Source organism: Lynx canadensis, chromosome A2 (genome assembly GCF_007474595.2).
Source record: "Lynx canadensis isolate LIC74 chromosome A2, mLynCan4.pri.v2, whole genome shotgun sequence".
NCBI classification, from domain to species: domain Eukaryota; kingdom Metazoa; phylum Chordata; class Mammalia; order Carnivora; family Felidae; genus Lynx; species Lynx canadensis.
The window spans coordinates 144,702,031-144,756,822 of record NC_044304.2 but is presented as its reverse complement, the minus strand read 5'-3'; the positions used below and the strand labels follow the sequence as shown (position 1 = coordinate 144,756,822).

Genomic DNA, 54,792 nt, shown 5'->3' with positions numbered 1-54,792 from the left:
ATCTAAGAGTTTCACGAGGCTACATTTGGCTGAAGAGGGTGAGATTAGAAACAAGCCACCGTGATCTGGACTAGAGATACAAACTTGGGAGTCATTGGTTTATGTGTGATATGCAACCACAAATTTTGCTTTGGAGATGGTATAAGGGTGTTGATGAGAACGGATCAGCAAAGGAAACTGAGAAGTAAAGTCAGTGAAGGAAGAAAGCCAAGAGAATACAGTGTTCTAGAAGCCAAGTGAAGAAAGCATTTCAAAGAGAAAGGAGTAGTTACATATGTCACATGCTGGTAACAGTAACATGAGGACAGATTAGCCACTGACTTGAGCAATAGGGGGGCAGGTTTGGTGGGGAAGTGGGTTCAAAAACCTACTAGAGGGATTCAGGACAGAATAGGAAGCAAGAAATTGGAAACCCTTTCAAGGAGTTTGCTTTAGAGGGGTAGAGAAAATTGGAGCAGAGGGGGAGAGGGACCGAGAGAGGTTTTGTTTTATTTTCTTCTACAAGCAACACCAGTTTTATTGCTGTTGGGAGGGATCTAGGAGCAAGGATAAAACTGATGTAAGAAAAAGGGAGAATTGCTGGAGGAGTGTCCTTGGGTAGAAGAGATGGGATAGGATCTAGTACTGAAGGGGAAGAGTTGAACTTTGCTTAGAACTCAGACAGTTCTTCCATAGTAACAAGGAGAGAAACAAGATCTACGGGTCTGGTGCCTGGTAAGTGGTGGACATGGTCATGAGAGCTTGGAGTTCTCTTTCAGTTGCTAGCTACTATGTTCTCGGTGAAAAAGGAAGCTGAGGGGTGCCTGGGTACCTGAGTCGGTTAAGCGCCCGACTTGGGCTCAGATCATGATCTCACGGTTCGTGAGTTTGAGCCCCACATCGGGCTCTCTGCTGTGAGCACATGGGTCCTCTGTCTGCCTTTCTCTCTGCCCCCCACCCCCTCTGGTTTTCACTCTCTCTCAAAATAAATAAACTTAAAAAAAAAAAAAAAAAGGAGGGGCACCTGGGTGGCTCAGGCGTTAATCGTCTGACTTCAGCTCAGGTCATAATCTCATAGTCTGTGGGTTCAAGTCCCCACTTGGGGCTCTGCACTGACAGCTCAGAGCCTGGAGCTGAGATTCTGTATCTCCCTCTCTCTCTGCCCCTCCCCCGCTTGTGCTCTGTCTCTCTCCCTCTCAAAAATAAATAAACATAAAACATTTTTTTTAATAAAACAATAAATAAAAAGGAAGCTGGGTCATCAGAAGGCACTGGGGGTGTGTGTGTGAGGCAAGAGGTATGAAGTAGCCATTCAGCTGTCACAGCAGATGAGGGACGCATCTCTGGGCAACATTAAGGACCCTCCTGAGACTTGAGATGACGACTTGGAGGTAAGACTGGTGGGTATGTCCCATGGTTTTCTCCAAGCAAGTTTTGCAGCATGATGCGAGCATGGAGTGGGCAGAACTGGACTTAGCCAAGTGAATGAAATAAAGTGGAAGAGACACAAGGTGTTGAGGGTGCATGCTGAATATGGAATATGGAATCGAGGCTGGAGGGGAGGGAAATGAGGACACGAGGAGGGTGAGGAACCGTGGAAACCCAGCAGGAGCAGAAGATTGTGGTGGGTGGAAGGATTATTGGACTCAGGGAAAGAGGGGAGGCAGTGGAGGTGGAGAGTGGGAGTAATGGGGGAGGGGTGCAGTTATTAATGACAGACTCCAGGATAAAATCATGGGAGTCAGTGGCCGATGAGAGTAATGGGCAGGATTACTGGGCAGCAGCTCAAGGAACAGTGACCAGGGCATGGGGGGAATCATCTAGGTGGATACTGAAATCACCAAGAATTAGGACAAAACAATTGGAAAGAGCGGTGGTGATCCAGGAACTGACTTTTTAGTCCTCCAACCATTTCAATCTGAAAATTACTCCAGTGAAGGAAAAGACCTTCCTAGAATATCTTAAAACAAAGCAAGACACCTGAAAAAGTTTTCCACTTGGAAGTCTGGGCAGCTTTTTGGAAACGCTCATAGCCTGTTTTTTACTGAATATGAAGTATTGTACATTTTAAACAAAGAGGCCAGTCCATCGGCCAGCTGACAGACACTCCTTTGTGTCTCCCTTGACCTATAACTTGTGAACCTCTGACTTTACCTTCGCTTTGACCCTGGAACCTCTGACTTCCCCATGCTTTGAGGCCGTACCTCCTCTCCGCGGAATCGCTAGTTTAATAAGCACGAACGAGGTATGTCGACGTTTCATGGGGGTGTCACATGCAAAAGAAATTGAGCCAGTGCTAGTAGGACTGAGGCACAACAGCAAACTTAGAAAGTTTGACCACAAAAAGAGAAATTCCCCCCACCTCACACACTTACACTGCCTCCTGCAGGAAACTGCAGTCTCAACCCCAAACCTTCACTTGAATCGCCAAGGCTAGGCTAGCAAGTCCTAAGGAAGGAGGTGCAAAGCTTGAATCAGAAAAGAGGGACAACGACGACGATGATGACCACCACCACCACCACCAACAAAAACTGGCAGAAAAGGAAACTTAAGGAGAGGCTCTTGGCTGGAATGAGTTTCTGGCCCCTCCTATTTACCCCGAGTAATCTGGACAGAGAAGAAAAGACATTTCTCTTTTGGTTTATGGCCTTACTTTCAAGTTTTAAATTAGATAAATAGAAGCTTGGTGAGGCATCTCTCAGTGGTGTGTTTCTTCTCTTATCCTCTCCAGCTTCTTTTTCAGGTCCCTCTGTTTCCTTCTGTTACCGCCTCGCCGCGAGATCTCCCCTCTTCTCGGACTTCCTCCCTCCACCTCCTCTCTTCGCCTCCACTTTGGTCTCTTCCACGTCTCCTCCGGTCCTGCTTCCCTTTCCTTCCTTCTCTCCACCTCTGGGCCCTGGCCCTTCTGAGAGCATGTCTTCTTGTGCTCGCTCTGGTGGTGGGATGGAGGCTAGGTGTGGTGACAGGTGGCGGTGCGGACCCCGAGTACGTGGAATGACATACTAGAACGATGCAGGAATAATACTTCTCACCCGGAGCCGTGCTCGCAAGTGGTTCTCCAAGGAAAGGCTATGCTATCAGCGTGAGATGATTCTAGTGTTTCCTTAGTTGCAGCTTTCTCCTCCTCCACATCCAGATAGAGTCCCTCAGAAAGCTGAAGGCTGCAGAGTGGCATTGGTGAGGGCTGCATAGATTCTCCCCAGAATGAAAGCGTGGTTCAAATACAATTTCCTGTTAGTGTAGGAGAGAAAGATGTCCCATGAGCAATAGCTTGCCTAAAAAGCTCTTCTATGGGCATGTAGATATGCTATTTTTTAAATTGTCAACTATTAATAACAAGTACTTGTAAGAGTTAGTGCTTTATTAATAATATTTGACTTGAGAAAACACAAACCACTCCTCCCTTCTTTGGGGATCATCTCTGGTCAAGCAGAGACCCATGGGAAGTACTTAACAAATATTTGCCAAATGAATATATGGATGGATGGACGAGCCTTGGAACATAGAAAGATAAGAGCTGGGCTTCAGAGAAGTATCACCTCCACCCCACCCGTTTTGGCCTTGCTCCTTCTCACTCTCTGCAGAAGGTTGGGGCTCCCCGAGAGCTCTGGAAAGGCAAAGGGAGAGCCAGCTTCCCACTCCCTCAGGGGAAGAGCCCCAGAGGCACTCCCCCGCACAGCAGGGGAGAAAGCAGGGCTAGCCACAACTGTGATGTCCTGGTCTCCGTCCCTTCAGGGCCACTTGCAGGAATTCCCAGGGGCCTCTGCGGGCTTTGCAACTGCAACATTTAAGGTTTCCGCTCAGCCCAGTTGGAGGTAGAGAACAGGGCACAAACAAAGATGGTGAACTTGCCTTTGGCTGGCACCCCCACTCCCACTCACGGCCTCCTGGAATCACCCCCAGGATCTTAGGACCTGACCCCGGGCCTGAGGTGGAACCCCAGGCCTGTCCCACGAAGGCGGTCAGATTAATCCCATCACCTTACCTATGAGTGGGGACAGCTGTGGCCCCGTGGAGGCTGCCAGGGTGCTGAGGAGTGAAAGGGGCTGTGGACCCGAGGGGTTCTCTCTTTCCCACTCTCCATAAGTGAACGAGTCCCTCCAGCTGAGGTCTCGGGTACAAGGGATGCTGTCTTCACTGGGAGTATCTTTCTCTAGGTTAAAAAGGGAATGCATTTGTTTGTACTTTAATTCACAGAGCAGTCTCACGGGTTATGGCCAACACGTGTAGGGTGCTTATTATGGGCCAGATATGGTTCCAAACAATCCCATGTATTAATGCTCTTTTAATCTTCACAACAACCCCGAGAGGTCAGTGCTGCTCTAGTCTCCATTTTCCTAGGAATCTGAGGCCCAGCGAGGTTAACTTGCTTACCTAGGGTCATGAAATGAGGAGTCAGATCCAGAATTCAAAGCCAGAATTCAAAGCTAGGCAACAGAGCCCATGTTTTAACCATCCTACCATTTGAACAAGGCAGTGCCAGTAAAAGGAGAGAACCCATGTGGCTTGGAGAGGATCACTGAGTGAATTTCCCCCAGGAGATTCAGCTAGCTGAACTGGCAATGGCCTGGAACCCAGATGGCCTTAGGCCAGAACCTGTTGTTGGTCCACTTGGCTTCAGCCACTCAAAGGGTGGCTTGCAGCCCAGCAGCTTTGCCATCACCCGGGAGCATGCACAGTCTCGGGCCCACCCGGATCTACTGACTCGGAATCTGCATTTTTAACAAGATTCCCCGGGGACTATTTGCACGTTATAGCTTGGGAAGCCCCACAATACGCCCCACCACCCACACCGATGGGGAGTTGAAAGGTTCAGCCACACAGGTAAGCTTTGGGACGCTGGTTTTTCCCAATGTAGCTCTCTCCTTCTTTTCATCCAGAAGTTCCAGGAGGCTGAAGTGTGACTATCCTTCCAAACTCAAAGGGTATGCTACCTGGCCCGCGGAGGAAAGACGGTTCTTCAGTTTCAAGGAAAGAGAAGGGTCCTGAGGACATCCTAGGATAATTCATCGAAAACAGCCTTGGGACGGCTCGGGAGTGGTAGTTCCCATGGCACACATATCCTCTGACTCTGAAACTGAAATATTCTGTCTTCCTCAACCATAATCCCATGGGGTATGTTTTGAGCGTGGGTGTGTGATTGAATGTAAGTGTGAAAACATTCAATACAATGCATCACCATTGTATTATCTGTCACGTGACAGGAGACAGCATTCTTAGCCTTGGGGAAAACGTGGGCCAGCTCTACTCACCGTTTAGAATAGGGGCTGTGAACTGGCGGCCTCCAGGCTGAATCTGGTCTGCAGATACCTTTAGTTTACCCACTGTCAGCCTATGCTGTGCTTTAGCATTTTTATGGGGCAGGGTCACATAAAAATCCAGATTTGGGGCTTTTCTTGAAAACTCAGGGTATCAGTCGGTTAAGCGTCCGACTTCAGCCAGGTCACGATCTCGCGGTCTGTGAGTTCGAGCCCCGCGTCAGGCTCTGGGCTGATGGCTCAGAGCCTGGAGCCTGCTTCCGATTCTGTGTCTCCCTCTCTCTCTGCCCCTCCCCCGTTCATGCTCTGTCTCTCTCTGTCCCAAAAATAAATAAACATTGGAAAAAAAAAAAAAAAGAAAACTCAGGGTATCTGGCAACACCAGATCTGTGTTCCAGCATGGTGACAATTAAAGGCTCCACTGAAACCTTCACTTTGTCATTGTCACTGTCCCTGCCGTGTCCTATTGCCTCCTCAGTGCTGACCTCCAGGTGTCAGCCCAGCTGTTGTTTAACTTACAGTGGAGTTGAGAGATAAGTCAACCATTTCTCAAATTTTTTTTTTTTTTTACTGTTTATTTTTGAGAGAGAGAGAGAGAGAGGATGTGAGCAGGGGAGGGGCAGAGAGAGAGACCCACAGAATCAGAAGCAGGCTCCAGGCTCTGAGTTGTCAGTGCAGAGCCCAACGCGGGGCTCGAACTCACAAGCTGTGAGGATCAGGACCTGAGCCGAAGTCGGACGCTTAACCGACTGAGCCACCCAGGTGCCCCGTAAGTCAACCATTTCTTATATGACACCTAGACTCTCCAGACGTTTGAGTTGTAATCCCTGGTTTGGACGAAAGTTGGTAGAGCTTCTCTGGGATCTACACGCTCCTCTAAATTCCTAACTGTGACATTCCGGTTGCCTTCTGAGCCAATGTGGAGGGATAATTTATTAGTGGTGTGGTACACAGATACTTATGGAAGTCCTATTGTGTTCTTAGCCCTGTGCTTGCCACGGCAGCTAAATAATTCAGAGGCATGAAAAGAATGAATGTTGGTTGAAGAGATAAGACTTAAGCCTATGTTGGGGCGCCTGGGTGGCTCCAGTCGGTTAAGCGTCTGACTTCGGCTCGGGTCATGATCTCAGTTTGTGAATTCAATCCCTGCGTCGGGCTCTGTGCTGACAGCTCAGAGCCTGGAACCTGCTTCAGATTCTGTGTCTGCTCCTCTCTGTGCCCCTCCCATGCTCACACTCTGTCTCTCAATAATAATTAAATGTTAAAAAAAAAAAAAAAAAGACTTAAGCCTATGTAGCAATTAGGGAATAATGTAAGAGAGGTTATGACTAAGGAAAGATTTATCCAGAAGGACAGGTAGGATTTAGGGTGGAGCAGATGGGATGAATAAGGCATAGAGAAGCATAGTCAAGGCTTAATGGAGCAAATTTGGGCTGGAGAAGACGAGGCACGGACGGGGCTTCTATTTGAGGGGGAGAAAGTGATCGGGTGAGATGGGTAAGAGGGGAAGTTTAGGCAGGGTCATGCACGCCAAAATGAGTGGATATGGGGTAAACAGAACCTGGAAATTCATGGGGAACCGGCTGCTGTTTCCAGAATGTGTCATGCTCTCTCACACAGACCCTGTCTCCTCCTAGCATGCCCTGCCTCTTCCGCTTCGGCCAGCCCTGCTTGTACTCATTCTCCCTGACTCAGCTCAGACCCCGGCCTTCCTGAGCAGCTTCCTGGGAGGAGTGAGGGACCCCAGGGGTGAGTTTTGAATGTTGCCTAGAAATAGAGTTTTTGTGACTTTAGGATTTACCCATCTGACTCCACCAAATTGTAAACGCTTTCCAGGGGGGTACTGTGTCTCTTTCTTCATTGTGATCGGAAGCCTTCGACAGTGTTTGGCGCTTACCAAGTGCCCACTGCGTGTTTCTGAATGAGGAAATGGACGCACTCGTGGAAAATGACCGCAGGCCAGGCATGAGCTGACCAGGTGGACTAGGGGAGAACCCGCGGGAGTAGAACAGAAGTAAAGAATATGGAGAAACTTCAAAGGAAGAAATTGGTAAGATTTGTTGCCAACTTGACTCTGGTGGCCAAAGAGCCTAGAGGAACTCACACTAAGGTACGGAAGGAAGACAGAGATCCAGGAAAGCTGGGGTGGGGAGCTGGAGGGGGAACTTATTCCTACACCTGTGGAGCAGAAAGTTCTCCAAGAAATGGGCGCCCCGTGCCCTCCGTTACCTGGGCTGTCCCTTTTGGTCTGTGTCTTTTTGCTGCTCCTGGAACTCCAGCCATTTCAGGATCAAGGAGATGAAGGTCAAAAGGAAAAGAACAGAGCATGAAACTCTCATTTCAAATCTTGTCTCTAGTTCTATTTTGCCTGATGCAAAAGCTTGAGAGGCAGATATAAATATGAAAAAGACCAGCTGTGGCTACACTGGGTGGGTGCGACGCATGTTAAAGCACCAGAAGAAAAAATAGGGAAGGGAGCGGAGGGAGGGGGCTGGGACGGGGAGCAGAATCCATGCCGCTGATTTTGCTGAGGAGGAATGGGTGTGACTCCATCTGTTTGGTCCTTTGTCTCAGCCATTTATTTTCATTTGCTGTGAGTTGCTTGTTGTTGCCAATGTGCAAAAACTGATATAATTGCAACCAGACTAGAACCTGCCTGAATGAGGAGAAAAATCATCACTCGGGGCCTCGTCCCGGGAGATTAAAGAGAAGAAACCAAATGCCTGCACAAAGAAATTGTTGAGATAACAGTGCGGCCGGAAGTCATTTCCCCTGTTTCTCACATCTCTCTGATCCATTTGGGACATGACAAGCCAGACTAGGTTGCCCCGGCTTCCTGGCTGGTCTCTCCACACTTACTCTCCCTCTCTTCAAACCAACTGTCACTGAACAGCCAGCATGACCTTTCCAAAATGTAAATTGGATCACATCACTTCCCAGTTTAAGATGAGGCTAAGGCTCCCATTACACTGAACTCTAAATTCATTCACATGGCTTCCCAGCCGCTGCTCGGCCCCTGCCCACTTGTTTTTTTGTTTTGTTTTGTTTTGTTTTGTTTTACATTTATTTTTTTTTTTTCAACGTTTATTTATTTTTGGGACAGAGAGAGACAGAGCATGAACAGGGGACGGGCAGAGAGAGAGGGAGACACAGAATCGGAAGCAGGCTCCAGGCTCTGAGCCATCAGCCCAGAGCCCGACGCGGGGCTCGAACTCCCGGACCGCGAGATCGTGACCTGGCTGAAGTCGGACGCTTAACCGACTGCGCCACCCAGGCGCCCCTACATTTATTTATTTTTGAGAGACAGAGAGAGACAGAGCGTGAGCAGGGGAGGGGTGGAGAGAGAGGGAGACACAGAATCAGAAGCAGGCTCCAGGCTCTGAGCTGTCAGCCCAGAGCCCGACACGGGACTCAAACCCACGAACTGTGAGATCATGACCTGAGCCAAAGTCGGACGCTTAACCGACTGAGCCACCCAGGTGCCCCAGACCCTGCCCACTTGTACTTAGGTCCTTCCGCCACCGCTGCTTCCCCACTGGCCCTTCCTTCTCCTTCTCCGAACTCACCAAGTCTCTTCCTCAGGACGAAACCTCGTTTGTCCCCTTAACCTGCACAGCATTCTCCACCCTTTATCTGGTTAGTGCCTAATGCTCCTACACTGCTCTGACCTTCTGGAAATATTAAAAGCTGCCTGTGCCAGAATTGGCCAATAGACCCCTAGTATCCCTTCTTCCCTTCTCCCTCGGGGACAGAGCATCTAATTTTGTTTTAGGCACATGATTATGTACTCTATGCACAATGATGAGTGCGTTTCCCAGCTCCCTTGTAGTTGGGTATGGCCATGCGACTGAATTGCGGCCATGAATATAAACAAAAGCTATCCTTCCGCGAAAAAAAAAAAAAAAAATCCATGATTTAACATTTTGAGACAGTCATAAAGTTGTTTCAATCTATCTTTCTCTATTAGAGTCCAGGGGTCACCAGCTCAGCAATGCTACATTTTACCTAGAAATTTCTTAACTGCAGATCTCTGTGTGATACACAGCGTGACAACCTCCAGTATAAATTCTTTAGCAGTGGGCAACTAACAAGTTTTTTTCTTGTGTTAATACTTTACAGCTTCCAGCCCAAGTTAATGATACAAGTTAATATTGAGAATCTCCTTATGTCTGCCTCTAAATCTGCTGAGGACCCTGCCAAGTACTGATGCGTATGAGCTCATTTAATCTTACAATATCTGGATGAGGTTGGCACTATCATAGTTTCCATTTTGCAGATCTGAAAACTTAGGACCAGAAAAATGAAACAATGTGCCCAAGGGCTCACAGTCAGAGCAGTGACTTGTGCCCAGGACTGCATGAGCTCTTAATCACAGTAAGAGATTATTCTTACTAAGAGATTATCCAACCCTACTGGTTTACCCCCAGCACTCGGGAAAAAAGCCTCTTTTTTTTTCTGTTGTGTCTCTGAGTTGCTGGTCCCTGTTGTGACAAAAATCTTCTAAAACGTCATTTTTCTCTTCTGGTGACATTTAGCAACTGATTTCGGTTCTCTAGGACACCGGTTCCCACGTTATCTTTGTGCTCTGCTCGTGGTGCCCTGTGATCTAAGTGCCCTCAACGCCTGTCTCACGTCAACCAATCTTAAGACTACATCCTAAGTCACCTGCACAACACAGGGACATTTCCTCAGGCATGGATAAGATGGGCCTGGACCATGGAGTTTTCCAGAACAGATTATACATTTAGAAAACAACCACAGAGGCTCCCTGAATCCCAGCAGAGGCCAGGTGAACTCAGTGAGTAGATAACGTTTGAAACAATGTTTTAGTTATTTCTCTGTAGAACTAGGAACTGGATTCAAAACAAGGTTTTGCTTTCCCACCTGTGCTACTAATGTGTTCTTATAATTGAAGAGTTACTTTTGTTTTTTTATAACATTCCTCCTCTGGAGTCAAGCCTACAGTGCTTGCTGTGTGGAGGAGAATAAGGCAAAGAGAACCGGCAAAAGGTTGGCCCTAGTCAAGGGTAAAGCCTGGGTACTGAGTGCAGCGTTCCATGCTCCTCCCTCTTCTCCTTTCCCAAGTTATTTGGTTTCTGGATCTCATGGCCCAGGCCATCTGGGCCACAGAAGGGGTGTCAGACTGGCCCAGTTTAAGTCACGTACCTTAACTGGCGGGGCTGGTGCAAGTCGGCAAAAATCTGAGAGAGTGCTTCACTTTCCCCCTTCGCCATCAGCTGCATGAGGCTCTCGCTGGGCTGGGAGGCTTGGGGTTTCTTCTGTACTAACTAGATGGAGAAAAAAAGCAAAGCCAGGTGGTTAACGCCTTAGGGTGTCTGCATTTTCCTAATCGTGGTCCAGACCTGAGAGTGTTGGGGCTTAAACTGTTCGACTGGGCTGCCGTGTCAGCTGCTCAGAGAGGCAATTCTGAGGCCATATCTGTTTGTTTATACTCCCTGTATTCTTGTAAATATCCTTTGGTGCCTTAAGGATACTATAGTCATTGAAAACTTTAGACATCATTTAGTAGATAATCTTTTTCATCTTTTTCTCCCTCAAATTTTTATTTAAGTTCGAGTTAGTTCACACACAGTGTAATATTGTTTTCAGGAGTAGAATTTAGTGATTCATCACTTACACCTAGTGCTTGGTATATAATCTATTTTTTTTTTTTTTTTAGTTTATTTATTTATTTTGCGAGAGAGAGTAGGGGAGGGGCAGAGAAAGAGAGAGAAATAGAGAATCCCAAGCAAGCTCCGCACTGTCAGTGCAGAGCGGGATGCGGGGCCTGAACTCATGAACTGTGAGATCGTGTGTGACCTGAGCCGAAGCGGGATGCTTAGCCAACTGAGCCACCCAGGCTCCCCAATAATCTATTCTTATTAACATACCTTCTTGTGTTACTGAATAGCCTATTCTTATAAGCTTTAAAAAAGCTTATGCTGCTTGTTTCTAATTTTTTTTAATGTTCATTTATTTTTGAGAGAGAGAGACAGACAGACAGACAGAGACAGAGCATGAGCACGGGAGGGGCAGAGAGAGAGGGAGACACAGAATCTGAAGCAGGCTCCAGGCTCTGAGCTGTCAGCACAGAGCCCAATGTGGGGCTCGAACTCATGAACCGTGAGATCATGACCTGAGTCGAAGTTGGACACTTAACCGACTGAGCCACCCAGGTGTCCCTTGTTACTTGTTTTTATATTTAAATGTAGGGGGAATCAAATACCTGTTGTAAGAATTTAATGAATGGTTTAAAAATTAATTTCTCTAAGAAAAATCCCATTTTGAGCTGCTTTTTACACGAAGGTCAAATTGCCCTCTTTCTTGCTGCCTGTGATGTCCCCAAAGGCACTCTAGCTGTTCATACTCCTCACGTTCATTTGTTCATTCACTCATTCAGTATGTATTAGATGTCAGCTGTGTGCCACACACTAGGGATCATGCTAAGAAGACAGAGAAAAACCCCTGCCTTCAAAGAGTTTATGTGCCAGCTCAAATTGGTCTTATGTCACATCTTAAGGCCTGGGGCAATGCCCAGGTGGCTTCACTGGTGAATTCTATCAAATATTTAAAGAAGTGGTAATACCAATTATTCACAAACTCAGAAAATAGATGGGAGAGAGAACACTTCCAAAAGCATTCAATGAGGCTAATAGTACCCTAAGACCAAAGCCAGAGTATCACAAAGGTGTCCCAAGAAAACTACAGACCAATATCGCTAACGAACATAGATGCAAAAATCCTTAACAAAAACCAGGGTGCCTGGGTGACTCAGTTGGTTAAGCGTCCGACTCTTGATTTAGGCTCAGGTCATAATCTTGAGCAATCGAGCCCCATGTTGGGCTCTGCGTTGACAACGGGGAGCCTGCTTGGGATTCTCTCTCTCTGCCCCTCCCCTGCTCATGCTCGCTCGCTCGCTCTCTCTCTCTCTCTCTCTCTCTCTCGCAAAATAAATAAAAATCAATATTTAAAAAAGATGCTAACAAACCAAATCCAATAACATTGAGAAAGGATTATACACACCATGACCAAGTGGAATTTATTGCAGGAACATGAGGTTGGTCTAACATCTAAAACTCAAGTAATGCAAGACACTGTATTAATAGAATAAAGGACAAACCATGTGGTCATCTCAGTAGCTGCAGAAAAAGCATTTGACATGATCCAATACCCATTCATGGTAAAAACTCTCAATAAACAGGGAATAGAAGGGAACTTCCTCAACATGATAAAGGGCAGCAACCAAAATCTCATAATGAGCATCATACTTAACGGAAGGCTGCATGTTATTTTCCTAAGATCAGGAACAAGCCAAGTAGGTTTCAAGCCCAGTGTGGAGCCCAATGCAGGCCTGGCACTCACAACCCTGAGATCAAGGACTGAGTTGAGATCAAGAGTCAGGTGCTTAACTGACTGAGGTACCCAGGTGCCCCTACTTTTGCCACTTCTAACAAACATTGCACTGAAGATTCCGGGTAAGGCAATGAACCAATGGATCCTGACTAGAAATGAGGTAAAACTGTCTTTGCCTGCAAATGACATGTGTGTGTGTATGTGTGTGTATATGTGTGTGTAGAAAATCCCAAGGAATCCATAAAACCAGCTATATCTAATGAACAAGATTAATACACAAAAATCAATTGTATATCTGTATACTATCAATGAAGGATGCAAACATGTTACTGAAAGGTACAAAAACATTAAGAGAAATTAAAGAAGATCAAAATAAATGGAAAGACATTTCATATTCATGTACTGGAAGGCTCAATATCGATAAGATGGTAATTGGCTCCAAGTTAATATGTAAATTCAACAAGTTCTTGTAAAAATTCTGCAGGCTGTTCAGGGGCGCCTGGGTGGCGCAGTCGGTTAAGCGTCCGACTTCAGCCAGGTCACGATCTCGCGGTCCGTGAGTTCGAGCCCCGCGTCGGGCTCTGGGCTGATGGCTCAGAGCCTGGAGCCTGCTTCCGATGCTGTGTCTCCCTCTCTCTCTGCCCCTCCCCCGTTCATGCTGTGTGTCTCTCTCTGTCCCAAAAAAAAATAAATAAACGTTGAAAAAAAAAATTTAAAAAAAAAAAATTCTGCAGGCTGTTTTGCAGAAATTGACAAGCTGATCCTAAAATTTATATGGAAATGCAAAAGATCTAGAGTAGCCAAAATAATGTGGAAGAGAAAAAAATTTGGAAAATGTACATCACCAAATTTCAAAATGTAGTATAAAGTTATATTAATCAAGACAATGTGGTATTGGCCTAAGAATAAGCAAACAGATCAGTAGAACTCTCAATTAAGGGCCCAGAGGTAAATCCTTAAATTTATGGTCAACTTATTTTCAAGAAAGCTGCCGGGACAATTCAATGGAGAAAGGATAGTCTTTTCAACAAATGGTGCTGGGACAATTGTGTATCCACATGTTAAAAAAAAAAAAAAAAAAAAAAAAGTACTTAGATTCTTACCTCACACCATACACAAATAGTAATTCAAAATAGGTTATAGACCTAAATAGAAGAGTTATAGCTATAAAACTTCTATAAGTAAAGATAGATTAGGGGCACCTGGGTGGCTCAGTTAAGTGTCCGACTTTGGCTCAGGTTATGATCTCCTGGTTCATGAGCTTGAGCCTGTGTCAGGCTCTTTGCTTTCAGTGTGGAGCCTGCTTCAGATCCTCTATTCCCCTCTCTCTTTGCCCCTCCTCAGCTCGTGCTCTGTCTCTCGAAAATGGATACACATTAAAACAGCAACGTATGATTGCAAGTGACTGAGCTATTACTGTAGTACCTTTAGTAAATATTTCTTACCATAGATTAAATCTTTGTGACTTTGGGCTGAACAAAAAAGTCTTAGCTACAACATCAAAAGCCTGATCCATAAAAGAAAAAATTGATAAATTGAAGTTCATCAAAGTTAAACACTTCTGCTACACAAAGGACACCGTTAAGAAAACGAAAAAGAAATTTACAGACTGGGAGAAAATATTTACAAGACATATGTCTGATAAAGGATTTATATCTAGAATACACAAAGAACTCTAACGACTCAATAAGAAGACAAAACACAATTTAAAAATGGGCAAAAGACTTGAATAGACATTTCACCAAAGAAGATACATAAATGACTAATAAGCCCATGAGAAACTCTCTCAAGATCATTAGCTATTCAGGAAACCCAAATGAAAACCACCATACATCCACTAGAATGGCCTTACTAAAAAACTTAGATAACACCAATGTCGGTGAGGATGCGGAGAAATTGAGACTTTCACGCATCGCTAATGGGAATGTAAAATGGTGCAGCCATTTTGAAAAACAGTTCGTCAGTTTTTTTAAAAGTTAAATAGAAACTTACTTTGAAGTCACATAAATATACGACCCAGCTATTGTATTCCTCGGAATGTATCCCAGACACATCAAACACACGTCTACGCAAACGCTTTGACACAAATGTTCATATCGGCATCATTCATAATAGTCAAAATCTGGACAAAATCCTCATGTCTACCCACTGACGAACGGACATACAAAATGTGGTTATATCTGTACCGTGGGATGCGACTCAGCAGTGAAAATACTGATAGTCTGACTCTGCCAGAGTTGGCCTCATGCTACAACGCAGATGGGCCTGAAAAACATCACGCTAAGCGAAAGAAGCCAGACACAAAAGACTATAGAGTGTAGGGTTCCATATATATGAAATGTCCAAGAACTATGAATTTATAGAGACTGAATACCAGTCAACGGCTGCCTAGGGCAGGAAATGGGAACATGTGAATGACTGCAAATGGGACCAAGGAAATTTTTAGGGTGATGAAGTATTCTGAAACTGGATTGCAGTGTAGGGGGCACAACTCAATACAGTGGCGGAGAAGTGTCGGACTATACCCTTAAAATGCTGGGTTTCGTGACTGTAGACTCTACCTCAATAAAGCTGATTAGCAAAGGCCTAAGGCAGGGATCACCCTCACATACCAGCTCACCTAAACTCCACAGGCCAGCTCTGGTGCCCACTTACGTGCGAGTCTCCCGAGGGGCTGCAGCTGTTCTTGGGTACCAGACAGTGAGTGACAAGAATCCTAGGGTCTTTGGTGGTGATGGACAGGCCCTTCTGCAGAATCTGAACCAGTCGGATCCAGAAGCGGAAGACAGTCTCTGGGTGGTCAGGGTGGAGCCTTAGGTAGTAGATCTTCTCAGTGACTGTCCTCAACCGCAGGATGCGTTGAAGCCGGTCACAGACCTGGAGCTCCACAAACTTCAGGGGGAGTATCCTGAAGCCACAAGGGAAGACACACATGGGCGACCCCTATTGCTTCTGATCCAACCCTCTCTTCGTTAAAATGAGGAGCGTCTCCCACAGGACTGAGGCTTTGGGGGGTAGGAGAGAGAGGGCTTGGCACAGTGGTGCTCCCACTTTGGAGAGATCAGCTGCACTTTGGAGAGATCAAGCTGGGGAGCTTGATTAAAATGAAGACGCCCGAAGATAGCCCCCGAAACTCCGATTCAGCAGGTCTGGGGTGTGGCCCTGAAATCTGCCGTGATTCTCACGCCGGTGTTCCCTGGGGTCCTGCTTGAGAGAGACAGCCCTGGAGTAAGGTGGCTGGGGTCAGAGGGTTTCTAGTTTCCTCCTTGACAGCATGCAGGGGACTTCCCTCCTCTGCCACAGAGTTGGCACATTCATCGACCCTAATGCTTCAACTACTCTTCGCAATGGGGCTAAAGTTCAGGGGGCTGGCTATCGCCCCACGCAGAACATAAAGGCGAGGTTTGTCACTGAGTCAACAGGGAGACATCAAGCGTTTACCTGGATTTCTGGGAAGATCTAGGGATTCTTGAGATATCCTACAGATTACTTGGAGAGGTCCAAACATCACATAGACCTGTTTCATCCCAGAGGGGTGTGATGTCCCTGTATGTTACGGTTCTAAGTGAGACTTGGTTCCGCTCATTTTACTAGCAGGAACATTGAGAGGCAGCAAATAACTTGTGACTCAAAAATTATTGGGGTCAGTTGGATACCAAAGACTAGAACCCGTGTTCTCCCAAACGGTGCTCCATTTGCTGGACCTCAGTGCTTCCTGGCCGCTCGGCCCAAGGCGGAGAGATTCCCTATGAATTCAGCGCGGTGAGTGCAGCAAGAAGGGAAGTGGGCTGTTGACTCGCTTCTCATTACCGGCCACAGAACACTTCCCTTTGCCCCCCACCCCTTAGCCTTGATGCTCCCAGTGCACCCGGGCTTGGGCTACCGTCGCCTAAAAAATTAACGTCACTGCCAATGACTTCTCTGCTTCTCCCCGTCTTGAGTTGAGTCCCAAAGCAGCCTCCCGCTCTGGGTCTGCCCCTCGCCCTACTCCTCTTCTGTTCCCCTCTGTGTTGCTTACCTCTTCAGGATGATGTTTGGGGCTTTAGATGGTCTGTTCCATGTCTGGCTCTGTCCCTGGTGCCATTTGACACTAGCCATGAGGAGGATATTGGGAAGGGGCAGGCAGGGCACGGAGGAGGTCACCCCAACGGCCATGGTGTTGGAGGCTTTGTAGATGTCTATCCAGTTCCTGCCCTTTTTGACCTGCAAAGCAGTCCCGTGGGCACAGCCCTGAGCGTTTGGCAGAAGGAGCAGTGTATTTCAGCTGAGGGTTTCCCAACCCTGGCACTACGCACTTCGGGCTGGATAATTCTTTGTTTGGGGGAGAGGGGTCTCCTGTGCTCTGGGGATGTTTAGCAGCATCCTCGGCCTCTACCTACTAGAGGCCAGCAGCGATCCCTTCCCCACCCGAGTTGTGACCATCAAAAATATCTCCAGATGTTACCAAAAGCCCCCTGGTGTGGGGGGGTGGGTGCAAAATCAATGTTTGCTGAAACCACTGTTTTAACCTATATTGGTTAAACGCCTATAAGAACCATAATCCCGGAGTTCCTGGACATGTGTTACATTTCTGTGACCCCTCCCCCACAGTTTCCTGGGTTTTCTTAGACAGGGTTGTCTATAGGCCCTTTTTTGAGGGGCCCTATAATCTCCTTTCTCTGAACCGTAAGGTCCCGTGCCATCCCAAGGTCTGTTTATTCTGGGTTCCAGCTGGCCTGAGGAGAACCCAGGCAAGGAAACAAAAATGCACCGAGTGCCCTCGTACTTAGGCCTTTGCTTCCTGTGTTTTCGTGTAATAACCAGGTTGGTCCAACCCCTTTTACAAGACAGGAAACTGGGATTCAGGGTGTGCCGGTCACTTGCACGATGACACCTCCTGATGAGAGAGCAGATTCTGAGCCCTGGTCTCTCCGGGTGCCCAGCTGCTGGTCTTTCACCAGTCAGCATTTCTGTCACAAACCCTCAAAGGGCAGCTCATTTCACTGCCTCTTTGTTCATGCCTTTGGGCTGACAGCCTGGAGGAGGAAGCAAATTGAGGGATTCGGATACCAGATCCTCTACTCAGAGCAGAGAACACCTGACCTCTGTCCCCACGATGACAAGCGTCTCCAGAAGAAGCCTTGTCTGGGGCTCTGCAACGTCAGGGTCAGATGCATTCCAGGCCCACTGACTTCTCCTTACCTCCGTTCTCACTCCACGCCAGTCCCAGGGACAGACTCTCCCAGTCACACCTTGGGAACAGGTCTAGAAGAATCAAGGAGTGCCATTCTGCACGACCCAAGAGTACCTGGACAAAGTTGCTTTCAAACACCACTGAGTCAGGAAATAGGTTGAATTCTGGAGAGTGAACCATCTGGCAGAGCAATCCCTCCTCCACACCCAGGCCCACTCCAGGGTTTGGCTCCCCATCCACAGTCAAGAGGCCCCTGACTTCTTCCCCGACATTCAGGGAGGGGAAGATTGGGTAGGATCTCGTGACTTGTACTGTCTTCTTTGATTTCCACTGAGTCTTTCTCTGTGGAACTGATGACAACATTTCCGCACATGCTCAGGGGCCTACCACAAGTTTGTCCTGGTAACTCTCTCTTCCCTCCTGGCCTTGGGCGGCTGGCCAAGGCCTGGGACCGCCAATCAGCTCACAATGATGAATGGATGACATCATGAAAAAACCAGGCTAGGCCTGCAGGAAAGGGAAACGCAGAGGAGCCTCCCTTTTCCTCCAGAGCGCTTTCACGGCTTGTTTATGCCCTCATGCCCCCCAGCCCCTGTCGGAACCGGGGACATAGTGCCCCCAGAACTTGCTGAGCAAGTGGTGAGCCAGGTAGAAAGCAAGGAAGGAAGGAAGGCTGTTGGGAGGGCATTTTCCTCCCTGCCTGTCAACCCTCTCTTACTCCTAATGCAACCTGCCGCAATCAGTTTTAAGGGCCGGTGTCTATTTAAAACCCAGCCCTTCAGAGCATTGCACGATGCGGGAGCACACATGCCCTGGTTTATCTGCAGGAGCCTGTTCCGTTTTAGAAGGAATTGCTGGGCTCCGTGCTCTGCTATGGCTGGGTGGTTACTTCTACAGGCCTTATTTTCCTTAGGAGGTAAAACTGAAGGAGAAGTAAAGTAATCAGTTTCTTACCCAGAGGCTGGCTTTGTGAGGGTGTCAGCTGAGAAGAATAGAGCTGGGATGGGCGTTTCTGCTGAATCAACAAGCCATTCCCCTTCTCGGAGAGTGACAGCGTTCCTCATCCTGGAGCCAGAAGGTGCGAGAGCCCATATCCTGCGGTGGCTAGGTCAAGGGCAAAGAACCCAGCAGGTTGACCATTGTTCAAGTCCACTTCAGGGAGAAATTGTATTCTAATTTGGACAAAGTTCCAGAATTTACTAAATGATGTATTATCCATCAAAATCAAATATGATCAATTTAGAAAAGCAATTTGATGGGGCACCTGGGTGGCTCAGTCGGTGAAGCGTCCAACTTCGGCTCAGGTCATGATCTCACAGTTTGTGAGTTTGAGCCCCACGTTGGGCTCTGTGCTGACAGCTCGGAGCCTCGATGGAGCCTGCCTCATATTCTGTGCTCCCTCTCTCCCTGCTCATGCTTGCTCTCTCTCAAAAATAGACTTAAAAAAAAAGTTTTTAAAAAAGAAAAACAATTTGACAACCAATATATGTGACGTACAGGCAGAGCGATTTATTTTTGTATTCATTGTCCAGTCTGAGAGATGGCTGAAAGGTCATGAGGCTTTCCTGATCTGATTCCATCAGCCCCTCACCTGGTCACTTCTATTATGCACCTGTTCAAGCACCTGAAACAGCTCCTAGGTTGGTAAAGCAACTTCCCTATTCACGTTCCTCATTTTCTTTTGCTTATCATGTGGGGAAAATGTCCTCCATGGAACATTCTGTAAGGATGGGGCCAAGAGACCCCATCCTGTGGTTTACATTTCCCTAGGAACAACACACAATACAAATGGGATGGCAATTAACACACCGATATAAGTTAAAGCTTACCCACAACAGTAAAGCTTATTGGCCTGGATGCATGGCTTGGATATATTTGGCCATTGAGACATCCAAAAGTCCCCTTCAGCTGGGAAGATGACTTTTTCTCTTTTCTGTACAAGCCTGTTGAGTCCACTTCCGTGGTATGTGGAAGAGACTTTAGGACCCAGCCTAGAAAGCTAATTGTGAGAAAGTGAGCTTTCGGCTCTAAACAAAGTGCCAAGCAATGATAAAATGTCTTTAAGATGTCTACCCTTCCAGGGGCGCCAGGGTGGCTCAGTTGATTGAGCGTCTGACTCTTGGTTTTAGCTCAGGTGGTTATCTCACAGTTCGTGAGTTCGAGCCCCACATCAGGCTCCATGCTGGCAGTGTGGAGCCTGCTTGGGATTCTCTCTCCCCCCACCCTCTGCCCCTTCCACATGCACTCTCTCTCTCTCAAAATAGAGAAATGTTAAAAAAAAAAAAAAAAAAAAAAAGATGTCTACTTTTCCTATTTGCCCCTATCGAACCCTCCAAAGTAGCACACTGAAACTTTTTAAAATCCATTTGGAAGATGCTTAGTTGCCTTTCCCAGTATCCATTCTCTCCATTTCTTTATTAACGGAACGCTTGATTTTTAGTTGGGCACATATCTGGAATAAAAATTACATTTCCTGGTCTCCTTTGGTAAGGCCATGTGATTATGTTCTGGCGACAGAGATGTGAGCTCAAGGTCCAACTGCTATGAGGAAACCTTGTAGGAAGGGGAGTGCTCTTTTCACTCCTTATGTTGTTCCTCCTGGCTGGAATACAGACTTGATGGTTAGAGCTTGGCACTCCCATTGGGCCATGAAGTGGCATTGTAAGGACGGTAGCACAGCAATATAAATGGGCTCCAATTCCTTGATGATCATAAAACTGCCATACCAGTCCTGGACTGCGTACCTCCAGACTTCCTTATGGATGAGAGAAATAAATTTGGGTGTTCTGTCACATTGAGCTGGGCTTAAAACTTGCTGATACAACTGTATAAAATTCCTATCTACTCTTCTGGACCAATTTTACAGGACATAATGGTACTCTTTACCACTAATTCTAAGCAATGAAGACGATAGGGTTAATTCACAGGAAGTTAGGATCTTAGGAATGACAAACTTGTCGCTTCTAGGGAGGAACGTTGTATAAATATATATCCCAAGAACATGAGAAACTCATGGCTCTTGTCTTCCTGTGTATGCAGGGGTGTCGATGCCACCACAATTGCTGCTTTGGGCACCTTTGGTAATGAGCACTCTGGTGAGAGTCTTCTTGCCAATGTTGATAGTCCTTTGGCTTGAGGCTAAAATCACTTGGTCATGTCATGTATCATTTCAAAGCTTGCTCAGGAGTGACCAGGATATCTGGTGGTCATTTGGGGCTGGACCTGGGTTCTGTGGAGCTTAAAGATTATATAATTTTGGAGACACTTAAAAATAAAAATACTGGAGGGACAGGACAATAGGGAGTTACTGTTTAATGGGTACAGAATTTTAGTTTGGGAAGATGACAAAGTTCTGGAGACGGATGGTGGTGATGGCTGTACAAACAGTGGGGATGTACCTAATGCCACTGAACCCTACACCTAAAATGGTAAGTTTCATGTATATTTCCCACAGTAAAACATTTCTAAAACATAAAAGACAAAATAAAAAGTCCCCACAAAAGTATGACACAAACTGCTCAGAGCCCTCCTAGGGCCTCAGAAGTTTCCATGTGAACAAAGGGCCCTGAAGCGTAAGCTTTATTATCTTCATGGTAAATCTGTCCCGTTTAAATTTGTGTCACTATTTTAAAAAGAAAACTATTACATAAGCAGCACATGTGCTTGTAGAACATCAGAAAACAGAGACAAGTTTAAAAAAACAAACAGCATTTTCTTACTTCCCAGAGAACATCACTGCAACAACCTTGGGTGTCTGTGTATGCGTGTGTGTGTGTGTGTGTGTGTGTGTGTGAGAGAGAGAGAGAGAGAGAGAGAGAGAGAGAGAGAGATTGAGATTGTACTCTGAAAATGGTTTTATGACTTTTTTATAACCTGTATCATTTAGCCAACACTTTCTGCCTTTGTGTTTCACTATCCTTTTATCTCATCTCCTCTAATTTCTAGGCCATATTAAAACTCCTCCATTTAACTCCAATTATTCTTATGACTGATTTATCGAAATCAGCATTGAATCCAGGACCACACATCCCCCTTAAGTTTAGTGTAATCTAGACATTCTCTTTTTTAGGACTCCTCCTAAACAATCGAGGCAGTTGTCCTACAGAAAATCCCACCTTCTAGATTTGTCTGGTTACTTCCTTGTGTTTAGTTTGCTTTTCTAGTTACTATCTTTTCTGTGAAATAGAGTTTACATCTAAAGGGCTGATAGAGGGGCGCCTGGGTGGCGCAGTCGGTTAAGCGTCCGACTTCAGCCAGGTCACGATCTTGCGGTCCGGGAGTTCGAGCCCCACGTCAGGCTCTGGGCTGATGGCTCAGAGCCTGGAGCCTGTTTCTGATTCTGTGTCTCCCTCTCTCTCTGCCCCTCCCCCGTTCATGCTCTGTCTCTCTCTGTCCCAAAAATAAATAAACGTTGAAAAAAAAATTAAAAAAAAAATAAAATAAAGGGCTGATAGATTCAGGTAAAAGTGTTTTTTTTTTTTAATTAAAATAGTCACTATTTCTTAATGACAAGCTACCATGGGATCTATGTACGATATTACTCTTCTTTCCCAAAGAATGTCCACAGGAAAATACACTGGAGGAATAGGTATCAGGAGAAAAACGATTCCAGGAAACAGAATAAAGCTTTTGACGAGAATCTTTTCTGTACTCTCAAGGGACTGTATAGTCCCTATGAAACAAACAAACAAACAAACAAAATCAGGTGCCAAAATGAGATGAAGAGAGGATTTGATGAGTTAAGGGGAAAATAGAAGAAAAACCCACCCAGTGTCTGACAGTCACGTTAGAAGCCACAAGAAATGGAGGGGACATGACAGCAAACCAAGTCAGTGACATGGATAACAGGACTGAGACTTTCACACAGAGCACAATAAAGAAGGGCAAGCAACAAGGAAATGGAAAGAAAACGATAGTTATGTAAGACATTTATGTCGATCCAACATACAGCTAGATTCCCTGATGAAGAGGGAACGAATGGAACTGAAAAAGTAGTCAAAACCATAAAAGAAAAAGCCATTTCTGAAACAAACAAAAAACAATTTGGCAAACAGACAGGATTTACTATATTCCAGGTAAACTGAATGAAGAAACCATTGAGACCAACATAGCCCTTGTGAAGTTCCTGAATTTAGGCAAAACAAAGCCTCCTGCTACAAATATCTGCATAGAAGAAGCAGACGTTCTACCAAGGGGAATAAAATGAGACTGGCTTTAGACTTCAGCCTCCTTAGATGCCATAAGGCAACGGAACGAAGTAAAAGGATGTTGAGGAGAAAGGATGTGACCCAAGAATTCCACAAATTTAAATCGAATGACATTCGTTCAAGTGTAAAGGAAGTCAAAATAATATTAAACTACTACGCACACCTGAATAAATAAATCCATAAGCTGGTTCTTTGAGAAAAAAAAAAATTAGACCACTAGCTAACGGTTTACTTTTTTAGAAAAGGAAGGCATAAAACATACAATTTGAATAAGAAAACACAAATAAGTACAAATAACTAGGAAGTACACAGGCTCCTGGATAAAGGTAATGGCACGAACCTGTATTACTTATAGTATAGTCCAGACACTCAAAAGACCTCAAAATATAGTGACTTAAAATAGAATTTGATTTCCTCTTACACAGTAGCCCACAGACAGGCCGTCCTGAGCTGGTAGAGTATCTCTGCCATTCGCAATATATCACTTTCTGTCTCTGGGTTTCAAAGTGCCCGCTCCAGCTCCTGCCATCATGTTTGCATACTGGCCAGTGAGAAGGGGAAAGGGGAAGGGAAGGGCACACTCATTCCTTTTAAGGGCATGACCTGGAAAGGGCATAATCACTTTTGCTCACACCCCATTGGTCGGAATTCAGTCACATGGCCACACCCAGGTACAAGGGAAGCTGGGTCATATAGCTTTCAGCTGGATGGCCATGCGCCCTCCTAGAACTGGTGGGTTCTGTTATTTATTATTTAAGGGTTAAGGATATCGGTATATAATTGGCAGCCTCTGCAAAGGAGCCATGTCACCGAATTACTCCCTCTGACATCCACAGTAAATACACAATAATTTTTTTAATAGCAAAAATTTAGTGACAACCAAACAAGAGGTTAAGTGGTGGCCAAAAAATAGAGTGGGAAATCTGGATGTGGCCTGATAAGAGAGAAAGTAAGCTATTTAATATAATTATGTGTGTTCTTACAAATGACCCACGCCCACTCCCACCCCACCCCCCACTCCCCCCAAATTCGAGGGAGACAGCCTGAGGGAGTGAGTAATCAGCTCAGGGAAAACAATAGAAAACCCTCCAAGAGCAGAAGCCCCTATTGATTACAGCACTGTCTCACCACCGAGGCAGGAAAGCTCTTCTGGGCTCTCTGTTTCTCAGGTCTTCAGGCTGAATTGACAAAGCTTACCCCACGAGAACGGGATATACCCCCAACTAGAAAAGATCACATTTTAAAAACTGTCAGGAGACGGGGCGCCTGGGTGGCTCAGTCAGTTAAGTGTCTGACTTCGCTCGGGTCATGTTCTCACGGTTTGTGAGTTCGAACCCCGCGTTGGGCTCTGCTGAAGGCTGGGAGCCTGGAGCCCGCTTCAGCTTCTGTGTGCCCCTCTCTTCCTGCCCCTCGCCCCCTGCTCTTGCTCTGTCTCTCAAAGATAAGTAAACATTAAAAAAAAAAAAAAAAAAAGGAGAGAGCATAGCCTCACTGGACGGACAGCTCAGAAGAGATCGGAGACCAGAAGTGAGCTGGGGTGAAGGTCAAACGGGCAAGATGTCGCTGTGGGGCCCGGGAAGGGCAGGAGAGAGGCTGAAGGGGCGGTGGTGGCGGGGCTGGGATGGTACTGGGGCGCACGTGATGCTGTGACGACACTTGCCTCCCTGAGAGCGAAGAAGGTGTGGGACCCGCAGAGCAAAGGAGCTTGGAGGAGCTGCCGCAGCGTGAGGTGGGACTAGAAGGAGCGGAGAGAGTATAGTAGGATAAATGTTGCTGTCAAAGTATCATCAACATCAACGGGGCAATATCAAGGAGAAGGTAAATACTCCAATACGGTGCTTCTCGACCTAGTCACACCCAAGCCCCCTTTTCATGCCAAATACTTTGTAACATCCCCTTTGCCATTGTGAAACAAAATGCAGTGATTTTAACCTACCTGTATATATCACTTTAAAAAGCCGATATGCTAGCCTAGCCGTAACGTAAAAGAAAAAAAAACTGTAATAAAATAATACGTGCTCCCATAGGTAAAGGCTTGTGCCTGACTCTATTCGAGGTTGGAATGAAATATAATCAGAAATACCCAGGATGTAGTAGTTAAAAAAGTTAGACCTGTAAGGGCGTCTTGAACTGGTTACTCGAGGACAGTAAAGCTCCACTATAAGTGGGGTCCCAAGTAGTCAGTGGAGATGGAATGGTGTTATAGCGGAGTTAACAACAGGCCTGGGATTCGCCTGCTCGGCCAAGGGGCTGCAGACGCTCATCCAAACCACCGGGGTCCCAGCTGCGGTGGGGCGCCACCTGGTGGCAGTTATCCTCTCTGCTTACACGTGCTTGTGAAGGCATGCCCATCTTGGGGCTGGCCGGGCACCTTGGCTTCGCTGAGCCTGCAACCAAAGGTCTCAGCGATGACGGGTGACCGGATTGGGCACGATGGAGACTGACGTCTGTGAGCAGAGGCCCAGAGGCCATTGCCCTACTGCCCTCTGGACTTGGAGAGTCCTGGGCTGCCCAAAGATCATGCCAAACTATTCCGGGCCTTACTTTTCTCATCTATGAAGTACGGTTCGGAATAAATAGCCTCATACGATTACGAGAATCACATTAGATTGCAGATGTGGAGGGACGGCTCAGTCGGTGGCGCCTCGGCCTTCAGCTCAGGTCATGATCTCATGGTTCTGGTGACAGCGCCAGCCTCCGTTAGATCCTCTGTTTCCCTCTCTCTCCGCCCCTCCCCCCACTCTCTCTTCCCCAAATGAATAAACATTAAAAAAAAAAAAAAGGTTGTAGATGTGGAGACACTTCTAAAAATGCAAAGCATTTACAAATAGAATGTCCTGAGTGTGCATGCGTGGTAACCTCATACTGCTGGTCACATTCTTCTTGCATCTAGATCTGTCCCTTGAATGGGGGAGGGAGTGGATGTGACAGAAATTCCTTTCCTTCTTTGTGCAAGGCAGTGTGCCTGACTGGAGACTTTAGGGGCCCATAAAACCACTTTAGAATAAACCATCTGTGGCTATTTCTTTATATGTCATGGACACATGGGATGTTTTCTGTTGCAACTATTAACATTCAAAAACAGAGTTTTGTTTGGGCATAATTAAAATTTTTAGTGATATTTTAATAAAAAAAAAAAACATTATCCACATCCCCAATGGGGAAATTTATTTATCCTAGTCAGGCAGGAATCAGAGACAGAGCAAAAATCAGAATGGCCTCCCTTTCAAAATATCTCTAGATTATTGTATTTCTGGCTGTTTTCATTCATGGTATAGCTTCTGTAAGTGACTTCAGCTTTAATCATTCTAAATGTTCATTTTTAAATGCTTGTTTTCTGAAGCTTTACCACTTTGAGTTGTTGTTTCCCTATTTTGAAACCAAAGTCTTGGATTTCTCAAGATTGACCCCTTGCGGGCTTTTATGGGTTCTTGTTTTTGTTGTTTTGTTTGTTTTTCCAGCATAGTAAGGGAGACTTCATTGTGGGGGTGGGGCAGGGCCAGGCTATTACAATAGGCAGAGGGATGGTTGTCAAGGAATTTTGCAGTGCGGGAGAGGCTCTGGGCTCCACTCCCAATGCTACGTGGGCAAGTGGGAATGTGTAGCCAAAGGGCAGGGTGAGAGCCGGTGGATGGAAAATTATTGAGGAAATATCAGTAGTAAGGGGGATTCCGGTGAACCTGACCTAATAGGATTCTTGCTGAAGACAAGACCCCTGTGTTTTGTCTTGTTTTCTAAATCAAAGGCCTGTGGTTCTGAGAGTTCATCAGTCGTTCCCTCGGGCGGCTCAGGATGCAAGTCAGGACCAGTCATTTCTACATGTTCAGTGTCCCCAGAATCTCTGCTTCCTCTACCTCCTATCTCATCCACAACACTAGAGTCTTAGTTGGCCAGCCACTTGTTATTTTTCTTAAGATTTATAAGGGCATTTGCGAGGCTTTATAATCTCATTCCATCGCACACTTTAAGTGGGTCTGTTCTTGGTATTACTCCTTGAGGACATTTTCTTTTTTCTCTGAATTCCATTTCAGAAACTTTAGGATGCGTCCTTACATTGTTTTGGGGATTGTTTTTTGCACATGTCATATCCTGATGGGCTCTAATTGACTCTGGATCACAATGCTTTGTTTCTTTTCTCTTTTAACTTATGTGTTTATTGGTTATTAAAAACTTTACTATCCCTTATGTGGTGTTATTTTCATTTTCATCTGGGAAATCGATGTCAACGATAAGTCCACTAAACAAAGGCTGTCATTTCTTCCCTTGTTGGGGTCCGGGTTGGTTGGGTAGGGGAGAACAACGTGGGGCAGCCAGGGCTGGCTATGGCAGAAATGGGTTTATTTAACAACCTTTAATTGGGTGTCCAGCAGGAACCAGGCACTGGAGGATACACAAGCGAATAAGGTATCTATGGTTGGCGTATTTGCCAACACAGCATCCACTTTTCTGGGAACAGCACCACATTAGTTAGACTTCACGGTTGTAATCACAGAAATTGACAGGTCAACCTTAGCCAAAGGGAATTTCTTGGAAGACTATTGGCGGGTCTCGACCACAAATGAACGTTAAAGTAACCAGGCTTGGGGGATAGGCAGAAACCAAAAGAGAAGCAATAGCCTGGATGGAAGTCCAGCAAGGGCTGCCTGGCCATGGCTATGAGGGTCTATGGATGGCAATTTACCAGGAGGAAACGTCAGAAGTAAAGGGGATGATACCCCTGCTCAGTATATAAAATTCAGCTAAGTCCTTACAATGGACCTGATGGGTTAGCAGAAGGGCTGGTTCCTGAAATTGGGAAAGCGTTGAGTAGAAGAGGCCACCATAAGAAGAGCAGCTTCTTTCTGTTCAGGGACACAGCCCACTTATGTGACTACAAGAGACGGAGTGATTGTCTTGACCTCCTACCTGGACTTCCTACTGGGCAAACCACCTGGACACCAGAGACAATGGGCCCTTCGATGTAGCCCATACAGATCAGCTTGGAGAGCAGGCAGGAATCAGAGTTCTGGGGCATGGAGAAGGTGGAAAAAGGATTGGATTTGGAAGGAGAAGGGAAGTATCTAGCACACAGAGGCATAAGGCCCGAGTCAGGATTCCTGGGACACTGAACGTTAAGGGGATAAACACAAAGAGCACATGGTGGGGACTTATTCATGCCACTGAATGTCCCAAACAGACTGGAGATTAAATCCAAGTCCTACATCCTTGGTGGCGCCCTGGATCAGCTCCTTCCAGTCTTTTCAGTTTCTTCAGCGATCTCTTTGATTCTGTGAGCCATTCTCAAATGGACACAAGGACACAAAACCCAGGCTCCTCCTGCCTCAGAGTTGTCCCTGTTGACTGCACCTGGAGAATTCTGGTTGGTACTAGTTTGGTATGGATTGGTACTACAGCATGGGCTGCAGGACATATAGGTCCCCAACAAGATAGAATAGAATGAATGCAGCAAGATTCCATGAACATTCTGGGGTGAAAACTTAGCCGTCAGTGGTCCACAGCTAATTAAATAACCAGTAGTCGATAACAAGGACCACTTGACAACAGACGTGTCTGCTGGAGGCAGGCGGTTGCTGCCTTAGGACAAGATAAAGGGTATGAAGAATTCCAGAACACTGGAGTAGAATGGGTGCTTCTGATGACACCGAATAACTCAAAGAGAACAGAAGTTAAAGGGAAAAACTCACATTTGGTTCTCTCGGTTATTGAATTATGAAGGCTGTCGAGGTCACAGCTTCAAACCAGTCTCTTGTGTGACAGAGGCACAGTGTAAGAGTGAGACTCCAATTGGAAAAGGCCTGAAAGACCCAAACCCTCGGGTCCTTCTGAAAACTCCCCACTGCCCATCCCGTGTGAGAGGAAGCCGTTCCTTCCTTGCCAGAAGGGTGCTGAAGATTCCCTTCCGTGTTATGAGGCCAGTAACCAGAATTCAACTCTATGATGCCCCAGCAGGTGTGGGTAGGTATGTATGGGAATCAGCGTAGGGAAGAGAAAGCATTTTTTTTTCAATATATGAAATTTATTGTCAAATTGAGAAAGCATTTACCTAGGAAAACGTATCGAAGGAATTGGGCAATTTCTATCTGTAAAGTCTGTAAATATTGATGAGTACCAATTTTAAGGCACTCCATCAGGGAGGGAGAACATAATTTTTAGAGAGGATTATTTCACTGACGTGGATGCTGTTACCAGAGATGACATCATAATTGTGCTATTTCTCACAGCGCCGTATATTATAGTTTGCTGTGTTGGCTGAAGCGAAACTCAATTCGGCCTGGTTCACATTAAAGAATGGTGAGAGGCCAGAAATTCCTTGATGCGATGTAGAGAAAGGAATTCAAAGCCTTTGGGAGACAAGAAAGTTGACTTGGATCTATCATGTACCTACTGCCGCCCTTTGCCTGACTCCATCCTTTGAGAAGGCCCTGAACGCTTGCACATCCTCAAGGTTTTGAGAAAGCGCTAGCATGTTTAAGAGGCTCTCTTTGGGGCGCCTGGGTGGCGCAGTCGGTTAAGCGTCCGACTTCAGCCAGGTCACGATCTCGCGGTCCGTGAGTTTGAGCCCCGCGTCGGGCTCTGGGCTGATGGCTCAGAGCCTGGAGCCTGTTTCTGATTCTGTGTCTCCCTCTCTCTCTGCCCCTCCCCCGTTCATGCTCTGTCTCTCTCTGTCGCAAAAATAAATAAACGTTGAAAAAAAAAAAAAAAAAAAAAGAGGCTCTCTTTAAACGCGTAAATGGGCTCGGTAATCTCAGTGACGAGAAGAGAGTTCTAGGGAGCACTCAAGGACCAGAAGCGTAGTTCTGCATGATAATCAGAGCCGAGAATGGTTTGACCTTTCGAGATTCTGTGTCTGTGGTTCATTAATCAGGGATGCTTTCGGGACATTTTTCATGCCATCTGGCTGCCTGCCCTCCTTTCTGGGGATTTACACATCGTGAGTTTCACTTCCTCAAGGCGGAAGCCAGGCCTGACTTTCGCAGCCTCCTTTTCAGCCCAAGCGCATCCTGTAACCTGAGTTCTGCCAGGCAGACTCATCTGCGTGAAACCCTCTTGTTTCTCTGGAGTAGGCAGCAGTGGAAGCATCTGATTTAGGAGGCAGCGGCGACACGCTCCAGGCCAGGGCCACTGGTGGGAGCTGAAGGATACGTGCCACAGTGGGGGCGCGGAGTCCTCCTTGGAGCAGTCACGGTTGGGCTACTGTTCCTTGTCCCGGCTACGTAAGCCCTCAAGCCATTTCTCTCTTGCCCTTCCAGAAACTCTGTCAGCCACTGGATATCCTTTGAGATATTCATTTCATGCTTGAACTAGAGTTGGTTGTTGACAACGAAAATGTCAGGACTGGTTTGGGGCCTCTAGGAATCAAACTGATAGGCAATGGCTCAGGTCATTTGTATCATCAAATGAAAGCTGGCTCTGATGAATACGGTTAGAGAATCATGCCTGCTTATCACTCCTCAGTCCTCAGTCAGTGCTCACACCCGGGATCTGTGAATGAGGGGAAGGCCGGGACCCTTAACCGGGGATCTTATTACAAACACCGAAAACCACCTGCCTTGAATGTTCCTTCCAGGAATCTCCAAAGAGACCTTAGGCCATTTACAGTGATAATGTGCCCTCATAAAAGGAAAACACAGAAACTTTTGGGAACCTCGGGCTACTGACTCTGAGTTAACACCAACGGGGGGGGCAGCAGGGGGGCCCAAAATGCTACGCCGATCAGACTGGAATCCTTCAGACCCAGTGTTGGGTAGAAAAACTGTCTCAAGGGAACACGCAAAGTGTAACACAATCTGTCTAAACTCTTCATCCCTATCCGGAAACATGCAAGTGAGCAAAACAAGCCAGTGAACCCTGGCTAACTTAGCAAGGATGTACAGAGATGCTTGGCGGGGTGCCTCCCTGAACAGATAGCAAAGAGTCAGATTTTGGTGGACATCTGTTATTGTCAGCCACCAGACATCCGCTCCCCTAGCCGTTCTCTTGTGACACCCCTCAATTTCCCTTGGGGAGACCACCCGGCCTGCTGCAGCGTTTGATGAGATGTTCAATTAGCCACCCTTACCTGAATGCCCAGAGCTGTTCTGATGTCAGTGCACTCCAAGACTGGCTCTCTAACGGTCCCTTTGAGTCTGTGAGCTAACCCAGATCCTTCCAATAAATTCCCTTTGGTTTAAATTTGAGTCAGCTTCTTTTATTGGCAAAGAACTCTAACATACAGTGGCATCTATTCCCAAAGGGTTCCTAGCCCCACCAAGGAAATGAACATGTAAACAAGGATAAAGGTGTGAGAAGGGCAATAAACAGGCAGACACAGAGTACGATATTAGCGTAGAGGAACTCCCATCGGTAGGGACAAGGATCACGACAGCAATAGGTAGAAATGCAAGGAAAGTTCCTTGCATAGAGTGAAGGACAAACAACACCCTCGTAGTGTCTAAACACCCCGTGCGTTTTGGAGACCACAAGAAATTTAGCATGTGGGAACGTGAGGTTCAATGGAAGCAGCCTCTGGAGAAGCGGAGGGGCTGGAGATCGATCCAAGCCCGGCCATCTCATAACAGCGAGTTTAGTTTTTATCAGGGTGAAGCTGTGGTCAGAATGGTGTTTCAGAAAGATCACTCTTTCGAAGTAAAGAAGGGAAGTGGGTTGGGAGAAATCGGAAACTCATTGGACTTTGGAGTTAGACTGGGTTCAGGTCCTGGCCCTGCTACTGACTCCCTCTATGACCTTAAGCAAGTTCTTGAACCTCTCTGAGGCTCATATTGATCATCTGTAAAATGTGGTAACAAGAGTATCTACCTCCCAATGAGTTGCGTGGATTAAGTGATCTCTGTAAAGTTTCACCAGAGGGTTGGGCACATGGTAGGTTGCTAACGAAGTTAGCTATTATTGGCATAATGATGACAGCTTGGGAGACCCGCTGGGGTCATCGCAATAGTTTAGGTGAGAGTTGATGGAGTTTTAAATCAAGGCAATAGAAATGAGGGCAGAGAGCCCCTAAATGTTTGTAAATACACTGCATCAGTTGAGTGACTGGCCATTCATACAGGGACACTTTGAGAGTGGCATGGGCACATATCAATAATGATATAGGACCACAAGCATACATTGGGGAGCATGGTCACCCTTCACATTAGCTTGTTCTAAGTTCTGCTGCTAGACATCCCTCACCAGCACCAACACTGCTCAGCTTGATTACAGCAGGCTGGAAGGAAATTTGTTTGGTTTTTATTTTTATTGCAGATGAAAAGAAACCCACAGACACTGGGCATACGCCCAGCTCGTGTCTTTTATGATCCTCTTGAGCCAGGATTTATAGCTGAGCCCACCTGAGTGTGCACAAGGGGAAGAGGGGCACGTTCTTTCTCACTCTGTCACTCTATTTCCTATCGTGTGGACTCTAGAAAGGTGGGTCCTCTAGCCTTGATTTGCAGACCCGTGGCTCAAACACCATGCCAGCCTCAGTGGGCTTCCTGTGTCTCCGGAATAGGGCTCGGTATCTCTCCCACGCCGTCCCTCGAGGCAGGTAACTTGTCTGTTTGGGCCTCTCTAATATGCCCAGCATCAAGCACAGTGCCTGGCGCCTAGAGGGGGCTTGATAAATAGTTACTGAATATTGTGGTAGTGTTGTCCACGTAAGTATTTACCATTTGTCCAGAGGCTGGCCAGAGCTCCTGCCCCACCCCTCATACACACAGATACTGTGTCTTCCAGTTTGCTTTCATTAGGCCCGGGCTAGGAAAAGCCAAATCAGTTAGGACTCCTGGTCACTGGTGGTCATCGTCATAGTTGGTCGGCATCATTGTCAAGATTTCTCTCACTTTGGGTTTGCAGCAGCCCTGCCTGTTTCCCCCTACCCCCCCTGAATGAGGAAGTTGGCTTTCTCCTCAGGCCCGTTCCTCTGGACTGGACTTCGTGGCTCTGCTTGGCTGCTTTGGGGTTCCAGCTGAGCAGACAGAACATTTTTCCCATTTATTTTCCTAAGGGGTGAGCTCCCGTTCCTAATCGGTCCATCCCCAGCCTGAAGCCCTGCAGAGCACAGCCCGTAACAACTAGGAACTCACTTGGAGGTTTCTTGGTGGAAGTACAAAGCACTGTGTTATAAGCACCCTCATACCTCTCCCACGGTCTTTTGGCCCCCAGTGGGAAAACAGCATTGGTAGGAGATCGTGGCAAGCGCACAGAATGAAGCCAGGGAAGATCGCCCCGTTCCGGATAGGTGTCAGGGTCCAAAAAAGTTCTCTCCTAGGGAACTGGCAACAGGAGCCTGCAGAAAGTGCTCATCTGGATTCTCTTGTTCCCAGAGGCTGTGGCTCAAGGCAGCTCTCATGGGTATTTTCAAACTGACTGGAGATGCCACCCGCAAGGGGGTCTTAGAGCTGTCCAAATTGTCTCTTTTGATGGCGACATTGGTGTTACTGTGGGAGCCCAGGAATTTTGGAGTCATTGAAAGCAATAAAAGAAAGAGAAAGCATTGTTAAAAGTTTAATTTTAAAAAACTGTTTCTAGGGGCGCCTGGGTGGCGCAGTCGGTTAAGCGTCCGACTTCAGCCAGGTCACGATCTCGCGGTCCGTGAGTTCGAGCCCCGCGTCAGGCTCTGGGCTGATGGCTCAGAGCCTGGAGCCTGTTTCCGATTCTGTGTCTCCCTCTCTCTCTGCCCCTCCCCTGTTCATGCTCTGTCTCTCTCTGTCCCAAAAATAAATAAAAACGTTGAAGAAAGAAAAAAAAAAATTGAAAAAAAAAAAATAAAAAACTGTTTCTAAATTGTATATTTTCCAGTACAGGTGCCTTGAGTGTAGATGCGGATGTGGGAATGATGGCCAGGGACGACACGTATAAATGGTATGATATATCAAGAGAGACTTGGGGACGCCTGGATGGTTCAGTTGGTTAAGCGTCCGACCTCAGCTCAGGTCATGATCTCACGGGTTCATGGGTTTGAACCCGTGAGATCTGTGTGCAGACAGTGCGGAGCCTGCTTGGGATTCTCTCTCTCTCCCTCTCTCTGCCCCTCCCCCACTCACATGCACACGCTCTCTCACTCTCTCTCTCTCTCAAAATAAATAAATAAACATAAAGAGAGAGAGAGAGAGTGACTTGAACAAAGAAAACCAAGCAGGAGGGAGGCTCCGGCTAAGGTCTGCTCTGCTGGAGTGGAACAGATACCCCTCCAAATCTTAAGCACCACTTTTATGTGGTGAGAACCTAATTTGTTAACTAAGACTCAAAGGCAAGATCTGAGCCCCGTGGGATCTGCCTGATGCCCACTATAACCTGACAGTTATCAGCGTAAGGAAAAGAAAACCTCACGACAGTTTTCCAAAACAGTAACAGCTTTGAAAAAAGTTACAGCCACTGAATGTGCCTAGAAACACAGAGTGTGGCTAACATTTTTAAAATTTTTGATTCTAAGTGAAATACATGGTTATTTTATTTTATTTTAAAAATTTTATCTTATTTTTCAACGTTTATTTTTTGGGGGAAGGGAGGGGCAGAGAGAGAGGGAGACAGAGGATCCAAAGTGGGCTCTGTGCTGACAGCAGAGAGCCCGGTGCGTGGCTTGAACTCATGACCTGAGCCCAAGTCAGACTCTTAACCAACTGAGCCACCCAGGAACCCCCAGTTTGTTTTTGTTTTTCATTTAAAATAACCATGTTGGGGCACCTGGGTGGCTCAGTCAGTTGAGCATCTGACTCTTGATTTTGGCTCAGGTCGTGATCCCAGGGTCGTGGAATTGAGTCCCGCACCAGGCTCCTCACTGAGTGTGGAGCCTTCTTGAGAGTCTCTCTCTCTCTCTCTCTCTCCCTCTGCCTCATTTCCCTGCTCTCTTTCTCTAAAAATTAAAAAAAGAAAAGAAAACAAGGGAAACCACAAAAAAGCACCAAATGGAAAATAAAAATCACTCACACTGTAACTATTCAAAGATAAGATGCGATGATTTTTTTTTTTAAGTGAAAATAAGTTTAGAGTTACGTAGCCAGAGCCTGGCAAAATGGCCAAATAGTCTACAAAATCTTTGCCATAAAACACCTAGAGATGCTAGATAAAATATAATCACATAATTTAAAGTGTATTGCTAAGCCCACAAAAAGCAAAGAAAAATCCCAGGGGTCAAAAATTAAAGACTGGCAAAGTGTGGGCTGAAGCTGGGGGTGCCCGAGGGACTTGCCAGTCTTGGTGGCCCCGGACTCAGGTTTTACCCACTTCAGTTTAGGCCAACATGAGTCCCAAAGGTAAAGGCCTGTTTGAGAAAGCTCAGGATAAAAAAAATTCCAGCTACAGACTGCTCCAAGACCCAGACGGTTATCTTGCGTATCTGTCCATATCTGTGTACGAGGACGCACAGAGTAGCAACAGAGCATCTGATGTATCTGAAGACAGGGGAGCTCCTATTCCCCCCACAGGTTCTCAGTGGAAAGTGCCCGGGACAGTTTGAGGAGGAGGAAACTGGAAGTAAGTACAAGGGCTCTGGCTGCGGTAAAGTCAGAAGAGGCTGGAGCCCTACATGCCTTATGGTCTCTTGAAGCCATCGGAACACTCTCTCTTGCAAGACACAGCCTCACACTAAGGAAAAGCCACTGGAAATGGGGTCCAAATTGAGTAGGACGGGAAGAATAAAAGCAAAGAAAAGAGAAAGATCAGCTAAAGACAGGAGAGAGGATCACAGCCCTAGAAGTGCAAGGCCATCAACACTTCCCAAAAGCCACACAAGAGGGAGCTCTAGAGACCAAACCAGAAAGCAACCTGGACTGACCGTCATTCCCAAAGGTTCAGGAAAATCATTTTCACATTAAAAATAACTGTCGGAAAAGGATAGTAATCAAACTCCACACAAAATTAGAAAAACAAAGTATATGAAGCATACTAAATGCTTACAATGAAAGCACACTAAAAAGATATGCCTGCAAAACAAATGAAAAGTACAACCTAGCATTTCAAAATGAGCTAAAAGAAATTAAGAAAGTGATAGACTATATGAGGGTGCCACCCAAGTCAGAACTTAAAAGATTTGTAAATGGGGTGATGAAACTGAGGAGAGAGTCAAACATTTTTAAAGAAACCATTATTTCCCCAAATGAAGCCTAAACCAGAAAGAATACAGGAGCAAACAAAGCAGACAGTGCCTTAAGAGGAAGAAAAGAATAGAAGGAGAGCTTAAAGAAAGAAAAAGAGAAAATGACAGCTCTATTAGATAGGCAAAGATGAGCCAATATTCAAATAACAAGAGTATCCAAAAGAGAAAATTTTGCATTATAATTCAATACAACTATCTTGAAAGTAAAGCAAAACAAAACAAAACCAAACCCAAGAACCACAAGACTGGGAAGCACATATAAAGGCACGCAATGACCTGGGAGAGCAGCCCAGCATGACCACCACGGGGACCCTGCCCCAGAGGGAGGCTAAAACAGCACTGAGAGAGAGAAGGGGTGTGGAGAGTCCCTTGTCTAAAGCTGCTGCCTTTTCCCCCTGAAGCTGAAAGAGAGGGGCTTCCTAGGATCATCGAGAGATTTTGAACTGGGGCCCCCTGGAGGCAGGGGTCCTCGGAGACCCCATAGGTAGGGACACAAGTCCTGAGCAGGAAATCTGAAGGGCGGGAAAGATGGAAGAATAGATCTCTTGAGTGGAGGAGTGAAGAGGAGTCATTCCTGTGTCCAGGGGCTCATCAAAGTCTGAGAGGACATTTCCTGAGGGCCAGACGTGGACTATACCTGAGACAGAGAGCGCCAGCCTGGAGCCATTGTTAAGCCCTGCCCAAGAGAACGCCCTTACAGCCAGAGCCTGAGGGGGGTAGTGGCTGGAGGAAAGGAAGGTGTCAGAGCATCACCAGAGTTGCAGTTGGGGGTGACGGGGGTGTCAGGTGTGGGACTTTAAAGAACCCAAGGAAGCTTCTAAGAGAAAAAATTAGCTTTAAAGTTAGGAAACAGGGGGTGCCTGGGTGGCTCAGTCAGCTGGGCATACAGTTTCTGCTCAGGTCATGATCTCACAGTTCATGAGTTCGAGCCCCGTGTTGGCTCTGTGCTGACAGCTCAGAGCCTGGAGCCTGCTTCGGATTCTGTCTCTGTCTCTCTCTGTACCTCCCCCGCTCTCTTTCTCTCTCTCTCAAAATATAAATAAACATTTAAAAAAATTTTTAAGTTAGGAAACAGAAGGAGAAGAGGAGTGAAAACCCAGTGCCCACCGTGAAGGGCCATCTTAACATGAGGCCAGACTGAGGGAAGGTGTGAACAGTTCAGAGTTTTGGTAATTATCAGCCACATTTTAATTTCAGAATTGATGCTTCTTTTGCAGTTTAAAGGGACCAGAGGACCTTTTATATTCTAAGAGGGAGCCCATATGCTTAGGGGGCCCGTCAGAGAATCAGCTTTTATCTAAGGGCAAGAAGAAAACTCCCACTGAAAAAATTATAAAGGGAAGACAAAAATAAATTTACATTAAAATAACTTTTTTAGTGTTTATTTTTGAGAGAGACAGAGACAGAGACAGAGCACAAGCGGGGGAAAGGCAGAGAGAGAGGGAGACACAGAATCCAAAGCAGGCTCCAGGCTCCGAGCTGTCAGCACAGAGCCCGACGCGGGGCTTGAACCCACGAACCGTGAGATCATGACCCGAACCAAAGTCGAATGCTTAACCGACTGAGCCACTCAGGTGCCCCCCAAATAAATTTACATTTTGATGGTATCCTGCAAGTTGTACCTGTTCAATGTATTGATTGGGTGATCTTGCTTTCGTTTTCCATCGCTCGTTGCACAAAGAGTCTCATACAATTAGTGAATTAGTAAATGGCTTTGGAGCCATGTCTGCTTTGGGTTACTGTCTATTCTGTCCATTTTACAGAACAGATAAGTGAGGTGAAGAGAACTCAGAACTGTCTTACCCGGGGGACCCTGGTGAACCGGGTTTGGAGGTAGTCGATATGGAGCTCCATGAACCTGCCTGATCAGCTGACCCTCCTCTGATAACTTACTCACCCCTCGTTCCTTTTATTGAGCACCGTCTATGAAAGCACTGCAGTTTGCCTAGGGAATATTCAGACCCAACAGCCACAGACCCTGTTTCTGACAGGCTTATAATAAAACTGAGGGGAGAAATCATATGCATAATGGTCTAGAATAAAAAGAAGGAACTGAGGTAGTTTGGCCGAGGGTGCCACCGTCCCCACCCACGGCTCAGTGCTGCGGGAAGGGATGCTGGAGCTGCCTGCACGGAGGACCCACCTGTCCGCTGTCAGCTGGGGCCTCCCTGTGATATTCGAGAAACTGTCACTGGTCTGTTCGGCTGTCAACAGCATGAAGCTTTCGCTGGGCTGGGCGGATGGCAGGAGGCTGCCTTCAGGCTGGGTGGAGAAAGTTACAGTCAGATGACCAGATCTGCCTGGAGTTCTCGGCCTCCTTGGGCCAGAACCTTGAAGGGACTCAGCCTTGAGTCTTCCAGCCTCGACCCGGAAACCTGTTCCTTAAGCATCAAGCCCCAGAATCATCAGAGCCCAACTGGGCCCTGGCAGGATAACGTCCTCTCTCTGCTGGGCTGCCAATGGCTACTGTGCCTGAACGTTAAGAACGAGAGCAGCAGGGCTGGGAAGCTGACTTTGGAAGGCAGTGATAGTAATACGGAAAGGCCTTCAACTGAGACAAGAGGAAGGGTTTAGGTTCTGAAATCTGAAGGTGTTAGGCAATCCAGCCTATCGATCTCTTTCTTTCTGTGCTTCTACCCTAAGCAGGTCCTGGAAACGCCTTCTCTGTGTCAAAAGGGCTGGGGGGTGGGGAGCCTCAAATAAACTGAGAGGAAAAAGTGAATCCTTGGGGGAAAGGTTTACAGACACTTGTGATTCAAGGGTTAAACTTCTTGATACATAAAAAGCTTTATTTTACAAACCAGTTTAGAAAAAAACACAAAATGCCAATAGAGAAATAGCCTAAGGGCACAAAAAGACTGTATAATGATGTTCAAACTCATTGAAAATCAAATGGCTGTTACTTTTTCACCTATCATACTAGAAAATTTATTAAAATTTATTCTTCTCTATTGTGATAAGGACACAGTGACATAGACACTCATATTACTGGAGAGAGTATACTTTGGCATGAGCTTTCTGGAAATAATCTGGCAATATGTATCAAGAGCCTTAAAAATGCTCATACCCTTTGAATTCTGCTTCTAATAATCTATTCTGAGAAAACAAGCAGAAATGTGGTCAGTTCACACAAATGCTTGTTCTAGCATCATTTACCATAATGAAAAGTTGGAAACAACTCTAAATGTCTGATAACAGGAGAATGGCAAAGTAAATTTTAATTCATTCACACAACTACTGGAACGGCATGAAATTATCAAAATGATGTGTATGAAGAGCTTTAAAAAGAAATGGGAAAATGCTTCTGATATAATCTCAACTGAAAAAAAGCAACATTCAGACATTTATTATGTATTGAATATCCTCAAATATATAAATTAAAAATTAATTTAAGATGGAAGACTGTCCAGACCCCAAACTGTATCACAAAACCGTAATCACCATGACAGTACGGTACTGGCACAAAAACAGACACTCAGATCAATGGAACAGAAGAGAGAACCCAGAAATGGACCACAAACGTAGGGCCAACTAATCTTTGACAAAGCAGGAAAGAATATCCAATGGAATAAAGATAGTCTTTCAGCAAGTGGTGCTGGGAAAACTGGACAGCGACGTGCAGAAAAATGAACCTGGACCACTTTCTCACACCATACACAAAAATAAACTCAAAATGGATGAAAGACCTAAACGTAAGACAGGAAGCCATCAAAATCCTGGAGGAGAAAGCAGGCAAAAACCTCTTTGATCTCAGCCGCAGCAACTTCTTACTCAACACGTCTCCAGAGGCAAGGGAAACAAAAGCGAAAATGAACGATTGGGACCTCATCAAAATAAAAAGCTTCTTCACAGCGAAGGAAACAATCAGCAAAACTAAAAGGCAACGGACGGAATGGGAGAAGATATTTGCAAACAACACATCAGTGAAGGGTTGGTATCCAAAATCTATAAAGAACTTATCAAACTCAACACCCAAAAAACAAATAATCCAGTGAAGAAATGGGCAAAAGACATGAATAGACACTTCTCCAAAGAAGACATCTGGATGGCCAACCGACACATGAAAAAATGCTCAACATCACTCATCATCAGGGAAATACAAATCAAAACCACAATGAGATACCACCTCACACCTGTCAGAATGGCTAACATTAACAAGTCAGGCAACGACAGATGTTGGCAAGGATGTGGAGAAAGAGGATCTCTTTTGCATTGTTGGTGGGAATGCAAGCTGGTGCAACCACTCTGGAAAACAGTATGGAGGTTCCTCAAAAAATTAAAAATAGAACCACCCTATGACCCAGCAATTGCACTACTAGGTATTTATCCAAGGGATACAGGTGTGCTGTTTCGAAGGGGCACATGCACCCCCATGTTTATAGCAGCACTATCAACAGTAGCCAAAGTACGGAAACAGCCCAAATGTCCACTGATGGATGAATGGATAAAGAAGATGTGGTATATAAATACAATGGAGTATTACTCAGCAATCAAAAAGAATGAAATCTTGCCATTTGCAACTACGTGAATGGAACTAGAGGGTATTATGCTAAGCGAAGCTAGTCAGTCAGAGAAAGACAAAAATCATATGACTTCACTCATATGAGGACTTTAAGATACAAAACAGATGGGGCGCCTGGGTGGCGCAGTCGGTTAAGCGTCCGACTTCAGCCAGGTCACGATCTCGCGGTCCGTGAGTTCGAGCCCCGCGTCAGGCTCTGGGCTGATGGCTCAGAGCCTGGAGCCTGTTTCCGATTCTGTGTCTCCCTCTCTCTCTGCCCCTCCCCCATTCATGCTCTGTCTCTCTCTGTCCCAAAAATAAATAAACGTTGAAAAAAAAAATTAAAAAAAAAAAAGATACAAAACAGATGAACATAAGGGAAGGGAAACAAAAATAATATAAAAACAGGGAGGGGGACAAAACATAAGAGACTCTTAAATATGGAGAACAAACAGAGGGTTACTGGAGGGGATGTGGGAGGGGGGATGGGCTAAATGGATAAATTATTGTTGCACTATATCCTAACTAACTTGGATGTAAATTTTTTTAAAAAGTGATCTAGGGGGAAAAAAAGATGGAAAACTGTTAAGAAACAAAACAAATAAAAATCAGGGGGTGGTGGTAGGAATAGGAAAACCAGGAAACAGACTCTTAACCATAGAGAACAAACAGAGGGTTGATGGAGGGAGGTGGGCAGGGGGAGGGTTAAATGGGTGATGGGCATTAAGGAAGGCACTTGTGATGAGCACTGGGTATTGTAGGTAAGTGATGAATCACTAAATTCTACTCCTGAAACTAATACTACACTGTATGTTAACTAATTGGAATTTAAATAAAAAATTGGAGAAAGAATAAATATATAAACAAGCAAACATTAAAAAAAAAAAGAACCTGGCAAATTCAATCTAGCCTCTAACGTTAAAGAATAAATGTTTTCAAAGTTTCAATATATTCAACAATGTGAAAGCATATGCAAAATTCTTCAGTTGATATTAAGAAGACAGCATAACTCTAATGCCAAAACCTAATAAAGATCAAACAAAAAAAGGAAAAAAAATACATAAAATGGAAGACTGGAAGGAAGTATGCCAGAATGTTCCAAGTGATTGCTTGGGGTTGGAGAGAAGTAGGGGTGATTTTTCTGTGATTTTCTAATTTTCTTCAGTGAGCATTATTCCTTTTTTAAAACTTAAAAACAAAAAACCCAACAGAAAACAATTTTTAAGTGAGTTAACCACTTTATAGCTCTTTTTTTAAGAAAAAGAAATTCATTTGCTTTTTATGTTTGTAGACCCCAGTTTGATGCGTGTGTATCCTTGGCCCTTGAAAACAAAGTCTGCCCCTGCAACACCAGACTTTAATGCCCACCAATCCTCTAAGGAGCTGGGCTTCCCATCCCCCGTCTCGCTGCAGGTCTTGGCGGGAGGCCCCACTTACCGTTATTTCGGTGGAGCTGTTGGACATTTTGGGCACCAGGCAGTGCGTGAATTGGATTCTTGGGTCTTTGGTGGTGATGGACAGACCTTTCTGCAGAATTTTCACCAAGCGGATCCAGAATTGAAATACGGCCTCTGGGTGGTGTTCGTGGAGCCTCAGGTAGTAGATCTTTTCAGTCACTGTCCTAACCCTCAGGATGCGTTGGAGCCGGTCACAGATTTGTAGCTCCACAAACTTCAGGGGGAGAATCCTGGACACAATCAGGAAATCCCCACAGCAGAGGGGCCCATGCATTCAATCAATCATGCGTGCCTACCTAGAGCCTGGCCCCATCTCACTAGGCTCCCGCCTCTGCTTGGGGGATGCCCATGGGAGAAAGCTCATGGTCTGGGAGTGGGAATGATTACAAAACTAACTCTTCTCTGACTTTCAGGGCCTTCATCACTAAAGAACCTGCCCACATCAATAACAATGGCTGATAGACGATGTCTAACCTCTCATTCAATCCTCACACCCTTTGATGAAAGAAAGGTATTTTTCATTCCATTGTACAGATGGTGAAACTGAGGCTCAGAACAGCTAACTGATGTGCCCAAGTTTAGACCACGTTAAGTAGGAACTGGAACTCAGGTGTTCTGACCCTATTTCCATCCAGATCTCCTCCCTGTATCCTAGTTAACCTTGCTGAGACAGTAAGAAGGGTGGATGTGTCCTGTACATCCAGTATTTGGTTTTTTTTTCAATTGTAACACTCCATCATCCCATCTGACTTTCATACCCCTCGCCTTTTTGCGGGGGAAACCCCCTAAGTCTATAGTGACAATATAAAAGTAAATAAAAGGAAGCCAAGATCCTCAAAGACCAGGCTGAGACAGAGACCAGGGCTCTATCACTTCACCAAGCACAGTGTCTGGTATATCCAGATACGAAAGACATGTTTTTTAATGAATGAATTCTACATAGTTTATACACTATACATCGTGTATACACATAGCTTATATACTGTCCTTTCTTTTTATCTAAAATCCAGCTGCAAAACAATGCGGTCATCCCACCCCTTCTGCAGCCTTTCTTTACCTGCTGAGGGTGACCACTGGAGCACAATCAGGTGAGCTCCAGGTGGAAAACTGACCCTGGGGCCAGGTGACGTTGGCCATCAGGAGGATGTTGGGGAGTGGCAAGGAGGGCACTGAGGAGGTCACCCCGAGGATCACAGTGGTAGAACCTTCATAGACATCCATCCAGCTCCCGGGCTTAGTGACCTGGAAATCAGCCCAGGTACATGGGTCAGGGAGAAAGAGGAAGGCAAGGGTGGGAGAATACAGGTGCTGGAAAGCAGCACTTTAACTTGGGGACATGCTCGGAGCAAGTGTGCGGCACACTGGCCTGGGCAATGACCAGCATCCATCCTTTTTGTGGGTCTCTCCAAATAGACCAGCTCATTGGCGACAGGAAACTGTGTTGCCCTCCTTTGCATCCTCTGCATTATCCAACGTTAAAGGGATGCATTAGTAAGAAAAGGCTGAGAGGCATTGACATTTTATTCCCCCATCCTCGGGTAGAAGCAGCCAGCACAGGTTTCCAATGATCTGGAAGGGAGATTGTGTAAAGAAGGTTCCAGAAGGGGAGGAGAGTGAGGAAAGAGCTAGTGAATGGGGCAGACCCAGGCAGCCCAGCTTGAGGGACGATTGGGGAGCTTCCCGCAAGATGAGGGAGGGCCCGGCTTGTTGCTAGATCTCGTGAGAACCTGTTCTCTTGCAGCATCAGAGGCAGCCCAGGGAGACTGGATGCTTTGCACTGGGCACAGTATTTCAGCTAAGACACGCCCGCCTCACTGTCCAGGGCGGGCAGAGAAGCCTCCAAGGAACCACAAGGACCAAGGTAAGGTAAGGAACATTTGAGGAGTGACCGACCAGAGAGCCTTCTCCCAATGTTCTAGGCTTTGTAGGGCCATTGACACCATTTCACAACCATGGTGGAGCCGGGGACAAGGGGAAAGCCCCAGGAATAACTGAAATTTCAGTTCCCATACGCCTTACTAGATGGTGCTCCTAAGAAAAGTCCATTTTCGTTTTGAAGGAAAAAACAAAAACAAACATTTCTTGGAGCCCACAGTGCGGAATGACATTCACATGCACTACGAAACACAGGGGCGGCACACATTGAGAGTAAGTGCTAAGTAAAGGTTTGTGAGTGATGTTTTTTACAGGTGATGGCAGAGAGGTGCTACTGAAGAGGGGGGAGAAAGGGAGCCACCTAATTGTGTGGGGTGATTCCTTTCAGGTCAACTTTTCACTCTGCCACGGGGCAGCTCCAGCAGACAGGCTTTGCCCTCCCCAGAACAGTCCGAGTTTCCTGCTGCATGAATCACTAAGGGTCCACCCAGAGAATCTACACAGTTTTAATAGCAGGTCAAAGAGAACAGAGTAAGAGAATAAACCTCCTGCCAAAACCTCACACCCAGATAGAAATGACTGGAATTCGCTATCCCGAGTCTGGATCTGCCACGTCCCTGCTCTTCCTCCGCTGAGACTGTGTTAGGAAGGAGCACGCCCGCGGGCTGCCAGCTGATTGCCCCACTCTGCAGCCCCCTGGGAGCAGTGCAGGAACTGGGGAGCACTCGGAGCGGCGGACCGGCTCTTTGAAATCTGGGGGGCTCCGTCAGGGAGTAGCTTGCTGCTCTGTGAACGCGTCTTCTAATTGAGCTCAAATTGTCTCCACTCTCTCCTGTGACTCCTCACTGCTTTGTGACCCCATCACATGGATTCCTGAGCACAGACCCTCCCTATGGGTTCTAGCCTCCCACTTTCACCCAGGTAACTGAAGTCCCTTGGCCTGCAGTGTCCTCCCTCTGCTCCTCCACTTACCAAAGTCTTAGGGATACCTCCAAGAAGGGCTTCACCTCCTCCTCTGGGGAGCCTTCTTCAACTGCCAAACTCCAAAAAGTGCGCTGAACTCCTTGGACACTAGCACCCTTCTCTCTCATGCTTTAGGGATGAGCTGGTCCAAACCACCTGCCAGAGCTTTCTTAGCAGTGACCATGTTATAACATGCCCTTTAAATTGACAAATTCATGAGCTCCTTGGCCGGGATACCATCTGACCTCTCTTTGCATCTCCTGCCCCACACACAGCACACAGCACACAGACCATGAGAAGCTGGTCATGCGGCACTTGCAAAGGAGCACAGGTATGCAGATCCCAGCTAGACTTCTAGAGGGAGGTAGGTGGGCAGGCCCTCAGTAAGATGTCACGCGCACTTTTTTTTTTTTTTAAGGTAAACTCTACCCCCAACATGAGGCTTGAACTCATGACCCCAAGACAAAGAGTCATATGCTCTACTCACTGAGCCAGTCAGGTGCCCCAAGATGTCATATGACTATCCCATACTCCCAGTGGCCTCATGCTTCCCAGGCCAAAAATGCTAACTTCCAATGGCCATAGCACCGCCTTTTAGGGGATGTAGAATCTGGGCAAGGCCGATTCTAGGGGCTTGGCTCTCAAACAAGGCTATTTCTAAACCATCCCATGGAGAGGAGGTTGGGTTTCAGAGCAGGGATTCTAAAAACAACCTTCATTCCCTCTAACCAACCATTCCTTCCCTAGTGGCCCATGGACCCTGCCTGGAGGGTGAGCCCTGAGGTCCCCTTTTGCAGTTTGTAATTCTATTTCCTGAAAGCATATGACCTTCAAGGAGCCCCATCATGCTGTAGGCACAGACTGAGCTGAACTTGGGATCCAGACCCTCTGGTTGTCCCTAGCCATAGCAGCCTCCTTCTCCTCCCCAGGGCTTTCAGAGGCCTTTTTGGACCAGCACTTTTGGACCAACCCTTAGGAACAAGTTCTGGAAAGCGAAAGAAAGTGGGTTCTGAGCTGCACACAGGTACCTGGATAAAGTTGCTTTCAAATACCACCGAGTCGGAGAACAAGTTGAATTCTGGAGAATGAACCAGTTGACAAAGAAGGCCATCTTCCACCCCCAGATCCACTCCAGGGCCTGGTTCCCTGACCTCAGGTGGGAGGCCCCTAATTTTACTCATTGGTTCTTGGGACGAATGGGCTGGAGAACATCTCTGGGGCTCCACTCAGACCCAGCCCAATTCTAAGGTGTTGGTGTGACCACTGCTCCCCCCAACCTCCACAGCTCCCCCTCCCCTCCTGACTTACAAGCTGTCCACCAGGCCAGGGAGGGCCTGTCGGCTCACAATGGCAGGCATGACATCAAGGAATGTGATGGGTAACAACAGGAAAGGAAAAAAAGAAGACGCAAGGGAGGATTGGGGATAAGCAGAGCTTTTTTCTCCCCTTTCCTACGCACTACAAACTAGCAGTAATAGTAGTCTATTCCATTTTTCACTCAGTTTCTCTGCATACATGAGGAAAATGCACTACGGTTATGGCAAGACAGTGGTGAGTTGGCCGGAACAGCAAGGCAGTTTCTCCAGAAACCCACAGCCTTCAATCCTCTCCCCAGATGGTGAAGCCCCTCACAAAAACTTTATCTGTGTGAATTCCCTAAAGTCAGGCACTCACCGGGCCAGAGGAGCTCGGGACGAAGATGAGTAATTCACGCCAATCTTCCCTACCTCGTTTCATGGGAGAAAATGAGAACTTTTTGGAAACACCGGGCTGTTAACAAGGCAAAGAGGCTTATTTCTTTGGGAACAGTGGGCAGATGAAGTGCAGCACAGTGGCGTGCTGGAGCCAGCACAAAAGAGACCTGTGAAAACGATTCGGATTTTCAGGCATTTTACGAGCCATTGTTAAACATAGCCAATAGTAAAAATTTAACTACGGAAACTTACACTTCAACAAATTATACAAAAGCAAAGGTAATGACCCAAACTCACCACTTCTTAATTGTTTTACTATATTTTACTACTCTCTATACCCTTGAGGTTATTTACGTCGATTGTATCTACAGGGTAGAAACACTGTGTGATGCTGCACTACCTCGTCCTATCTTCTCGGGGTGTGTTGGTCACTTCATGTTGGTCACTATCTTGAAACCAGCCATGTTGGGAGTTATTTACACCATGGAAATCAATTAAGCCTCGATTTATTGTTTTGTTGGCTGCCTAAAAGGATAAAGGGGTGCCTGGATACCTCAGTCGGTTAAGCGTCTGACTTTGGCTCAGGTCATGATCTCACGGCTCGCGAGTTCAAGCCCCGCGTCGGGCTGTGCGCTGACAGCTCAGAGCCTGGAGCCTGCTTCGGATCCTGTGTCTCCCTCTCTCTCTGCCTCTCCCCTGCTCACACTCTTCTCTCTCTCTGTCAAAAATACACATAAAAAAAAAATAAAGGGATAGAAAAAATGTTGATGTAAATTGTGTGTGGCTGTTGCTATTGTAGGCCCACAGAAAATCTGAGGAGTCTCAGTAGCTTTCAGTATTTGAAAGCTATTATCTGATTTAGCAAAGAAGTTGCCGAAGTCGCTGATGAACGTGTAAAGTTCCAACATACAACTAGGTTAATTCATTTTCATCTTACTCGTTAATGTAAGTGGAAAAATCAGCCAACATTCTGGTCGGAACTGTACTTGTCAGTTGCGTTGGTTGGCTAGGAATACAAGAGTTTGACAAAAACCAGTGAAAGATTTCTGTGAGAATCAATTGGCTATATGAAACGTACAAGAGCACTATTGTTAGTTGTAAATTGGGTGCTATACGCACTTTACGTCAGTAAAACTGTAGAGAAAACATACATACTTATATGTATGCATATATCTACATATAGATATATACATACATATATATTATATAATTATAATGATATGATTATAATATATAATATGACTAATTATAATGTATATTAAATTGTAGTTATAATGCATATAACACTATACATATCGTATACATATATATGTAATAATAACATGTGTATGCATGTATGATTATTATTTTACATATTATATGTATATCCCCACTCAGAGACCTGGTGTGAAACATTTACTAGTGTACCATTTAGTGGCACCAACTCCTCCCCTCCCCTTGCAATCTCCTATCTTTGGTACCAGGAGAAGAAACTTCCACTTAAAGACTTCTTCAGGATGCATGAAGTTGAGGAGGAGTGAGTTATTAGTTATCCTCTCAGACTAGGACTGGATAGCTATCAGGCATTCTCACTTTGGTGTTTGTACAGGAGTGAGCCAAGGAGGTAAGTCGGTTCTCTCATGTCTTTTAAACCCTCAAGACACACGGGCACAATCCTCCTGTGACCAGAGTTAAATTTCCTGGTGCTTCTCTTAACATAGGGTGGGAGGCCTGCTTCTCATTGGTATTTTTCCAAACCTGTTACATCAGAGGCAGAAGTTTGTATCGTAGTGGCTTATTTCTTCTTAAGACTTGCTCATCGTGGGGCACCTGGGTGGCTCAGTCGGTTGAGTGTCTGACTTCGGCTCAGGTCATGATCTCACAGCTCGTGAGTTCGAGCCCCGCGTCGGGCTCTGTGCTGACAGCTCAGAGCCTGGAGCCTGCTTCGGATTCTGTGTCTCCCTCTCTCTCTGCTCCTCCCCTGCTCACATGCTGTCTCTCTCTCTCTCCAAAATAAATAAAGATTAAAAAAAAAAAAAAAAAGACTTGCTCATTGGAAGCGAAAATTAACTCTTACAATTTTTTATTGATGCAAAGATTATAATAGTAGAAATTCAAATATTCAAACAAACTTCAAGGTCATTATTTTGGCTTTTTTTGCATTATTTTACTCTCTGTTCTTGACATTTTTTCTCCTTTCCTTATAAAAGGTAAATGTCCATCAATAAAGCACCAGTTAAATTATGATACTTCTATATTAATGTTTTGCAGCCATTAAGATATGGCAACTTTATATATACTGATATGGAATGACTACTGAGACCTATACAGTTAGAAAAAGATGAAAAACAGTATATATAAAATGCTATCACTTGGGTAAAAGGATTTAAAAAAAGGATATGCTTGAACATGCCCAGATCATTTCTGGGAGAATAAAAATGTAGGGCATTGGTAATGGTGGTGAAAAAAGGACTTATTTTTCACACTTTATTTTTTGTACTGTTTGAACTATTTACCATAAGCAAGTGTTTCCTTATTAAGTAAATTTTAAAAAGTGGTAAAGAAATTTCTTGTACATGGCTCTACAAATATTTGCTGAGAAGCAACTATGTACATAGTATGCTACATACTGGAAGAATCATTATTAGCTCCAAAAGTAGTCTGACCAGAGTTGTGGACATGTGGTCAGGGCTGTATTGAACATAACTGTTTACTTCCTGAGATAAAGACACATATTTGAATAAATACGGGCTGGAAGACTTCAAATATATAAAAACCTATAAACCTACATCTACGCAAAGAGTAAGCAACCACTAGAAATTCGAAATACATGAGTCAACATTTTAATATATATACACATATAATTTTTGAAGTTCTTTAAACAAAAATTGAATGTTTAAAAATGGTAACAATGCAGGGGCATCTGGGTGGCTCGGTCGGTTCAGCATCCAACTCTTGATTTTGACTCAGGTCATGATCTCACAATCATGAGCTGGAGACCCATGTCCGGCTCCATGCTGAGTGTGGAGCCTGCTTAGGATTCCCTCTCTCTCTCTGCCCACGCCCCACTCTCTCACTTGCTCTTTCAAAATAAGTAAACATTTAAAAATTTTTAAGTGATAACAATGTAGTATGAAACGTTAGGTTTAGAACATACATAGAAGTAAAATATAAGACAAAAAGGAACAGAGGATGAGGGGGAAATAAAGGTGTAGTATCGCAGGGCTTTCGTATTATACCTGAAGTGATAAAATACTATTTGAATTTTTTATTTTTTACATTTATTTATTTTTGAGAGACAGAGTGACGCAAAGCGTGAGCGGGGGAGGGGCAGAGAGAGAAGGAGACACAGAATCAGAATCAGGCTCTGGGCTCTGAGCAAGAGGTCAGCACAGAGCCTGATGCGGGGCTCGAACCCACAAACTGTGAGATCGTGACCTGAGCCAGAGTTGGACACTTAACTGCCTGAGCCACCCAGATGCCCCAATAAAATACTATTTGAAGTCAGACTATAATAAGTTAAAGATGTTTGTTGTGAATCCTAGAATAGAGGAACCATTAAAAAAACTAAACAGAGATCTATAGCTAATAAATCAATAGTGAAGATAAAATAGAACACTAAATAATTCACAATCCAAAAGAAAGTAAGAGGAAAAATGGAACAAAGAACAGATGGGAAATAGAAAATAACAAGATAGAAGATTTAAACCCAACCTTATGGATAATTACACTAAATTTAAATGGCCTAAACATTCCAATTGAAAATCAGATATTACCAGTCTGTATAAAAAGGAGGGCACAACTAAATGCTATCTGCAAGAAATCCACACTATATAAAGACACATAAGTTATAAGGATTGAGTAAGATAAAACTTTGCAGCCACTAATCGTATGTTAGCTAAGGTGGCTATATTAATATCATATAAGGAAGACTTCATGACAAGGAATAATACACCTTGATAAAGAGGGACATTTAAAGAAGATAAGGGGGTCAATTTAGTAAGACATAACAATCCTGAAGGTATATGTATCCAATAGCAGAGTTTAAAAAAACATGAAACTAAAACAAATAGGAAATCAATAAGGATACAGAAGACTTAAATAACTATCAACCAACTTTAAAAAATTGTTTTAATGTTTATTTTTGAGAGAGAGAGAGACAGAGAGAGACGGAAAGCATGAGTGGGGGAGGGGCAGAGAGAAAGGGACACAGAATCCAAAGCAGGCTCCAGGCTCTGAGCTGTCAGCACAGAGCCCGATGCAGGGCTCAGACCCACAAACCGTGAGACCTGAGCCAAAGTCGGACACTTAACCAACTGAGCCACCCAGGTGCCCCACTATCAACGAACTTTATGTAATTTTGTAAAAAAATTGTTTTGTATTTTTTAATACTTTTGATAAAAATATTTTGTACACTTTCTGTAAAACACAGCTCACTCAATAGCAGAATCGACATTCTTTTCAAGTGCACATTGAACATTCACCAAGATACACCATATATTGAGCCATAAAATAAGTCTCAATAAATTTTGACTAATTAAAATTATAAAGGTATGTTCTGTTAACATAATCAATGAAATTGGAATCAATGAAATCAATGAAAGAAACAATATTTGGAAAATGTCAAGGTATTTGGAAATTAAACAACCTACTTCTAAAGCTAAATTTTTTTTAAAAATGTTTTAATGTTTATTTATTTTTCAAGGAGAGAGAGACAAAGCATGAGTAGGGGAGAGGCAGGGAGAGAGGGAGACACAGAATTCCAAATGGACTCCAGGCTATGAGCTGTCAGCACAGAGGCCAATGAGGGGCTCAAACTCACGAACCGTGAGATCATGACCTGAGCCGAAGTCAGACGCTTAACCAACTGAGCCACCCAGGTCCCCCCCTTTTTTTTTAAAATTTTTTAAAGTTAAATTTTTTAAAAAGAGCAGTTGGGGTGCCTGGGTGGCTCAGTCGGTTAAGCGTCCCACTTCAGCTCAGGTCATGATCTCAGAGTTTGTGGGTTTGAGCCCACATTGAACTCTGTGCTGACTGCTCAGAGCCTGGAACCTGCTTCGGATTCTGAGTCTCCCTCTCTCTCTGCCCCTCCCCCACTCACACTATGTCCCTCTAAAATATAAACAAACATTAAAAAATACTTAAAAAAATAAAAGAGCAGTTAAATTTCTAAAAATTGAAAAACATATAGTTTGTGAGATCTAGAAAAAAAAAGAAAATATGTAAATTGCCAATCTGAAAAAAAAGGAGGGAATATCACTATAGATCTTGTGCATTTTAAAAGTATAATATGGGGGTGCCTGGGTGGCTCAGTCGGTTAAGCGTCCGACTTCGGCTCAGGTCATGATCTCACGGTCTGTGAGTTCAAGCCCCGCGTCGGGCTCTGTGCTGACAGCTCAGAGCCTGGAGCCTGTTTCAGATTCTGTGTCTCCCTCTCTCTCTGCCCCTTCCCTGTTCATGCTCTGTCTCTCTGTCTCAAAAATAAATAAACGTTAAAAAAAATAAAATAAAATAAAAATTAAAAAATAAATAAATAAATAAATAAATAAAAGTATAATATGGAAATAGTTTTAACAACTTAATGCCAGTAAATTTGGCAACTTAAATGTTCTATACTAATGTCATCACACAGATATTACTAAAACTTAGGGAAAAAATGACTTACAAAGAGATTTAGGAAAAATCAAATAAATATACATTCATAAAAGAAACTGAATTTGTAATTATCTTGCCACAAATAAAACTCTAAGCTCATATGTCTTCACTGGATGAGTCTATCAAACTTTTAAGGAAGAAAGAATATTAATCTTATATAAACTCAGGAAATGGAGTAGGAAACAGTTCCCAACTCATTTTATGAACCCAGCATTACCAAAATCAGATAAAGACAATGCAAGAAAAGAAAGTAACAGACCACAAACCAGCATTACTCATGAAGAGAGATACAAAATTCTTTATCCACAACAGAAGGAAAGATATACTATGTTCATGGACTGGAAGATTCAATATTAAGATGCAATTTATCCCAAATTGATCTATAGGCTGGGGGCACCTAGGTGGCTCAGTTGAGCATCCAGCTCTTGATTTCCAGCTCAAGTCATGATCTCACAGTTCATGGGATTGAGCCCAGTATCAAGCTCCATGCTGATAGCACAGAGCCTGCTTGGGATTCTCTCTCTCCCTCTCCGCCCCTCTCTCAAAATAAATAAAAACTTAAAAAAAAAAAAGAAAAGATCTGTAGGCTCAATAAAATCCCAATTAAAATTCCAGAAGGCTGTTACAATAGAAACTGTAAAAGACTGTAGGCATTTAAAAATTAAAATTGTGAATAACACATTCATGAGGTACAAACATCATAAACTTTCAAATGGGAGAGTGAAGAGCTCCTTCCCACCCTCATCATTGGCTTAGTTCCCATCACACTTGCCCCAAAATGAAGCCACTGTTGTTATTTTTTCTATTCTTTTAGAGTTTACACATACTTATACCAGTATAATACATTTAACTTTTTCTATCCCTTCTTACATAAATGAGTACACTATTCTAGTCTTATGAACATATTTTCCAATTTAGAATTCCTCAGATTAAATAAAACTACCTACTTTTATCAATTATTTATTTCTCCGTTTCATAATGTTAAGCAACAGGGAAAAAAAGAGTCCAAATTGCATTCATACTATTACAATATAGAAATCTCCAATGTGTATGAAAAAGGTCTAGAAGGAAACACAATAATAAAAAGTTAATGTTTAAGTGATGAATTATGAGTTATTAAGTTGATATAGGTTTGCCATACAAAGCAAGTCAAGTCTGAGGCATTACTGACAGTCTATGGGCAAAGCAGCATGTAAACACTGCAAGTTACAGTCATTTCATAATTTTGATTTGTAATAATAGGTTTTCTTAGAAAAAAAAAAATCTCACATGTGCCCACACAAGAATTACCTTGGGGGTGAAAAAGCACATTGTTGACATATTTTGCTACACTGCATTTTGGAGAGTTCTTAAAAAAAAATCATGTTGTAGAAAAAAGAGCTGCATACTAGGAAATTACCACCCATTAATTCAATGCTATTGTCTAACTTACTTAGCTTCCATTTCCTCTGCAGTCAAATGAAAAGATCTATGCTGTCCAATGTAGTGGCCACTAGCCATGTGTGACTACTGAGCACCTGAAATGTGGCTAATCCAAATGAAATATGTTCTAAGTGTAAAATACCAATATAAATACACACTTAGTACCAAAATAAAATGCAAAATATGTATCTCATAGATAACTTTTTAAGTTGATTACATGTTGAAATAATGTTTTTTAATATATTGGGTTAAATGTGTTTAAAATATCTTTTCCTGGGGCGCCTGGGCGGCTCAACTGGTTGAGCGTCCAACTCTTGATTTCAGCTCAGATCGGATCCTGTGGGATCGAGCCCCGTGTTGGGCTCCGCGCTGAGCATGGAGCCTGATTAAGATTCTCTCTAAAATAAAAAATATTGTAACAAATGATATATATATATATATATATATATATATATATATATATATATATATATCTTTTCCTGTTTCTTTTTAATGTAACCACTAAACAAATTTTAATTACCTATGTGGCTTGCATTACATTCTTATTGGACAATATTAGACTAGATCATATCTTCCACCCCTTAATATTCTGATATCTATCATAAGCTGTAGAGGCACAGCCCTTCACATTCAGAAAGCATTACACAGCATGGATTTAGTGTTTCCTTCTTCCTTAGCGTCCACTAGATGGCACTAGTGCTAAGACTTCAATCTAATAACCGGGATTTAAAATTTGTACTTACCAGTTTTCTAAATACGCTCTGGGTGCTTAAGCTCATCTCCATGTCCTTTGCTCATGGTTCCCTCTCCTGGGAAACTCTGAACTTGGGTACCTATTCATTTTAAAAAATTCAGACCTCTAAGAAGCTTTCCCTTAATATCTGCCTCCTGCCAGTAAATAACTTTATGTACTCAAATCCTGTACGCGTATTTCTATCACAGAATCTTGAGAGGTTATGGGTTTGTTTACGTGTTCCCCCCCCCCCCGCTGTATTATGCATGTTATCTGAAGTAGGTAGTAATGAAATCTTAGTCAATGCGTGGTACCCAGTAGGTGCCAAAGGCAATGTATCAGTCAGGATAGGCCAAGTTATGCTGCAGTAGCTTAACACAACAGAGGTTTCTTTCTCATTTATACTACATGTTCACCAGAGATGAACCAGAGATAAAGGGCTCTGCTCCATGACTTCCTCACTCCAGGACC

General features: G+C 44.9%; 2 protein-coding genes across 2 annotated transcripts; both read right to left on the bottom strand.

Annotated features, from left to right (window-relative positions):
• Positions 1 to 2,592: 2,592 nt before the first annotated feature.
• On the bottom strand, positions 2,593 to 18,126 carry FAM71F1 (family with sequence similarity 71 member F1). Its single transcript, XM_030295584.1, has 7 exons — positions 17,878 to 18,126; positions 16,609 to 16,793; positions 15,246 to 15,498; positions 10,404 to 10,525; positions 7,467 to 7,504; positions 3,965 to 4,132; positions 2,593 to 3,210 (listed from the first exon to the last, which is right to left on the bottom strand). The coding sequence occupies exons 1-7, from the start codon at positions 18,124 to 18,126 to the stop codon at positions 3,197 to 3,199; spliced, it is 1,029 nt and encodes a 342-aa protein (XP_030151444.1). The 3' UTR covers positions 2,593 to 3,196.
• A 14,741-nt stretch (positions 18,127 to 32,867) lies between these two features.
• On the bottom strand, positions 32,868 to 46,348 carry FAM71F2 (family with sequence similarity 71 member F2). The gene is made up of 6 exons (XM_030308381.1): positions 45,867 to 46,348; positions 43,388 to 43,401; positions 43,058 to 43,255; positions 41,981 to 42,230; positions 38,186 to 38,304; positions 32,868 to 33,385 (listed from the first exon to the last, which is right to left on the bottom strand). The coding sequence occupies exons 1-6, from the start codon at positions 46,017 to 46,019 to the stop codon at positions 33,190 to 33,192; spliced, it is 930 nt and encodes a 309-aa protein (XP_030164241.1). The 5' UTR covers positions 46,020 to 46,348; the 3' UTR covers positions 32,868 to 33,189.
• Between the last annotated feature and the right edge of the window lie 8,444 nt (positions 46,349 to 54,792).

Coding starts and splice junctions, on each gene's coding strand:
- FAM71F2 (XM_030308381.1), bottom strand. CDS start 46,019: ATGAGTAAAATTAGGGGCCTCCCACCTGAGGTCAGGGAACCAGGCCCT. Junction 42,231..43,057: donor CCAGTGGTCACCCTCAGCAG/GTAAAGAAAGGC, acceptor GATTGTGTCCAG/GATTCTCCCCCTGAAGTTTG. Junction 38,305..41,980: donor ACAGCTCCACCGAAATAACG/GTAAGTGGGGCC, acceptor TTCTCCACCCAG/CCTGAAGGCAGCCTCCTGCC.
- FAM71F1 (XM_030295584.1), bottom strand. CDS start 18,126: ATGTTGTCATCAGTTCCACAGAGAAAGACTCAGTGGAAATCAAAGAAG. Junction 16,794..17,877: donor TTGAAAGCAACTTTGTCCAG/GTACTCTTGGGT, acceptor ACTGCTTTGCAG/GTCAAAAAGGGCAGGAACTG. Junction 15,499..16,608: donor CCAAACATCATCCTGAAGAG/GTAAGCAACACA, acceptor TTGTGGCTTCAG/GATACTCCCCCTGAAGTTTG.